General features: G+C 37.2%; 3 protein-coding genes and 1 long non-coding RNA gene across 4 annotated transcripts; 2 read left to right on the top strand and 2 right to left on the bottom strand.

The window, feature by feature from the left end:
* Window positions 1–10,032: 10,032 nt before the first annotated feature.
* On the top strand, window positions 10,033–36,764 carry LOC120495308 (uncharacterized). The gene is made up of 3 exons (XR_016168514.1): window positions 10,033–10,206; window positions 22,753–22,938; window positions 36,445–36,764. It is a non-coding gene; the product is annotated as an uncharacterized LOC120495308 (long non-coding RNA).
* On the bottom strand, window positions 24,547–26,680 carry LOC148981415 (uncharacterized). Its single transcript, XM_089131076.1, has one exon. The coding sequence runs from the start codon at window positions 26,678–26,680 to the stop codon at window positions 24,566–24,568; it is 2,115 nt and encodes a 704-aa protein (XP_088987202.1). The 3' UTR covers window positions 24,547–24,565.
* Window positions 36,765–47,120: 10,356 nt separating the features above from the next.
* Window positions 47,121–48,256, bottom strand: ccl20a.3 (C-C motif chemokine ligand 20a, duplicate 3). Its single transcript, XM_039694797.2, has 4 exons — window positions 47,984–48,256; window positions 47,642–47,741; window positions 47,470–47,547; window positions 47,121–47,357 (listed from the first exon to the last, which is right to left on the bottom strand). Exons 1-4 carry the CDS (start codon window positions 48,060–48,062, stop codon window positions 47,324–47,326), a joined length of 291 nt encoding a protein of 96 aa, XP_039550731.1. The 5' UTR covers window positions 48,063–48,256; the 3' UTR covers window positions 47,121–47,323.
* Window positions 48,257–54,769: 6,513 nt separating this feature from the next.
* Window positions 54,770–57,065, top strand: ccl20a.4 (C-C motif chemokine ligand 20a, duplicate 4). Its single transcript, XM_039694801.2, has 4 exons — window positions 54,770–54,966; window positions 55,310–55,418; window positions 55,529–55,606; window positions 56,888–57,065. Exons 1-4 carry the CDS (start codon window positions 54,894–54,896, stop codon window positions 56,910–56,912), a joined length of 285 nt encoding a protein of 94 aa, XP_039550735.1. The 5' UTR covers window positions 54,770–54,893; the 3' UTR covers window positions 56,913–57,065.
* The last annotated feature ends 298 nt before the right edge of the window (window positions 57,066–57,363 follow it).

Raw genomic sequence — 57,363 nt, forward strand, 5'->3', positions numbered from 1 at the left:
TATCAAAACATTAAAAGACAGTGTTGCTTGCATAAGCAGAGTTGGAGACTCTTGTGTGTTCACGTTAAAGGAAGTGGACATTGATGTACATGCATGTGCACATATTCACTGATAAAGTCACATATGTTGCTTCAGGACGGTCTTCAGGCCTGCTGACTGTTTTGAGCCACTTATATAAGAGAAAACTGTCCGTTATGATTAGGGTCAGTTCACACAGGCACAGCACACGCACTCAATCGTGTCACTTCCTGTTTGCCCACCTCTCAGCCTCCCCCATGGGCTTCACAGTTCCTGAAGTAAACAACACACACACACACACACACACACACACACACACACACACACACACACACACACACACACACACACACACACACACACACACACACACACACACACACACACACACACACACACACACACACACACACAATGCAGCATTACTGCAGATGTCATCTCAATACTAAAGAAATCATATTGATTTCCCAGCATCTGAGCATTTAATAAATGTGATAATGTGTTCAACAATCAGATGAATTTATGTTATGGCAGACTTTAATGTTAGTTTGAATTCAAATGAGCATTCAGATTCAAGTTTTGAAATGAATAACAATAATAATAATAATATATTTTCCAATATGGCATCCATAGCATCTTCTATAAAAACAAATCTTGCACACAGATATTAAATAGTGAAATCAACGAAATTATGTAAATCAACTATTCCACATCTATTTGTATTTTCAAAATGCATTATAACTTATATAACTTATATAATTTGCTGAGTTACAATAACTTATAATATTAATATTATTCAATACAATATTATTGAATTATGCCTATTATAGTGTTTTTTTTTTTTTTTTTTTTTGCTATTTAATATTTAAAATGTTTTCATAGTTGAAAAGACAGAGGATTTGATACCACATATTTTCCATAGTTTCCATTGTCATTTCTATATTAATACTAAAATTAAAATACTGTTTAAAAGACATGTGGCAAACATTATTTGGTACTGCAATATACTTTTTTTATAAAGTGACCAAAAACACAAATTATATATTGCACAAAGTGCCACAGCTTGTATTCTAACAGAAACCAGAAAGAGAGGATTCTGGGATTGGTGCACAGGCCACCTGGCATTTAGGATTGGATTTAAATTGCATTATGCCTTTTTGTAAAAAATTATTTAAAAAAGTGTCCTGCAATCAAGCATATCTAGCGCCTGATGAAAACTGTTTCAATCTGCATCTTTATAGGTTGTGTAAGTAACATCTGGAAGGCTGTTTCACTGGAAATCTGCCGGGAAAAAAAGGAAAAAAAAACATTTGACTTAAAACAATACTCTAAATCTCATTTAAATCCGATTAAATAATCCTTCTCTTAATCTGTATGAGGTCTTTATTTGTAAACTTAACATTTAAAGCCTGACAGTAAAGTAATATATCCCAAAAATTAATTTTAAAAGAATTGATTTGTATTTAAGCTTATTATAGACAAAACTTCCAAGGCCTTTTAAACTCTGAGACTTTGACTTGATAAGCTGTCCTTTTTTTGTAGCTTTTGATGACAGGGACACTTGCCAGGAAATGTTGTGTTTTTGTGACATTGTGACCTGACGTGCATCATATCCCATAATTCTGTGGAATAAACACAGGGACCAAAAGGCCATGTGATTTAAAGGCCCAAGGGGAACTGTGATTCACATTCCTTGTTATTCATAATGTCCAAACTCTGTTATTATAACTCTGTTTAAATGCTTTTGACTATGAAATATGGTACATAAAGATTTACAAAACTACTTTGTGCACAATAAGAGAATATTTATTTACATTATTTTTGGGGGTAACGCATACAAACGTGAGTTACGCAACCAGATTACGTTTTTCAAGTGATTAGAAAAGTAATATTAAAACTTAAAACAATATATATATATATATATATATATATATATATATATATATATATATATATATATATATATATATATATATAGCCTATATATATATATATATTTCATTGGACATCTGCAAACATATCTCACATTTCCTTCTATCCGTCCACTATTTAAAAAAAACACTGATGAGAATAGGTACATAATTTGAGTGTCAACTTTTGAATAAACTTTCTTTTTTTCTATTTAATAATTATGTCTTGTGAAACAAGATTTATATAACAGATTTGTAAAAGTCGCTATTTGAAAGCAGATAATCAATGCAAATGGATGCAGGAAAAAAAAGTTGAAATCAGCAGCTTATTTCTGACTCTATACAGATTTATAATATCATAGAAGGTCTGAGAACAGCAGAGACTTACCATCTTTCTTGCTGTCAAGACTTATTAGTAACACAACCAATCAATGTCAATGTGCTCTATCCTGATTGGCTAACACCCTGTCAATCAAGCCCAAACCCTGTTGAGAGCTGCTTTAGTGTTGTGTGCTTCTAAATACCTGCTCTATGACCTTTTGAACTTTAAGATTAAATTAATTTCAGCGGCTTGTACCTCTCGGCTCAGTACCGGGAAAACCAATGTTAGAAATGCTTTTAATGCTCATGACAGTTAGACATCCTAAAAAAAAAATGAAAGCTGAAGTTCTAAAACTGACAAATGTTTAAATATTATGCAAAACAGGAAGGTTTCTGAAGTGGACTGAAACACATACACACACAAAAGACTACCCACATTTACCCATGCAACACACACAATTCGTACAGCGTACATAACAATAATGAACAATTCATGAAACCTGCATGTCCATCTGGAGTGGTGAGGAACAGTGACAGACTAGAGTAAAATGCAGCCAAATAAGTGATTGTCATATTTTTGGCCACATTACGTTGCAGACGATGACTGTCCTGATATATATACAATATTAATAAGATGCTAATGTGGTTTAAAAGAAAAAAAACAACTTCTCAGATGGCTAAAGGACCGCATCAGTGCCAATGTTATAAAACCATTTTCTGAACTTAATATGCGTGTTTTAGACCAGGTCAGAGCTATGGACACAATACAGCCATTTATTTTTTAAAATAGGCTTAAATTATGCAGCAACAACATGGCATTAGCCAGAGCGTGATCGTCATTATAATGCCTGTTGGCAGCATCCTTAATCATGAGACGTTGATTCGAACGAGAGTGAAAAGAGACGGAGAAGAAAGATGATGCGCACAGAGATGCATCAGTGATGTTAGATGTGTGTCTGCAGTAAGAGAATATGCTTGGCTGAGCATGTAGGCCAAGCCAACAACAATGCAGAATAACCCCCACAGCAGACCTCCAGCCATCCAACTGCCTGCATGTTGTCCACACGTCATGCCGCGCTTTCACATCAGTGCGACAGGCCTGGCGCCCCAGGGGACATCGTAATGCTCACTGCCTAATTCTGCCATCAGCACCTATCCCAAGCGGCATGGACTTTAAGAAAGGGCCTGCGAGGCTTGAATTGAAATTAATTACAAGGTGTTTATTGAGAATGTGCTGAATTCAATTTGAATTTAAAACAGGTTGTTGGAACAAGTACGAGCTCACTTTTCACAGAGGTGAACGTTAAGAGTTACTATAGCACTTTTACAGCCTTATGTGAGTGGCTTTTGGTGCTTTGTGAGGTTGAGTTAAAGGAATAGTTCACAGTTCCATCATTTATTGTCACCACCAAATGAACGATAACAAAATGCAATGATAAACCATTTGCTTTCAGGTGGCCCGCACATAACATGCAAGAAAAAAAGAAAATATAATTGTGCACGATTTACTAATTCATTCCCTAGTTTTACTAAATCATGCGGACGATTACTAATTTGTTCCCTCGATTTATAAATCGTGTGCACGTTATATAGCAAATCAAGGGAACAAATAGTAAATCATGCGTATGATTAAGCCTTTTTTTTCTGCATGTCATGTGCAGGGCTCCGTACCGTACATATTAAGTGTTGAAGTCACACATGATCCCTCAGAAATCATTCTAAAATGATTAGAAACATTGTAAAAACTGCACTCTGAAAACTGCTGGGTTGTTTCAACCTAACTTTGGGTCAAATATGGACAAACCCAGTTTAATTACATTTTTAACACAAGGTTTGGGTTTGTCCATATTTGACCCAAAATTGGGTTAAAACAACTATGTTGTGTTGTTATTGTAGTGTAGAAATATTGTAGAAACTGTAATTTTATAAAATCTTAAACAGTAATTTCAAAGGAACTGCATTTATTTGGCATATTTCTATAACAAACTCCTTTACTGTCCCTTTTTGATCAATGTAAAGCTTCCTTGCAGAATAAAAATATAGGGGGAAAAAACCCATAATGACCCTAAATTTGGATGGATGGTAAATTGGTTGATTGAATGAACGTTATAAATTGAAGTTGTGTGGCTAAATCTGGTTATATCTGGACACAAGTGTAAAACAAAATCCAGACAGATCTGATTCAGGATAAGATTCAGGATTAGAGGAAGAAGGGTTGTTTTTAAAAGACGGGCCCTTTCTTAGTTTCACAGCCACTTCCTCTTGGTTGATCAGAATGTCCTTCCTCCATTTACGCTCCAAGTGAACAGTCACAGTTGCATAACAGCTTCAAAAGTAACCGTCAGTTACCCCGAAACCCAGACATGCCACTCAGCATCTCCCTCTGTATCAAACACACAACACACCACCGTTCAGCCCAGGTCATGATGACAGCAAATCAGTTGACATTCAGAGACAAGACCACAAAAACCTCACAATTAGGGTTGAATATTAAGGTTTCATATCCAGTGCCAGTTAAAATCGTCATGTTTTCTTTTCCCTTGGATCAAGAAAGAAGCAAGTCGTGGGCATTACAGAGAGACTCACATGCTTTTAATTATCGAAGAAAGCATGCAAAGAATTCAGTACATGTACAGACAAGTGTGTTGTCTGTGTGTACTGATTTGAAATACAAATTCATACTTTAGCAAATGTTTTCTGTTTTATATGAAAATTGAGCACAATCAAAATACCAAAATGATTATTTGATCTCTTTTGTTGATTGTCAGAGGGGTTTTATAGCGCTCGTTCCCAGCAGCTGAGCTGACAGAAGCACCCTGTTATTGGCTAAAACAGTTGGTGCCCAGTTAAGGACCTTTTCCGCCTAATCACTCCAATTAGCAAACATCTGCCCTCACTCAAGGCATGTCAGCAATCAACAAGACATTCTGAGATCCAACATTAGGCTCCTCCAGCCCCCTCATCCACTAAGAACAGTCAGATGCCCAGTACAATTTGTACAACTTTGGACTGTCCCTGACAAAAGATAGCCAATCGTGGTGATTTCTGTGTTCATGGATCCTAAATGTTGGTCATATGGTCAGATCCAAATAATTAGTAATTTCCACAGAAATATGTAGTAACAATTTCATCTGCTCACTATTACTTAATAATTCATAATCAGAGTTTCTTTTTAGTTAATACTAGATTGTTAATACACTTTTTCAGTAGTTCTCTGGGAAAAATAGTAGTTATTGATTAGTTAATAGTAACTACCTCTTTCATGCGCTATTACTTACTAGTTTGTTAATCAGAGTTTCTTTTGTTAGTTAATAATAGTTACTAGATTGTTAATAGTGTGTTAGTAGTGTTACTAGTTATTCCTTAACAAAGGAACCGTATTCTAAAGTGTTACCAAAAAACATTTAACGTATAGCATAAATATAAAACATAGAAGCAAGGATCATCCAAATAATTAATAACAACTACAGCCAGTATGTGCAGCCTATATGTCATTTAAAAGTAATTTACAAGCAACCAGTGAAACTGGTTCCTGAAGATTCAAGACATTTTGCAGTTGATTCCATGCGCTGGGGCCGCATACATAAACAACCCGTTTTCGGTGGACAATGCCGACAAACCAACCCAATCATACAGAGAGCAGTGTTGGGTAAGTGCTCAAAAGTTTGTGATGAACCTAAGGGCTCCGTAGTAAACAGTCTCCAACTATTTCAAGCATTGAATGGATGCATGCATGTATATACAACGCATTCTCACCAGTGGCAGCAACAAGGCTTCTTTTTGACTCAAAGGAGAAACATGACTTGTTTCTAAAATAAAAACCCAGCTCAGCTTCAGTTTTTTCACCAGCTGCTGGATGTGAGGTTTAAAAGAGAGAGAATCATCAATTAGAATACCAAGATATTTGTATTGGGATACAGTCTCAATCTCGAAGCCCTGAGAAGTAGTAATGGATGGAAGGTTTTGTAGCTTTGATTTCGCATTGGAAAACAACATAAGTTTATAGTTTTGTCATCATTCAAAACAAGTTTTAAATCAAACAAGGTACATTGTACAGTATCAAAAGCAAGTTGTAGCTGACAAAGAGCTTGGTTTGGTGTTGCAGCAGAGCAGTATATCAGTGTCATCGGCATAGAAATGAAAATTAGCGTTGGAGACATTTCGATCAAGAATGTTGATGTATAATATAAATAGGAGTGGTCCCAGCACTGACCCCTGGGGCACACCCTTGGATATATTTAGAGTGCTGGAGGTTAGACCATCTACCTGTACTCTTTGCAATCTACCTGATAATTTTCAAACCTGCAAACTGTTTGTTCTGACAACCCGACACTGAGAAGTCTTTGTTTTAGTATACAAAGAGCTGCACAATGTTGTTTTTTATGTCATAATTAACAACGTACAGTCTACATACATGTCACACCCAAGTTTATTAGGCCCACGCTGTACAGTGGGATTTGTAAGAATTGGAAATTGCATACTTCCCTACTAGCCATAGTAGGTGAAAAACAGTGTGAAATGAAGTATGTCTGAATTCACAGTGCTCAGAAAAGAGTAGGGAAAAAGTACACAGACGACCTACAGTACTTCTTCTTGTGAGATTCTGAAGTGTGCATGATGGACAGTTAACTGTCCCATGAGACTTAGGGAGAGGATTTGTGAATAGCAGTGAAGCAATGAAACTGATGCTGATAGGTCCAGCCTGATCTCACGGGAATTCGTACGAATTTTACGAGGTGGCTAAATCGTAACAATTTATACGACCTCACTCGTCGTACTCGTCTAAATCGTAAATATTTTACGAATTGGCCAATTCGTATGAATTCGTACGAATGACCTACCCCTTACCCCGCCTCTAAACCTACCCATCACGTGGGTTTAGACAAATCGTACGAATTCGTACGAATTGGTCGTGAGATAGGGTAGAATAGGTCACATGATAATGACAAAATGGCGAATAGTAAGTCCGGATTACATTCATACTACACTCTTTACACTTTTTAGTGGTTCAAAATAATCTAAATAAGTACCTGCTCAAGAGAGTATAAACGATTTTGGATGCAGCTCTTGTCTTCATTCGTAAACTATAAAGCACGTACTTGATCAATATATTTTTTTTTTTTTACATTTTTGAAAATGTTTACTGATTTTATTTATTATTCACTTCTGGCTAAAGCTGATTGATAGGCTTTTGTGAAAGCTCACGCCTAGTGTTTGGCACCGATACTCCTAAATCCCTGGCTTTGGTAGGTTGCCATGGTAATCAAGTATAGCAGATCAGATTTCCACACGTGATGACAGTGACAAAAGGTGGAACAATCATTCTGATCACACACAAACAGTGATTTGGTATGACCTCGGTCATAAAATTACATGTCATCCAAATTTAAATTGATTTACAAAGCAGCGTCAGGGTTTATTCAACTGTAATTTCCAAAAATCCATTTGTAATGATATAATATAAAATATACTCAATGTGAGTTTTTCCTCATAACACTCTGCCAAACACAATTCATGATGCGGTCTCTACACTGCGGTGTCAGCCAGATAACTGTGAAAATGTCCTGCCTAAATTTAGCAATAAATTCCAGCACTGAATACCATCCCAGTGAAATGTTTTTGCCCACATGTGAACATCTATGTCAAATCACCATGGAGACGACAGAAACTAGCCTCTGCTGCACAAACCTGCAACACTTTCATTATGGATTATCCTTTAGCAGGAGCGAATTTATCAACCCTGCAAATAACTACTGAGCACATGAATGTGTGTGTGTGTGTGTGTGTGCGAAAAGGAAAGAGATTAATTTTCCTTCACACTGTCTACCACATCCTTATAAATTGCGGTTTCAACAGACAACATAATAGACAGAAATGAGTGCAGTATTATGCAAAACTTGAGCATATGAGGACAGAATGTTAGATGAGCTAAAATTTAAGAATGAATATTTTTCATTAAAGTTCGTTTTCCAAAATGATTAACATAAATGTGTTGCTTTCTAATTGTTCAAAGATGAATATATAGCCAAATCAAATACTGTCTTTTAGCCTAGATTTATGGGCCGTTTACACCAAAGTGTTTTCAACTAAAAATGGAAAACTTTTTATGCGTTTAGCCATTAATTCACACAACAATGGCGTTTTGGATACCTGAAAGCGTAAATTTTTTTATAAAGTGCAAGTTTTTGAAAACGACACTGTTATTGTCTCCATGTAAACTACAAAAAAAAAAATGTTTTGGAAAATTACGTGTTCAGTCGGCCATTTATCGCCTGGTGTTTAACACAGCGGTTTTAGTCGTTTTCGTGGATCCATGTGAACAGGGATCGATTTTACAACTTTTCCATTTTTAGTACATTGTTGTCTTGTAAACGTTTACTTTTGAAGAATTAGGGTATGTTTACACGACAATGCAATGATGTCACCATTGGTCACAAATTTTTCACCGTTTTTATAGTTACAGAGACGATAATGGTATCTATTTAAAAAACTCACACCTCCAAAACGCTGTTGTGTAACTGAACGGCCAAAGCACGTAAGTTTTCTGTTTTTAGTTGAAAATGGTGTCATAACGACCCCTTAGTTTCAAACACCCACACAAATTATCATTTACGCATGTCATTCCAGTCCTATGACTTTCTTCTATAAAACACAAAAGGTTACATTCTGACGAATGCTCTATTTTCAGACAATTATCCATAAAAGTGGTTAAAAAAGTGACTCCTGTCTTCTAACTCCCTTTTGTCTTCCATGGAAGGAAGAAAATCATATGGTTGGAAACAACATGATGGTGAGTAAATGATGATGACTGTCATTTTTACAGATCTGTTTTACAATCTATTTGGCCTGATAGCTTTGAGGAGTGATGCTCATTGCTCATATGAGGAAGACTGAATCCTATTTTGAGTTTGTCTTTTGTAAATAATTTACTGAAATGTGTCATAGAGCTCTACGGTTCAGCAAAAACAGCACAGAGGAGAGGAGAAGCTCTGTTAGGCTATAATGTTTCTATTTTTTCCTCATTTCTCTTTGTTGTTTTATAGATCTCGGGGAACCAATTGTCAATTAACATTCAATCCGTTCCAGATAATGGTCAAAAACAGACCTCAATATAACTGTTTAGGGATGCTTTAATGCTTCCTTCTGCTGCCCTGACCAAAAGGAAGACAAATGAGTCTGTTTAAAAGTGTCCCAACTGCAATACTCTTTCTCTTCTCTAAGCCAAGCAAATTAATTCAGATTTGTGGTTTGTGGGGTAAACAGGAAGTAGGAGAAAAGAGCAAATCAAGTAGCCTAACACAGCTGCACACTTTGCAAAAACACAGTGTTCAGAGATCAAATTAAGTGTAAAATGTGATTGCTCTGCAATTCTTCATGTTTATCCGGAAACTATTGTCTAACATTTATAAGATACAATACAAAAAAAATTATATGAATATTCTTTCACAAAAACATATTTGTATTTTATTTCAAATTGTGTACAACAATTTTCTCTCTAACATTTTTATTTGAATATTCCTTTCATGGTCAGTATACGTTTTAAGCATCTAAGCTGGAAATCTCGACACTGACAGACTCCCAGAAAATATGGGCCTTGCTTCTTTCATTTTTTTCTGAAGGACCCCACCCACCCACACTTATTCGCCCCCCCTTCACCAAATTCTTAACACACACCGAACACAACGTCAAATAGCTTCACACTCAACCAATCAGAAGGAACAGCATTGTGTCAACCTACATCACAGTGGCCAATCAAACGTTTTGTAGTCTGTCATGTGACAGAAAGCCCCGCCCCATCTGTGGAATCATTCAGAGTGCGAGTGGAACTACAGCGATTCAGCGGTGACTGACCGGCGCAGATCCAACCAGCTGGAGGATCCGAGGACATTTCCGAAGCGATACAAATGCTCCTTACGTGGAATGTCTTCCTTCACGTCTTCTTAAGATTCTAAAGAAGGTATGTAAGCCTTCACTTTGCTTTCACAATGCAAAAGTTGAAGATATTGGTCATGAATTAAGGGTAAAAGCTGTAGGTAGCAGCTGCGCATGAAATAGGAACTGTGTCACCAATAACTTATTCATAAAAGTGCTATATCTGCAGTTTGATGGATCAATTTCTGCAAGACTTTAAAAATATATATATTGCTATTTATTCAGATGTTTATGTATTTGTATTTAGGCTATTTATCAGAATAAATTACTACATTTTATATATAAATTACAAATAAATCATAAGCTTCTGTTTATATAATTCTGAATCAAGATATAGCTACACAAATGCAAATTTCTTTTTTAAAAACCACTTTTATCCTCAAGGCCATTATATTTAACCAGTCTCATCATATTTTATTGTTTTTTGAATATATATTTGCACCAACACCACTGGAATATTTGCATTTTATTGCAATAATCTCATCTAACCTTACACGATCATTAAAAAAATTGGAAATAAATTATATTGTTGTTGTGTTGAAGTAAAAAGAAAAAAAAGATATATTTTTTTTCTTTTGTGAATAATAATCCATGCAGTTCACTGGGGGGTTTATATATATATATTGCACTATGTATCTCAATTTTTGATATAATATTCTTGAATCTGTCTGTAACAAATTAAAGTAGTTTAAAAATCTACAATACTGTGTAACAATTCATGTCATATACAAAGAGTGCTATTGTTACAGTCTAAACCACTACCAGAGTGGGCTGCAATACCAATTGAATGATGTTTTAAATTATGTGCATTAATTTATTGTGGCAACGAAACTGACTTGTCTGTTGTGACTTGTATAAATAATTGAAAAAGTGCATTTCGACTCAAAACAGCAAATAAAATGGGAAACCAATGCACTGCCACATTTCGTGCAATCTTTGGTACTGGAAAGCGTTACAACCTTCCCCGTCTGCTCGGACATGATATTTCTAGTTCTTTAAACGTCTTGATCCAGATCACCTGGATTTCACCTTTTCACGAGTGTTTGGCTGCTTTTCGTTGTCAGTACACAAACTGGTGTGAGTTATCTCAGCGTCCAAACTCTCAATATCACCACTGCATCATTAGATTCAATTGCTGATGCTTGTACGTGGGCTGAAGATAAACTTGGCTCAGTGACAAGTTAAATGTGCATAATTACCTTTAATCTCGGTTTCAGTTTCATTGTTCTCTGCACTTTTTTCAGTTATACAATACAGTAAATGGTACTTATTAACTACAGCAGTTGATGTGTTTTGTGTAGACAAGTCACTGTTTAAAAGAAAAAAGTAGAAAAGCCCAGTTCAGACAGAAGTACACTGGAAATAGAAGTACACAGCTGATCACTGAAATCTGTCTGGTGTTGCTGACAGGATCCAGATGTGTCTAATTGCAATATATTAAATCTGTTTGTTGCCGTTCTGGTCTGCAGTGAGATAAAGTAAGGTCACGGAAAGCCGCAACAGACTGAGAGAGGCGACTGTTAAATATATAACAGGCTGTGATTATATCTGTACCGGAAAGTAACCCCTCCCCCAACACACACACACACACACACCCTACCTTCTTTGTCTGTCTCCTGGGTTATCTCCACCTACTGCCACCCTCAAAGACACCTGAACACAGACATAATGATCAACAGCAACGGGCGTCTGGAGAGAACAACCCCTCCTCTCTTCCACTGTCTCTCTCTTTCTCTTCCTCTTACTCACAAACAGAGCCCAAACAGACAGAAAGAATTCTAAAAAGGGCACACACACACAAAATAACACTCAAATACAGATATTTTTAAAGCCAGGTATGTCTGCCGGTTAAGATACATGGGCCTAAGAAAATATTTGAACATTTAATGATGTCATTGTGTCTGTATGAATGTCATTGCAATAGACAACAAAATGTCAAGTGCAAATTTACATTACAGCTAAATAACAGCTCAAACACACAGCATTTCACCATTTAAAAAAAAAAAAGCAAACAATATACTATTTAAAATCAAATTGGAATTTCCGAAGCGAAAAGTAGATCGTAAAAAAGGATTTTTCGACAGTATTGAACTCTATTGGAGCTTGTTTTACGAGAAAATAAAATTCAGGTTTTTTTACTGTAAAATTGCCGTTTCTTTGTAATTCTTTGTTATATTTACTCAATTTCTGAGTGAAAATTGTTTCAAAGCTATTTTTCAGTTTAACTGCAAAAATATTTCTGAAGAGTAAAGTTAGTTCTGAGAGAAACCCATTTTGTTGCAAATGTCAATTGGTTTAGTGTTTTATGCCTAATGCATTGAAACGTTTATAAAATATAAGACACCATTTGAATATTTTTAGAGCTAGTTAGATATAATTTGTAAGTTATAGATATGAGTGTGCCACTGTTGCTACGATCTCTTGCTCACTTCATCTCAAGTGAAAATATTGGTGGCATATTTTTTATTTCTGTTAAGTGGCTCCTACATGCTTTTTTGTTGAGCATGTCTCAATGTTTCTTTGAAACTGGCTACATAATTGTGTAATAGGTTTTGAAGTTCAAACAAGACATGATAAAAGTATATCTCGACTCAAACACAACACCTTTCAAAAATTTGGGTGCAGAACATTGTTGTTTTTTCAGAAAGGGTAAAATGGATCAAGTGAAGACACTTATAATGTTACAAAAGATTTTTAAATAAATGCTTTTCTTTTGAAATTTCCATTAATCAAAGAAGCCTGAAAATTTTTTCAATCACAGTTTCCACCAAAAACATATTAAGCTGCTCAGCTGTTTTCAAGATTAAAATAAGAAATGTTTCTTGAGCACCAAATCTGCATTGAATGAATTTTGACATTGAAGACTGGAGGACCGGCTGTTGAAAATTCAGCCTTGCAGCGCTACCATATGAAATCTGAAAGATTACTGTTACTACACTCTAAAAATGCTGGGTTGTTTTAACCCAACTGTGGGTGAAATATGGACAAACCCAAATGTCATTAAAAAAATTAACCCAATGGCTAGGTTTGTCCATATTTGACCCAAAGTTGGGTCAAAACAACCCAGCATTTTTTAGAGTGTTACAATATTATAAAGCAATAGTTTGAGCGCAGCTTTCTTATAAATCTCCCATATATCAAAGAACCCTTGCAGAAGGTAAGCACAGTGACTGCTTTTCAATTGAAAACCGAAAGACGATGTTTTGTTCAAATGTGTTTTTCGGCGGCATAAATGTGGGCATTCATTGCAAACAGTGTCAAGCAGTCACCATTCAACAATCATTTCAGACGTACAGTACAGATGTCAAGGCAGCTCTAAAATCCGGAGAATGGAAAACATTCCAAGTCTCAACAAAACACACACACACACAGACAATGCACCTCCATGTGTGGTTGTGGTGCTTTGAAAGAAATATTCCAGAATGGGCCACACTTCAAAGAGATGTTCATCCATTCTGTCTGAGGAACTAAAATTAACGGAAACACCTCAGGGGGAATGTGACACCAGCTGTTAAGACGCCTTTTTTTTTTTTTGTTCTCTAACACTGTGCGCTTGAGCATGTGCGCTCACATATGTAGACTCCATCTTGAACCATCGCTATATCCAGAGCCAGGGTATGTGGAATCCACACTGTAATCTGTTGTGTGGAGAGGATGTTGAGATGGATTATTGAAGCCCCAGCATGCTGCGTGTGCCATTACTGTTGAGAGATCAGCACAGTGAGGTTAATGAGCCAATCTGCATAAACTTTGTCCCCATCTGGAGCATTTGGGTGGTGTGGGGCAATGTAGAGCGTAAGTGCAACTACATCACCAACAACCCTTAACGTAGCAAATGATTTATGCTAACGATCTTTCAACTCTTCACTCAAAACTTACAACACAAGCTCAGGCTCCCTGGAGCATGAATGCGGTTGGTTGGTAAAAATTGCACTAAAACGGCATGGTTTCAGCTGTAGTGACATTTACATACTGTTAAAATATGAGATGTTATGTACAATTTCCACTAGCCTACTGCTTTTTTTTTTCTTTTTTTATGAGTTTGGTGCTTAAACTGTATTTTTCTTCGTTCAGTGTTAAAATGCCATCTTTTATCCCTGCTTAATATGCAGATATCCAAGTAAGCCGTTTGCAAACATTTCCACGAAAACTCTAAATGGCTCGTGTCTTTGGGAGAGAGCTGGGTGTGTTCAGGACTTTAGCGTTCGTATTAAATATAACAGTAGTTTGAGCATGGAAAAACACTGCATTTTACTGCCCTACAAAAGAAAAACAGTAACATTTTGCCAGTTGAATTATGACTGAAAACAAGTCTCTTAAACTATGATTGACTGTAACAGATGGGCTAGGTTCGACTATGCTTGGAGAAAAATGTTTAAAAATTAATATCAAATCAAAGTCAATCAAAAAAAAAAAAAAAACTGAGCCAATCTGCTCAGTTCCAGTGTTTTGTTGGTGTAGTTACTGCATTTTTTTAATCCTAGGGCAATTTAAAAGTTGTCAGTTTTTTTTAATGTTATTTAGTGTTGAAAATTCAGTGACACTTCTAGTGACAAAATTAAGAGATAGCTAAGTGTGAAAAGTGATATTAAAATTAATTAAAAGACTGAGCCAGTCTGCTCTGATTCAGTGTTGGTGCAGTTACTGTATTACTAGGGCATTTTAAAGGTGGTTAGCTGTTAAAGTCATCATTTTGACTTCCATTCACATTTTTTTTAACCATTTGGTTAAATCAGAGACAATTTATATAGACAAGCCACTTCCTCAAGCCTCAATACAACTTTATAGGTAAAACCTGTAACGCCAAAGATGGTGGTTGTGGACATGCTCCGCCCCTCTCGCTGGAAAAACAATCGTCTGCTTTTAACAGTCAAGCCGAGAAACATGTAAAGCCTTGTTCACGCTACATGATTTTAAAACGTCGGGCTGAACTGTGCAGTTCACACTACATGACTTGCTCTCAGTGAAATCATGAGTGTTCAAGTTGTTTAGCTGTTCACACCACACAACACAACGTGATTGATCCACAACAGGAGGTAACGCACTACACGAGTTGACAACGCACTACATAGAGATACAACCACGATCAGATGATAAATCATTTGTGACTCAATGAGAGCTTTTTCAGTACTATGTTACGGTCTAAATCCTGAAAATAATCAAAAAAATAACGAGTTGACAACAACTCTGTCACCCAACGATTCTATCTTGTCTACAAACCGTGTTTTGTCACGAAAAAACACGCAATAAATAAATAAATATTGTGCCAATACCCAGCGAAGAACAGAACACAACACGTGAATATGGACGTCAGACAGAAACTAGTGCTGCACACTGTTTGCGCGACGATCTGCTTTGAGAAAAAAAAGCAAAGAAAAAAAAGAAAAACCAAGATTTACCGGGTGTCCTCAACCCATGTGTTGCTATGATTGGCTGTACTCACGACATCACTCTGTTTGAGTCGCGCGACGGCTCTGGATATCTAGCAGGCTTGATATTTTTCTGGGCTCGGCGAGGCGTCTGTGAGCGCTTTCGCTGCGTTGTTGGCTCTTTCATACTAACAGATTGGCAAGCGTTCATCGTCCACTAATCCCCCGCGATAACACCCTGATCTGTCGGCGAGCTCAACGATTTGCAAATCGGGCATAAATCGGGCTTAAAGGGTTAGTTCACCCAAAAATGAAAATGAAGTCATTAATTACTCACCCCCATGCTGTTCCAACCCCGTAAGACCTTGGTTCATCTTTGGAACACAAATGAAGATATTTTTGATTAAATTTGAGAGCTTTCTCACTACCACATAGACTTCTGGGACTGGCTCTTGACGGCCCAGAAAGTCAATGAAGAAAATGTTAAAATATTCCATGTGACTACCGTGGCTCAACTATAAGTTTATCAAGTGACGAGAATACTTTCTGTGCGAACAAACAAACAAAAATAACGACTTTATTCGACTATTCCTTTTCTTCCTTGTTGGCATTAAAACGAGACTTCCTTAGATTTCCACGACGCATGCGCGAGAATTGCGATCTCCTTACACTACTTCAGTTCAGTTCTCGCGCATGCGTCGTGGAAATCGTATGGAAGTCTCGTTTCAGGCCAACAAGGAAGAAAAGGACAAGTCGAATAAAGTCGTTATTTTTTATTTTTTTTCTAAGTCTGTGTGGTAGTTATACAGCTCTCAAATTTAATCAAAAATATCTTCATTTGTGTTCCGAAGATGAACGAAGGTCTTACGGGGTTGTTACAGCATGGGGGTGAGTAATTAATGACTTAATTTTCATTTTTGGGTGAACTAACCCTTTAAAATCCTGTAGTGTGAACTTGGCTTAAGCCTATCGTCTTTTTCCACTGACGCATGCGCACAGTTGAGGTTTGCGACAGTGGAGACGAGAACCTTTGCGCATGCGTAGTAAATATATAACCTGTGAGGAAAAGGACCTTTTAAACGTTATTTTGGGGCAAAGTCCGAAATAGCTGCCCGGACGCGTTGCCAAGATGGGGGCCGAGTGGCAGGACTTGCCTAAAAGGACTTCGGTTAAATTCAGTGGCACTTCTATTGACAAATTTGATTTCATTCTGCTTTGTGTGGTAGCTGGATATACTGAGATACTTTATATAATCTATACAGTTTGAAAAATGTAGGCGGTTGTAAGTGTGCATTCACAAATTAGCTGTAAAGAATTGTCTCAAAAACAACCTCAATCAGTCTTATAGACATTCATTTGACTGGTGAAAACAGCTCGTTTGATAGTTACATCATAATTGTGATGAAATAATGTGAAATTTAGCAGGGGGTTTTTTTAAGGCTTGGTTATTCTTAGTTTATCTTTGATCCCAAACTCAAAGGAAAACAATATTTATTTAATCAAAGACCATTTTTGATATGGACTTTGCATTTATACACTACATTTTCCTTACAATCTGAATTGAAGAAACGGTAGTGAAGTGGATTCTAACTTCCTATTTTCATTGGAAACTAAAAGCTGACTTGAGAACATTCTCAAGGTGCTGACTGTTTGTGCCACGTGTTTATGACTGAGGATTTAACCACAAACATCTTAAGCAGCAGTTTGCTAAGGGAACACCTCTGATTAAGAAATTAAGAAAAAAACATAAATGCCACCAAAGAAATGCAAGAAAAAAAAACAAAACATCCAAGTGGTTAAAAATGAAACCACATTTTTTGCTTTTTATATCTGTTTGCATGAATCCTCTGTATTGTTGGCTGTAATCTGTGATCTGCAGACTCAATAAGTTGGAAACTTTTGAAGAGCGACCACACACACACACACACACACACACACACACACACACACACACACACACACACACACACACACACACACACACACACACACACACACACACACACACACACAGTACTGTTAAAGAACACTATGTTCCACTGAGTGTCTATGGCATAAACAGAAAGTGACTATTCCTCTTTTATTCTCACTTCCAAAAGACAACCACCCAGCTAGTCTAAACCATTAGATCATTTAGTTTTTTTCCCCCTTTCATTACCCATAATGCTGTAAACCCCACTGGGCGCAGTGTGGGACCCCACTGCTGTAGGATGCACAAGCAATGAGCCGTTCATTTCTCTTATTTCATTTTCCTCTTCTTTCTCTCCTTTTCTTTTTTTTTTTTACTTGTTACCCCTCTCTGTGTGAAAAATGAGCGAGGACTGTTTGAGAGTTTAATTCATTTTGATTAAGTCAAGGAGAAAGAAAAAGAGGCTGTTTTGTTCATTTAATCTGCCTAGAGATGAAATGATGGAATTTAATATTTAGTTGCGTTGGTTTTTTAATGTTAATGATCGTGGTGGGGTGGTGGTTTGCCAAAACTTGTTTTTCTTCTTGTTTTGTTTTTTTTACGTTTCACCCCCAAATTTAGTGAAGAGAAAACATATTTTACAATCTTTCCACATAAACAGAACCAGTCTGTTCCAGTGCAAAACTCTGATGGGAATGTCATTTCACTTGTATTGTATCATATAGAGTTAGTGTTAGTCTTGGTTTCACATGACCACATAAAACCTGATATACGGTTCTGAATTGGTCTCAGTTCAATCAGAAGTTTTGGCATACAGAGGATTTTCTTTTTATCATTTATTTTTTCCTCATTAAAGCATGCTCTTTTTATACTTCTCAATTTTTCTTCAGTGGAAGCCACCAATTTGTCTTGTTTCAGCAGATGCCAAAGCAGATGCTGCATTCATTATGAAAAACAACATAATAACTCAAATTTGGGGGCTCTTACACTATAGAGTGAGTGTGCCCATACTCAGCTTTTTCTGTAGTTTTGTGAGGATGCAAAAATGGTTTGATTCTCTTAACATGATTTAAATCATTTTAATATCTCTAGTCTCTGTCTAAAGTGCCTTTCACACCAAAGAGGACGATAACTATAATGATTACAATAACTTTAAATAATCTGTATCATGAGAATAGGGAAGTCCACACCACAGCTTTAACAATGATGACCGAGAAATTATGTTGTTTCTCCTATCATTGCCTAATATCTCTTTCAAAATAAATAAATAAAAAAATTCCAGCTGATGAATGATAAAAGCATTGACAACCAATCAGAATCCTCCTCACTTTAAAGAGCTCGAGCATTTAAAGCGGCAGATGACAAAACTGCAGTGTGTGCTTAGAATACACTTTTTTTTTGTCTCTTGGTGTGGATGAAAATATAGTTATTGTTATAGTTATCATTTTTGGTCTGAACAGTCCTTTAAATGGTCCAATCCGGTGTTTACAGTTAGGCCAGAATACTGAGGTTTTTATAAAACCCAAATTTCACTCTTGATGTGTACATGCAGTCTATTTGTGTTCTGTAGCATGTCCTTCAATATATTATATATAAAAATAGGTTTAATTCTATATTTTATTGTATAGCCTAGGGATCTTAACTCAATTTTAAAGAACTCTTTATGCCGAAAAGTTCTGTATAGAGGTAAATGTCTTAAATGATTTCAGAATACTATCATGTTTAATGAGTTATTTAAATTTGTTCTAGTGATAAAGTATGTTTACAAGCTGCTTAATTCATATTTAATCAGGATTAAAAAAGAATTAAAACTGATTAAAATTATTTCCATCAAATTTTCCTAAGTTGAACCCTTGAAGGTTATAGAAGTTTTCTTGCAGGTGGCATTTGGGACTGGGCGAGCTTAAGGTGTCACAGAACCATTTTGGGACTGTTCAGAACCATTGCCAGTAGTCAAAGAATACAGAAAAAATTACTTTTTAAGTAATTTCTACTAGGATGACAAATGATTTGCTTCTGTTTTTGTGTGTTTTGCTGAAAGAAGACAATTCATTTGTGTGCCATGGTTCATTAATACCATCATAGTCTACATTTTTCCATATCTGAAAAGGCCATGATGTCTGAATCTCAGTTTTTGCCATAGTGGAAAAGAAGCCCTTATTGTCTTATGTTTGGAGTCTGATGAGCTAATATTGGAGCTTATAATAGCAGGCTGACTCTTGAATCGTGGAAAACCCTTCTATTAGAGCTGTGCATTTCTTCATATGTCCATATGGAGACGGCATGAACAGGAAATGGCTTGCATTCCTTTTGTCCAATTCAAAAATAAACTTGAGTGTGCACTTCCTGCAGAGGCGTTGAGAAGAGAGAAAAGAGGTGAAGAGGGAAAAGAACAGAAGCAGAGGAAATAAAGAGTGTAGTGTTGTTAAACTTACACTCAAGGATTACAAACTGTTACACTCAAGGATCTCTGCTGTGATTCGTTGAATCCTCTTGTGATAGAGTTGGCTTGTAAATCACACACCATGCTTCCTTCTTTTGTAAGATTAAAGCTCTTTGTGTTGCCACACATACATCCCTTTAGTTCTTCACTTCCTGTCAGCAAGAGATATGATTGTTTGACCAGTGTGTGAGGTTGCCATTTGTCATAGGGTGCGTCTTAATCAGCTCCCTAGGTTGTGAATCAGTACGTGTACTCAACTTCCCCTGTACGGTCCCTGACTCACAACACATTGGGACCCTGATGGTGAGACATGGTGGCTGTGATACATATGTAACCAACCTACATCTCGTCGCTGTCCGATGAAAACCGCGTATTTCCATTTTGCCGATTTAGAGATTTTTTGACGGATAGAATGTCCAGGTTCATTTCCGTATACAGCATGCTTCACATTATCTAAAAGATGAGCAGCTGAGCGTCTATTCATCAAGCCAACGTGCAAACATCGCAAATAAAAGTGAAAGTAAGTCACAGACGCTTAATCATCTTCTCAATCACACAATCTTCAAGTAAAGAAACGAAATGATCTTACCAGGGCTGTTGCCACTCTCTCTTATTGATGTCTATTGATGAAATTAGCTGATGATCAATAAAATGCAGCTCATATCCGGCAAAATTACGGTAGGATTATGTAAATAAAGTGTATTGATTCATTGTCTCTTAGTTTGCAAGAGACATTTAATAAACTGAGCATATTTGATAAACTGAGCGTTTCCTATTCATCTGTCAATATGAAACGCGATTTGGTCATTCTAATAAATGATCGGAAGAACGCGTATCGACCACCGTTACTGTACAATATGCACGTATGTCCATTTAAACTCGATTTTGGGTCAAATGTGGATTATATCATGACACTGGCAAGAATATGGTTACATTTAAAGATGTTGTACCAAGCATGACAACGCTACGTTCAGCTGCTTTTGAACTTACGTGTTTTTTTCACTTCCTGAAAAGTAACCGTTTTGGACATATGTGAGTTTCATCGGACAGCGACGTTGCCGTGATTTTTGGAATGGCTATCACGAGTCGCATAACATCGGTTAATGGAAACGGCATCATTTCACATTATTTTTTTATCGACATTAAGAAAATATTACAAAAGTTTTTTTTTAATTGAATACTACTATTTATGAACAACAGCAGATCATTTTCTGACATTAATTTTACATGATTGAGACAGCCCTTAAAATGGCTGACTCCCTGATCAGTGCCCTGACTACTGAACAAGGGAGCTGATTGAGACGCACCCTTCGTGATGTTTTTGAAACATCCCTGCTTCCTTTTTACCTTATGAATAGATCACTTGTGTCCTGGCATGAGATTTGTATATTGAATATCAATGTTAATGTTGAAGCAAGACTTATGGTGAATGTATACCATTGATGACAGTCATTATAGTTGCTATATAAGTGATGCTTATAAATCAGTTGATTTGCTGGATAAGCCTACTAACCATATGTGCTTTTTGTTCAATTGCAGTGCCCTCTCTGTGTGTAGTACTAGAATGCATGTTTTGTGAATAGCCCCTTTGTTTCTTCTCAAGCTTTAAAGGAGTAGTTCACTTTTAAAAAAAACTTTTGCTGATAATTTACTCACCCCCATGTCATCCAAAATGTCCATGTCTTTCTTTCTTCAGTCGAAAAGAAATTAAGGTTTTTGATGAAAACATTCAAGGATTTTTCTCCATATAATGGACTTCACTGGGAACCAAACGGTCCAAGTGTCCAAAAGACAGTTTCAGTGCAAACTGCAAACTGTTCAAATGGCTTTAAACGACACCGGACGATGAATAAGGGTCTTATTAAGCGAAATGATCGCTCAGTTAAGGAAAACAAACAAAGTTTAAGTTTTATAAGCTCAAATGCTCGCCTTGCTCTGTTCTGTTATATGCATTCGTGACTCTCCTATTCGAACTCGTTCATGAAAATTAATAAATCTTTTTTTGAGTGAATTCGTTCATTTTGCTTGTTGAATGAACCAAATGACTTGAAAAAAGGTTCGTTCATTTTGATAAACGAGTTTGAACAGGAGAGTCACGAACGCATATCACAGAACAGAGCATTTGAGCTTATAAAACTTAAACTTTTGTTATTATTTTTTTTTTTAAGTGAGCGATCGTTTCGCTTGATAAGACCCTTATTCATCGTCTGGTGTCGTTTAAAGCCCTTTGAACAGTTTGTAGTTTGCACTGAAACTGTCTTTTGGACCTTGAACCATTTGGTTACCAGTAAAGTCCATTATATGGAGAAAAATCCTGGAATGTTTTCATCAAAACCCAAATATAATCATCAAAACAAAAATAATAAGAACAATAATAAAATATAAAACGGATTTAAATAAAAACAACGTATATTGCTTCTAATTAGTTAACAGCTGTGTGAAAAAACATTTTTTTATTATTATTTTTTTAGTTCTTTAGTTTATATAAATGTGATGATATTTATATATATATATAGATTTGAAAACATCAAGATGCATTTTGCACAGCCTTAATTATGAGTGTATGTTTTACGAGGTTGCTGAATAAGTCCAGGCTGTTTTGTGTCAGTCATATGGTTTTCTGCAGTACTCTGTAATCCAGGGTTTTCTTCTTTTGTGGATGTGGCTCTGGTGCCCGACGGTCTGTCCCCGTCCTTTTGTTTCAGCCAACCATAGCTGTGCACTTTTTCTTTTATGACCGTATTGTGTGGCGGGGAAGCCATGTGATATTCTTTTTACTGTTTCAGCTGCTCGGGGGCCAAGAAGTTCGAGCATGATCGTGTAAGTGTGTGACTTATTTGTGTTTTTCAGGCGCTGTGCTGGACAGTAGGAGCTGTTGAAGTTTTGACTGTGGGTTTGCGCTCCCTCAGTCTCACCCACGCTCTGTCTCCAAGAAGCTGCAGGGTTTTCGCTGAGTTGGCAAAAGTGCGTCGCAGAAATAAACTGGCGGCCTTCAAGAGCTACAACACGCACATCTTGTCCTCATCGGACCTCCAAGTAAGCCGTGAGGATAAAATACTACAGTGTTGAATAAGAAAAACAGCAAAATGATGGACTTTCCAAAACCTGACATGCTGTAGATATATTTTATGTAAATTATTGTTTGGGTTTTGGCTCCCAGCCCTTCATATAAGGGATTTATTGCAGTTTGTGTGTTCCAAGAAAAATTAGGCTATATGTCGCATATAAGGGCTCCATACATCTGTAAATTTATTTCAAAATGACTGTACAATGGCTTTCCATGTGTAAGTGATGTCTGTGGAACAGCCTCCTAATAAACCGTGAATCAAAAATGAGAGAAGAGGGAACGATGAAAACCGTTCTCGACCAAAAAAGCAAGGTAGAGGTTGTTCTTTCAACACACACGGAGACATCATCACATCTGCAGGGCTTTGGTTTCTCTGAGTGACATCAGGTTTATTTTCTTTAATACGCTCATACACATTCTTGCATGTCCACTCCCACAGATTTATGTCCTTTTAATGCAGTTGCCGCTATGTGAGGGAGGCAGGGTGAAAGCTTTATGTCTGTCTGCTGTGATCCGTGGTGTAAACAGTCTCACTGTACTCTGGAATCTCGCCACTCCTACAGGCTTTAGAAAAAGGGGCATTCAGGGTGAAAGGAAGGGGCAACATTTCGATGTGTGTTAAGGAGAACAGTTCGAGCTGTTTGATTTGTAGATTTAAAATCTTCGTTTCCCCTTGTTATTTAATTTAATGAAAAGACACCAGTCATTCTGCCAATATATGTTATTTATTTTACCAATTTATATAAGACATAAGGGAGAGAGAGTGGACCAGCAAAGATCGTACTTGTTGCCTCTCTGTATTTTCCTCTCTCTGCTTAAAACAAAGAGCTACACAGTACATATAGCTGTTAGAAACATCTGCTCTCCATCAATCACCGAAATGTATATTCTGCTCCACGGAAAGAAACATAATACACTCAACTTCCCCCCAAGTCCCCCAAACTCTAAAAGTCTTCCACATACAGAATTCAGAAAAGTTTGATTCATAAAAATGTAGATTATAAATGATTATGAATATATATGAAAAGTATAAAAAATGTATATGAAAAGTGTAAATCACATGCATAATACTAATGATTATGATTATTAATAAAAACAATAAAAAAACTAAAAACAACATTAAATGATGAGATTGTGAATCTTCAGTCCCTCCTCTGGAACTACGGCCGTCAGTTCCACACCATCATCTCCAGGTGGCCAACCTATTGAAGTGATAGTGGTGAGGAGAAATAGTAGACCAAGACATAGACATAGAAGACAAAAGAATTGAAACAGAAAAGAAAACAAATAACAAACACAAACCCAACCCATGGTATGTCCCCGCATACTATGTGTCATTTAACATCTATGTGTAAGCATTTAAAATGAACCCCAATCATCTAAGAAAAGAAAAACTAAAAAAGTCTTCTGCCCGTGCCTGGACTCATTAATTAATTAACTCGTTAATTAATTAAATCCCCCAGTTCCGCGCTTAAAACAACAAACAAAATAAACGTTGATGTTAAAGGGTCCTATCCCTTGGGGTTGTAAATCAGTAAGCAGGTGTTCATTGTTTGTGAGGTTGTGTTTTGTATGTAGTGTAGTGTATAAAATCTCCTATCTCACTCCGAATTTTCCATTCTCGGTTCTATCCATTTTGTTAGTAATAACCAATCTAAAAGGTTTGGTACTTCTCTTTCTTATCACATATATGATAAGTTTTATTACTAACAGAAACACAAAAACTCCTACCATAGTCAAAACTATCCATTCCAACCATGTTAAATTCCCTGGAATTCGAGCTAATTTCCTCTCAGACATCAATTTAGCTACTCCATTCGCTACGATAACATGACCCATTGCTTGAATTCCCTCCTCTTGAGCTGCCTTAACGCTTGCTTTAACTCTCTTAACCATTTCAAAGAGTTCATAATTCCTCTCTTCCACCAAATCATTATTCCACCACTGTGGATCTAACTGCAACAATTGCACATGTGGGACATGAATTCCACCCAATTGAAGAGGATAGAGAATCTCAACGCAAAATGGATCAGAAGGAATTGGACATAGCTTTCCTCCGTATATCATATTTTCATTTATTCCGTCATGTAATATACACCACTGTGCTTCTGACACCTGCCATGCACCTGTGGCTCGATCTAAAGGAACTACTTCCCAAACTGCAGATCCATTAAGAGACAGACTAAACATTGTAGAACATGAGCAAATTACCCACTCATGTTCCTCAATACAACAGTCTGTAGTAGAAATCATTGGTGTTTCACCTTCAGCCCAATATCCATTCCTTCCCAATCTAATTACTGAATTTCCTTGTCTAACCCCCATTGATTGGAATCGTCTAACTGTCATAATATTGCGTTTCCCATATTGAGGCCAGACCATAATCAAAGGTAATATTCCAGAACCTGACAACGAATCTTCATTGATTGCGATTTTAACTAATGGAGCATGTTTAGCAGAAGTCAAATTAAGTTGTTTTCCAAAAACCCATAACAAAGATTCCGCTATTCGCTCAGGAACTTGCCCCATTCGAATAACCTGAATATCCTCTACCATTTGATCCTTCAAATTCTGAGCCAAAAATAAACACGCTGCACGATGTGTCTCAAAATTAGACGATTTCACTAATGCATCTGCCAATTCCCTCGCTGCGTCATTAAGATGCTGACCCGCTGCTATAATATGTAGAGAACCTTGAAGAGTCTCAGTAAGTCCTTTGCCGGTCATTGTTCCCACCCACTGAGAGTACTCACTTAATTGGTTCAGCTGAGCAGTATTACTAATTGAATTGACAGAGCCAAATACCCCCGCTATGTCTCCCCATATACTTCGAGATTTACGATTTCGACTTCCAAGAGGATCCTTAGAGGTATAATATTTAATTTCTTTTTCCAACCAGCTCCTAATTTTTGTGAAATTTCCACAATAGGACTGATCATACACAGTAAGAAGAGACATCAAGTTATAATTAATGCGTTGTCGCACCATATGAGCTTCGTTTATCAAGGTTTTGGTTTCCTTTGCTAACAATATACCATGAGCTGGTGCAATAGTTGTACTTGGGCATGTTTTAGCTTTGTTTGTCTTTCCCGCAGAAAGATAAAAACACCGTCCAATTTCCCCAGTTTCTAATTCAGTCTCACAATATTCATTCGCATCTTCCGAATGCCAAACTCGTATGTAATTTCCCTTGAATCTAGTTGTCCTGGAGGTAGCATCCCATAGAAACCCCTCGCATGGTAACACTATGGGATAGATACAGCCTAGGGCTAATGAATCCCATATTGTAAGCATGTGGGTACGATTCAAAATGAAATTAATTTCCACATCAGTAGATGTTATGAGGTTTAACCCCACAATTTCACATTGTTCTTTTGAACAAATTTCTCGTCTTTGAGCACTACCGGTATACCCCCCATCTTTCACCGGCCAAATTACTCTGCTTTTGTAACATTGGTGGTGAAAGTTACATCCACCGTAGATGCCCACTCGATATTTAGCAAGGTCTTTATCATTACGTGGCACCCAATCCCATAATCCCCATCTGGAAATAAAGGGTAGAGTAAAACGTTGGCCAGATTTCAGAGTTGCATTCCGAGTAATTTCTTGAACTCGAGGAGTCCATAAAGCTTGGCTTCCTTGGTAAATGCCAAGTAAAATTAAAAACAAGCATACCATTGTCGTTGTGTATCGAGAATAACTTGCGACCATCTCTAATCAATGTCAATGGAATTGATTCCTGAAATGGAAGCAGAAAAATAATTAATCATCACTCCTTTTTCCCAAAGTTAATGAGTGAACAGTGCTCAATCTCAGGTCCTAAGCCTTCATCATTTTGTTCATTCACTAAGCAAGGTTTAACTTGTGACCAATGATACCATCTATCTGTTCCTACACCCTTCCCTTTTAGGCAGACACTTGTATCTGTTGTTAAGAGTACCTCATATGGCCCCTCCCACCTAGGTTCTAAACCTTTCCTGGGAATACGTTTGACCATAACAAAACTGCCTAACTCAGGAATGTGTGGAATGTCAGTAGTGGTATGTTTTTCATCCCATTGCTGTTGAGCTTCTCGCACTTTCTTATTATTGTCTTTGATTGCTTTGTCCAGCATTGCAAGATAGCGTCGTAGCTTCTCTTGGAACAAAGTAGAGTCTCCTCCTGTTCCCGCAGGCGGCGGAGCATCAGGAGGCAGAACCATTGCTCTTCCAGTCATCAGTTCAAAAGGAGTCAGTCCCGTCACTCTGTTCGGGGTTGCTCTCAGATTCCACAAAATTGCGGGTAACAACTTATGCCATCCTTGGCCAGTTTGCAGAATGGCCTTGGTAAGAGCGGTTTTCAACGATCTGTTCATGCGTTCCACTAGGCCTGAACTTTGAGGTCTGTACGGGACGTGAAACTTCTGTTTAATCCCCATCAATATCATTGCTTCCTTCATCAGTTTTCCAGTGAAGTGAGTTCCATTGTCAGAATCAAGTTCATATGGAAGACCCCAGCGAGGAAAGACTTGTTCAACCATCACTCGTGCGGCTGCTTCAGCAGTGCAGGTTTTTGTTGGGAATGCTTCCACCCATCTAGTAAATCTGTCCATGATTACTAGAATGTATTGGTACCCTCCACTGGGTGACAAAGGTCCTGTGAAATCGATTTGGAGATGTGTCCATGGACCTGTTGGTCTGGGTGCATGTGACATCCGCACCTTTACAGATTTTCCAACATTTGCTTTCAGACAGATCAAGCATCTTCTACAGTAATCATCAATGTCTCTCATCATTCGTGGCCACCACCACGTCTCGCTGATTTGAGCTTTCATTGCTTTTGCTCCAGCATGTACTTTTCCATGATACAGCTGCATTAGTTCCCTTCTTGTTCCGATAGGCATCACCACTTGTCCTGTTGGAATTCTCCAGATACCTTGATCGTCCTCTTTCGCTCCCGCTTTTATCCATTGTTCTTTCTCTTCATCTGTCTCAGTTTGATATGACAGAAGGCGGAGCTCAGGATTATCTTCGGTGTTTTCCTTTACCAAGGTAACAGGAGTAAGAGGAAGTAGTGCTGCTTCTCTGGCCGCTGCATCTGCTGCCGTGTTTCCTTGACTTTCTTTGGACTTGTCAGATTGATGTGATTTTACTTTGATCACGGCTGCTTCTCTAGGTAAGTGACATGCTGCAATCAAACGACGAATTATGGAAGCATGTTGTATTTCGCTCCCATTGCTGGTGATAAGTCCACGTTTTTTCCACAGGGCAAGGTAGTCATGGACCACTCCAAAAGCATAACGACTATCTGTGTAGATGTTGACTCGTTGTCCTTCCGATAATTCGAAAGCTTCTGCAAGTGCTATGAGCTCAGCTACTTGTGCTGAAAAATGCCCAGAAAGAGCTCCTTTCTTCACGACATTTCCATCAGCTTCCACTACAGCCCATCCAGTATGCCGTTTTCCATCAACATAGTAACTGGATCCATCGACCCATAACTCCTTGTCTGGATTTTCAAGAGGTGTTGGATTAACAGGACCAAGACTTTCTTCTTCTACTTGTTTTTCACACTCATGTGGTGTTCCCTCATGTGGTTCGATCATCATTGTTGCAGGGTTAAGGGATGTGTCTCTGATGATTTCCACTCTCAAATCCTTGTTCAACAAAGTTGCTTCCCATTTTGCTCTCCTTGCATCAGTAATGGTCTTGATGTTTGTGTTGTTCAGCAACGTCACTATACTGTGTGGAGTATGCAATATGATTGTTTGTGCTCCTATCAAATTTTCCACAGCATCCACTGCCCATGTGGCACCATCGAGAGCTTGTATACATCGTGGTTGACCAATCATTGTAACAGGAATCTTTGTGGAAAAGTATCCAACAGGTCTGTATCGATCACCTGGTTTTTGACACAGTACTGCTGAGTACGTCTCATCTCCCACCCTGGTCCACAAATGAAACGGCAATCGTCCATCAGGAAGTCCCAAGGCTGGGGCTGAAGTCAGTTTTTCTTTCATTGAAGTAAATGCTTCCTCAGCTTCCGGTGTCCAGTTTATCTGTTCCATTCCAGGCTTTCCTCCCTTGTACAAGTCAATGAGGGGGCTGGTGATGCTGGCAAAATCAGGAATATACTGACGACAATAGTTGAAAAGTCCCATCACTTTCCTCATTCCTGTAACTGTTAGAGGTTTTGGAAGTTGCCGTAATGCCTCCACACGCTCTGTTGTCAGTCTCCTTCCCTCGACAGATATTTCTTGGCCCAAGTAGATAACCTTGGTTTTGGCCAGCTGTGCTTTGTCGGGGTTGACTTTGAATCCTCCTTTCTTAAGGGCTTGTAGGACAATATTCAGAGCAAATATGTGGCTGTTTTCATCTGGGCTTGCAATTAACAAGTCATCCACGTATTGGAGGCAAACACTTCCTGAACTCTCGATTTCAGCTTTTTGCTCAGTTAAGAACTGATCCAAAGTTCTGTGAAATACCACAGGAGAAATATTAAGTCCTTGTGGGAGTCTGTTCCAGACATACTGTTTTGCACCCACTGTGAAGGCAAGTTTCTCTTGAGATTTTTCGTCAATAGGTATAGACCAGAAAGCAGACAGTACATCTAGCACTGTGAAAATTCTTGCATTTCCTGGAATATCATTCAGAATGGTGGCAGGATTGGCCACAATAGGATGCGGTTTTGGTGTTACACTGTTGAGTCTTGTGTAATCAATGGTTAATCTCCAGGAGTTATCCGATTTCTTGACAGGCCAGACAGGACTATTAGTGGTTGATGAAGTTTGTCTGATAATCCCTTCAGCTTCCAAGTCTGCCACTATCTCTTCCACGGCTCGTCTTGCTTCAGGTCGGATAGGGTATTGTTTATGAGGGGCATGTGTCGGCCCTTCAATAACAACAGGGTCAATGTTGGCTTTGCCACAATCAAATTTGTGTTTAGCCGTGGCAGGATTGGCCACAATAGGATGCGGTTTTGGTGTTACACTGTTGAGTCTTGTGTAATCAATGGTTAATCTCCAGGAGTTATCCGATTTCTTGACAGGCCAGACAGGACTATTAGTGGTTGATGAAGTTTGTCTGATAATCCCTTCAGCTTCCAAGTCTGCCACTATCTCTTCCACGGCTCGTCTTGCTTCAGGTCGGATAGGGTATTGTTTATGAGGGGCATGTGTCGGCCCTTCAATAACAACAGGGTCAATGTTGGCTTTGCCACAATCAAATTTGTGTTTAGCCCAAACTTCTGGATGTAAACTGCACAGAAGACCCCACACACCGTCTTTGGTCCAGTCTCTGATGATTGGTTTTGCTGCACCAACTGAACTCAAATTACATGTGCGATCTTCGTGTGGTATTATCCCAGCTGTTGTAGCGATTTGACGACTGTCAGTGAAGATGATCATGTTCAACAATGGAAGTATGTCCATGCCAATGAGGCTTCCTTGTGAATTCGGTCCCACCCAGAAAGATGTCCATACGACTTCATCTTCGTGTATTTGTAGTGGAACTTGGATACTTTTATGAAATGTTGTGATACCTCCTCCAACTCCTTCAACTTCCATAGTTTCATCTGTTGTAGGTAGGTTCAGATCTGTTATTGAAATTGAGGCTCCTGTGTCAACCAGGATATCACATGGGTGGCCCCCTATTAATGCATTGATGAAAAGGCGATTGTCTCTTTTCTTACTAATACAGGGGGCCGCTGATTCCTATTGCGGACGCATAATCCCCTCTATGAGTTGACGGACTTGTGCGTCCGTCCATGTCTTCCCTTGAGAGGTTTCATCATGATTTTTCGCAGTGACTTGTTTAAATGATGGACCTTGACCTTCTGCTCCACCACCTTTAGCCCAGCAGTCTTTTCTTGAGTGGCCACGCTTTCCACAATTGCCGCAAACAACAATCTTATTCTTTGTGTCCATGTTGTATTGAGCTGTCGCCACTCCTTTTCGATTTGTCTTGTTTCCTTCTTCCTTGTTTGATCTCATCGCCATCTCTAGACGGCCAGCCCATTGCATAATTTGGTCATATGTTTCGCCTGGATTGACTCCAAGTGATAACGCTTGTTGGTATTTAGAGCTAAACCCATCCACAAGTGTGTCAGTGAATTGTTCATCATCTCTGTCAGGTTGTTTCTTAGCGCAGAGAGCCCATCTCTCATAAGTGTTCCACTTACGCAGAGCATATTCGTCTGGAGATTCATCATCCTTTTGCTTAATCAATGTCACTGATGTGAATGGAATTTTACCGCTTCCCAAGATTTCTTGGATTTCTTTTCGGAATACATCTAATGTTTGCCAAAGGCCCAGGGGTCGTCCTTGGCCATCAACCCACAAGTCTACCCATTGGGCTGTTGTTATCGACGCTGGCAGGCGTTCCCATCTGTCTCTTGGGATTTTAGCTTTCACAATGGTGTGAATGTCTTTTAGTGTCATTTGATGTGCTTCAACCAGAGAGTCTAATTCTCGCCAAAACTCTGTGTTTGGATCTTGTCTCTTCAGAGGAGGCAAGGCTGAGAGAATGGCTTGTCGTTCTCCCGGAGTAAATGGTCTTTCTTCGGTCATCATCTCAGGTTGCGACTCTTCCCTTTTAATCACAGGTGAAGAAAATTCAGGACCGATTTTGTCAATTGTGATCATGTCATCATCTCTTGTCTCATCACCCCAGTCAGATCCATAATTATGAGCTGGTGTACATCTCATCATGTCTCTGCTTGGCTGGGCTGATTTAGATCTTGTTATTATTGGAGCTGCTTGTGCAGATGCAATATACATTTTGTCAACTGGACCTCTGTTTGATCTTGAAGCTTGAGGCTGCGTCAGAGGTTTAGATGAACTTGTATATTGTTCAGGCAAAGGTGGATAAATTGGTTTGTAAGGTGGAGGCGTTACTGTTGTCGCGGATTTCACTGGTGCTTGTGAATATTTCCTTTCAGCTTCAGTTATTATATTTGTCCAATCTGGATCAAATAAATCATCACTGGTTGTGTTTTCCTTCTCTGGACATGTGATGGACATGATTTTGTTTAATTTGTGGTATGCTTCAAGCTGAGGCTTCATAACTTCAACAAGCGGTACCGGACCTCCATGTAAGTCACAACAAATTCCACCTTGTTTCACAATCCAATTAGCTGCTAAAATTGGAAATGCTTTTGATTTTATCTTGTCTTTTTGGGACTCGAACCAGCTTAACTGCTCATTCATAGATGCATTAATGTCCAGTCCTTTTTTCAAAAGTTTAGTTAGTTTCTTGTTCTTCTTCTTTTCAAGATACCATTCAGCTATTGTGCTGCTGGTACAGACACTTGCTGCCATCTTCAAGTGTTAAAAGTCTGTGCACTCAGAACAGTCTGTTAACTCAGAACAGCAGGGATGTATGTGTGCCTATATGTGTGTGTGTGTGTGTGTGTTATACGGGGGGGGGGGGGGGCTATGTATGTGCGCCTATGTTCAGAAACTGCAGCCTATGTGATGCGTATGTGTGTGTGCTCAGAGCTGCAGGCTGTCTGTGTGTGTGTAAGTATGTGTGTGTGCTCAGAGCTGCAGGCTGTCTGTATATGTATGTGTGTGTGCTCAAAGCTGCAGCCTGTGTGTGTGTATAGGTATGTGTGTGTGGGGCTCCCTGCCTCTCTCCCTCACCAACTGGATGTGTGTGTGTGTGTGAAGGTACAGGGCAATTCTGAAGGGAGGGGCTGCTTCGCTCTCTTTCTCCCTCACTCACAGAACAAAAGAAAAATTTAAAGAAAAGTTAACTCTAATGCTTTTCAGTATTTTAGTTTTCTTTTTAAAACTCAAAACGGTTTCTTTTTTTTTTTTTCCTCTTTCCAAATATTTTGGATTTTATCTCAGATTAATTTCTTTGGTATTTTTTTTTTTCCCTTAAAGTTAACTCGGATCAGTCTCCTCAAATATTTGAACAGCTTTACGGTCAGGTTCAGAATGCCCACGATCCTAGCTAGTTACAAGGGCGCCTTTTATACTTGTATAACTCTAGCGTGTTACAATGTTTTAGGGATTACTCTGCCATCATTTTTAAAACAGTCCCGCCACATTTAACCGCTTTGGTCAATCAAGTATCGCTCGTGTTAAACTTCCCTCGTCTCCTACTGAGAACGAATCTTCGGTGTGCTGGATGTTTTAGGGATTACTCTGCCTTCTTTAAACAGTCCCGCCACTATCCAACCACGTCGCAGTTATAACCAAGCAAATTTTACCAGCTTAACCGTTTTACAGCTAATTCCAAATTTCTGACTAGATGGTCTTTTTTCTAAAAAAGATCCATCTCTATCCCAGCATTTCAAATATTGTTTGAGGTTTACTTTTCAGAGAACCTTAAATAAACCTAATTCAATTTGATTATTTAATCTGATTAATTTTTATATAATTTTTCCTTATGTCCCATATACATTGGCAAAACAACTGGTACTTAAACTAACACAGTTCTTTTCAGCATTTCAGTCACTGTCTCTAATCATCAGGCAGACTTAAAACTTTTTAGAAAGGAAAAAAAGTCTTACCTGAAATGATTGAGACGAATGCCTGGGTATGCGATCCTTTTCGTGTGACGCCAAAAATGTAGATTTAAAATCTTCGTTTCCCCTTGTTATTTAATTTAATGAAAAGACACCAGTCATTCTGCCAATATATGTTATTTATTTTACCAATTTATATAAGACATAAGGGAGAGAGAGTGGACCAGCAAAGATCGTACTTGTTGCCTCTCTGTATTTTCCTCTCTCTGCTTAAAACAAAGAGCTACACAGTACATATAGCTGTTAGAAACATCTGCTCTCCATCAATCACCGAAATGTATATTCTGCTCCACGGAAAGAAACATAATACACTCAACTTCCCCCCAAGTCCCCCAAACTCTAAAAGTCTTCCACATACAGAATTCAGAAAAGTTTGATTCATAAAAATGTAGATTATAAATGATTATGAATATATATGAAAAGTATAAAAAATGTATATGAAAAGTGTAAATCACATGCATAATACTAATGATTATGATTATTAATAAAAACAATAAAAAACCTAAAAACAACATTAAATGATGAGATTGTGAATCTTCAGATTGATTTATGTTTTAAGGTGGGGCTGTTTAATTGGTGCTTCCAGATTGGTAGCTGGTTTTATTGTGGAATTGTTTAACTGGTTTGAGGTTTTGAGTGGTTGTAGGGCTGTTTGATTTATTTTTTTTATTCAAGAAGAGCTGCTGTATGATACTTGAATTCATCCTAATGGGAGTTTCTCATCTGGTGCAGAACCTCTACAGGCGTACACTACTGCTCAAAAGATTGGGGTATTTATACAATATATAAATACTGTATATGAAAAAAAATACTGTTCGTTTGACCTTTCAAGTTCTTTAAAGAATCTTGAGCAAATGCATCACAGTTTCCACAAACATATTAAGCAGCACAACTGTTTTCAGCACCAAATCAGTATGATTTCTGATGGATTATGCAACACTGAAGACTAATAATGCTGAAAATTCAACTTTTCATCACAGGAATCATATACATTTTTTATTTTGCACCATTAAATGCATTAAATGCAGCATTGGTGAGCAGAAGACACTTCAAAAACATCAACCTCAGACTTTTGAACTGTAGTGCGTGTGATTCGAATTCTGGTGACCATTTCATATTACACTATTTAAACCTTTACAATTACTTAACAATACTGAAATATTTATTTAAATATTACTAGAAGATTACAGTGCTTCTTTTGAAAGCCTGTTCATTGAATAAAAAGCTTTTTGGCAATAGAATGGTGTAGTTTTGGCATCTTACCAGCAGAGGCAAACATGTTAACCAGCCAAACCTTGACCCATTGGTTTTAGTAATTTATATTGGTTTTAGTTGTTTGATTGGTAGCTGGCTTTAGGATGGGGAAGTTTGACTTAATTGTTAGGATTTAAGCCCAAAGTATACTTCAGTTTAGTTTAGTTATGTCCCCAAACTATGGGGGGCGATGACAATACCCCTGAGCAGGTTTGGCGATGGCCAATATAAAGCCGATAGATATGATATCAGACAAGATAACCCTGGTTTTTCATATACCGTTTACTTTTTTGTTTAACAGCTCTGTCTAATAATTTATTAGACAGAACAGGCAGTAAATTTATGAAGACAGAAAATGGGAGCTCGGACATTCAGGCTCTGGAATTCTCAGTGCTTTCAAAATAAAAGTCCTACAAACTATTAAAAAAAAATAGGAGTCCTGCCTCCCGACATGATAACAAAAAATGTAAAATATCAACCGATATATATCAACTTTGGCTATATACTGTACGTATCGTTAGATGGCAAGTTTAGAACATTTAGAAATGTACTAGTCGTGATGTCTTCCTCTTGCTGTCTTTCTTTCATCTCTCTGTGTTGCTGTAAGGGTTTTGAATAAACTCTGTGGTGATTAACAGGAAAGTGAATATCTGCGTGTTAATTTGCCAGAGATTGAATGGGTTGTCCAGTCATTGTTTTTTACAATAGGAAACATTGTGCATAGGCATGTCTGACAAACATCCTTTTGTCTGCAGTGTAGAAAACATCTGTGTTCAGTGCGAAATCAGTGTTTGGGTGTGTGTGTGTGGGTGGGGGGGGGGGGGGGGTAGGGGGGGGTCACAGTCCCAGACGGTCTCTGAGTTCAGGTCTGTGGCAGGTGACCCGTATAGAAAGCCTTCAGGCTGATATTAGAGACAAACTCTCACTCAAAGCCTGACAGCACTCTAAATGCCTCTTGTAGACATGCACACGAATGCATTCATACACACTCTTTCCTTTGGGGGGTTATTGGAACAATGCAACCTGCGACTCGGTGCTGCATTCCTAAAGGTTTAGGGTCAAAGGTTTAAACTGGTGTTTACCTTTTTGTGCCTCAAATTAAAACAAGCTTCAGAGACGGTGAAATAGCCCTGAGCACTTGAACTGTTTTCCTCAAGGTTAAATGCCTATGTGACACATTTACTGTCTACCTGACACACTTGTGGTCAAACGCTCCGGGAACCGCCTTAAACCGTCAGGAACAATACCATTCTGAAGATTGGGGTCAGTACGATATTATTATTATTATTATTTTGAAAGATAGTAATACATATTGATCAAAAGTGACAGCAAAGACATTTATCATGCTACAAAAGATCTTTATTTTGAATAAATTAAGTTTCACTTTCTATTCATCAAAATACATACATGTTTCCTCAAAAACATTAAGCAGCACATTATTATCAACAATAATAATAAGAAGAAATGTTTCTTGAGCACCAAAATCAGCATATTAGAATGATTTCTGAAGGATCGTGTGACACTGAAGACTGCAAAATTGAAATATATAGAGTAGTGGTCATTATAAAAACACAATTTGACTGCTCAATGCATTAAGTGACTCATTAGTAATATTACTTTTTGGATATATTTTGTTTCCAAAAAGCTGTTCATTCAGCTAATTTGAACTCTTTCTTTTATCTCTCTCCCTATTTACATTGTTTCCTATCAAGGGCTGATTAGGTTAACTGTTTTCCCGGCCCCCCTACCTCAGTTTCATGGCACCTGCAGCACTTTGAGATTGTATCGCTGTGGTAACTGAGGGAAGCTTCTCTTTTATCTCATCAGACTGTCTGGCATTCCTTCGCTGTCCAGCGGCATCTCAACGAAACAGTCATGCAGCTTCAAAAGAGAGCCTTGTTCTTCAGTGGTCCTTTACACACGGGCTGAGGCTCAGATGAAAGATAGACACACCAAAGGCGAGAGAGACGCCATCAAAATAGAAACTTGATTCGGATTGGTCCGTCGCGACATTCTGTTGTCAAATATTTTGTATAATATCTGATAAAGTGTATAAATTATCCTTTTGCGAGAATCATTAGAAGTTGAAGATTTAGTAAAGTCTTATGAGAATCAAAATCACTTCAGAGCAGTCGCAGTTCCTGTTTATTTTGCATCAAAGGTAAAGTGAAAGCATTACATTGAAAAGGTACATTTACACTGGCTGTATACAACAAGAAAAACTAATATAATCAGTGAATCATTTTTTTTTTAAAACTGAACCAACTCATTGATGAATCAGAATGAGTCAGACTTCCCCAGCCCTATCTCAATCAGTGAGTCATTTTATAAAATACAAACAGATTGATTCCCTTAAATGACTTGATCTGCACAGCACAACATATATCTGTGAATCATTTGTTTGAACTGAACGACCACATTGAGTAACTAAAATGAATCAGAATACCCCAGCACTTCATATCAATCGGTGAATCATTTGTTTGAAGTCAACAAACAAATAAATTTGTTAAAAACAATCCGGCATCCCCAGCATTACATATCACTGAATCATTTGTTTGATCTAAACAAACAAATCGATTCACTAAAATGAATCAGACTTCCTCAGCACTACATATTAATCAGTGAATCATTTAACCAAACTGATTCATACAAAGTCCATATGAAATTATACAGTTACTTGTTTGAAAGAGCTTTTTACTGTTGGGCTTAAAGGAATAGTTCACTTCAAAATGAAAATTCTGTCATCATTTACTCACCCTCAAGTTGTTTCAAACCTGTATGAATTTCTCTCTTCTGCTGAACACAAAAGAAGATATTTTGAAAAATGTCAGTAACCAAACAGTTGATGTGTACCCCACTGACTTCCATAGTATTTTTGGAAGTCAACGGGGTACATCAACCGTCTTGTAACCGACATTATTCAAAATATCTTCTTTTGTGTTCAGCAGAAGAAAGACATTCATACAGGTTTGAAACAACTTGAAATGAACTATTCCTTTAAGTGTTTTGAAAACGGTTCAACTAATGTCCTGCTACTAAAAATTGAGAACCTAATGCTGTTAGTCTTCAGCTTGGGCATGAAGTCATATTTTGTAGCAAAAAGGAAATCCCATGGAAAGGACATCATCTACCTTTCCTCTCTCACGGTAAAGACACGTCCACATCGGTGGAAACCACAGGTGGCTGTAGAGAACGGAAGCGTTTTGCAGACACATCAGGGGTGAAGGTGTTCCTGATTGCCTCCTGTCCGCAGCACCAGCGACGTGTAATCAGCGCTGATAGACGAGCTGCTCGACCACGGCCTGATCCAGGGTATTTTAAGAGCTAAAACGGGGCCCCCTCCCAACCCCCCACTTCCCCCCCAAATTCTGTGGAAGACCACAAGGAGACGCGCTGAAAAAGGCCACATCCACAGTCCACGTTAAGATCAGACCACCATGTCTGAAAGCCATTAAGGGGTGTATATGAGAGACATGCGTGTGTATATATAGGAAGGCACGCTCTTTCTCTCTCTTAGTTTGTGAAGTTAGACCGCTTCGGACCACCCTAAGTACTGTTAGGACAAATAAGGAATGAAAGCTACACTACAGGCTCTGGTGTTCTTGATTTACACTATAGGAGAGACTGCTGTGGGACTAAGGGTGAGTTTGGAGTGAGTGTGTATATTAAAGGACAGTACACTACTGGTCAAAAGAATGGAATAATTAAGATTGTAATGTTTTTGAAATAAAAGGGCTCTCTTATATTCACCAAGGCTGCATTTATTTGAACAAAAATACAGACAAAAATAGTTAAATATGTCTAAACAACTAAAATAACTGCTTTCTATGGTAACATTTTAAAATGTAATGTAGTCCTGTTCTTCATCATTTATGATGATCCTTCAGAAATCATTCTAATATGCTGTTTTAGTGCTCCGTTATTATTATCAGTTGCTCTTATTGGTGCTCAATTATTAAAATGGGTTCTTTCTTATTATTATTCTTAGGCACCGGTGGAGGTGCGACAGGCAGAAATGCCCTGCAGGTTTCACCATCTACCTGTATGTTAAACTATCAGTGTTAAATTCGAAATACATTTGAATTATATTGTACCGCCTATGTGAACATCAAATGTAAGCTAATCCTTTACACTGACCATGTTATTTCCAGCATTGAAGACTAAGACTGGGAAATTAACAGTGCGAGCGATACATGTATAGACTAGTTTAATTGTAGGTGTTGTATATGTTTTACTTAACTGATTATACAGTGATCACATATATTTGATTCATACAAATTTCGTGATATATATCTGATAATATCCAAAGATTGCAGAGGTGTGACAGAATCCTCCAAGACTGATATGAGAACACGGTTTTGGTGATACAGGATAAACCGGACTCCCTAATAGTATTTCACTTTGGGCACTGTGTGTGAAGTCTGTGTTCTGTCTCGTGAAAATGTAATACTGAGTGTCTGGATTCACAGGAGACCCCCGTACACTCACATCCACTCTACCCACAATCCCCCTGGATTATCACATCCCTCCCTCATACTGCTGTTGCCATAGGAAACCCTTTCACCCCCCGTGGTCATCTGAAGAGGTGCTGCGGTGTGTGAATTCATCATGCATTGTGTTTGAAATGGTAGAGCGATTTGGGTGAAAAGTTTGGTTTTGCAAAGTTTAGCACTTTGAGATTTGGTGTCAAATGTAAAGTGCCTTACAAATAAAATGTATTATTATTATTATTATTTTGGTACAAATCAGATCTTGATCTTTTGTCTGAGAAGAAAGAATGTGTGTGAGACTTTTTTTTCAATTACAAAATTACTTAAATTATATGAAATACTATCTCCAGCGACATCACTTTTTATTCTTTTATGATGAGATTTTATTTGACTTGCTGAGCATTTTCCCAGTAGATTTTGGTTGGTCCTCTTCAACAGTAGCTCATCCAGAGTTTCATTAGGATTTTAGTGCTATGCAAATATGATGGAGTTTTGTTCTCTTTAGTATTCTATTCTTTTTTTTTAGTCCTTTTTCTTCTTTTGAGCTTTTTTAGACACAGCTTTTATTAGGGCTGTTCACACAGGCTGTGAAAATAAATAAAAAATCTGTAATAACTGTAATAGTGTAACATATTATTACCATTTAAAATAACTTTTTCTGTGATGCAAAGCTGTTTTTTCATCATCATTACTCCACTCGTCAGTCACATGATCTTGAAAGAACAGAACACCATTCTTTTGAAATAACAGAAGTTGTAATTAGAAAAATTTTACTGACCCTAAGCATTTAACTTTTTTTTTATTTAATTTTATTTAAAGCAGCATTATGCGTTTTTTTTTTTTTTTTTGTTTTGTTACCTTAACTGAATAGCTCCAGAGTTATTGCGATGGTTATATGACTATTTTCGGGTTGAATGTTGGGTGTCTCGTTCGCCTGTGAGCGGAAAAAACACACTTGCAACTTTGAGCCAGCAGCCTGCCGGAGGTGTCACGTGATATCAGGTCTCGCTATGTAACGAATTGCTTTACGGCAAGAAAAATCTGATAAAATGGGCATCAAACAGAAATAACACGGCGCCGTTTACATGCGGTGTTCGAGGCGCATACAATACAGACTGCCGACAGTTCAACAGGGCGCTTCTCTTAAAGGGGCCACGCCTTATTTCCGCTCGTTACAGCTTACATAGTATGCCTTTAATTAATTAATTATCCTTGGGCCCTATCTTGCACCCGGCGCAAATGACTTTATACACAAACGCATGTCTCATTCCTATTTTCCACACGCGCAAAGCGGGATTTTCCCCTCCACAGACGCACGTTGGTAAACTAGGGAATGAACTTGCGCTCCCTGGGCGGATCGGCGCAAAAAAGAGGCGTGTTTCGGTGCAAACATTCCCTGGTGCTATTTTACACTTCCAGATAACAATTGCGCCACTGACCAGAAAAAACCTGGTCTAAAGTCAGTAGCGCGTCGCGCGTTGTTCATAATGCTATTTTAAGCGCGCATGCTTGCCCAATGTAGCGGGTACACAACGCGCATACACTGATTCTCGTATCAACACAGATGCAGTTTTTTTTTATTTTTGCAAATCATACATTATAACAAGGAAAAATATTAACACATGAGGGAAATCATTGTGCTTTACATGAAGATGAAAAAACCGAATTACCCATTTTTTAAGGCTAATTGTAGTACTGAAGGATCAGACCTATTTGCCCAATAGTTGCAAGAAACAAACGTATATAATGTTTAACCGACGCTGATGTGCGAGAGTTTCTCCCATCCCCATACAACGTCACCTCTCTGTATTTCACTGTCCTGACAAGAACTCTCATCGGCTGTGAACGTGCCTGGTAAACCCGCCATTATAATAACAATCTGTCATGCAACATGCGCTCCTGTTCTTAAAGGGTATGTTGGATGGTGCTCGGATTGGTTTATTTCACGTTACGCCCAAACCACACCTATGAATAATGAAGCTACTTCAGACCAACCCCTTTTAGATTTGCGCCAGGCGCAAGAGGCATTTATCCCGCCGGGAAAATAGCAACAGCGCCGGGACCCGCCCACAAAGTTACTTGCGCTTTGACACTTGCATTTCAGATCGTTAAAATAGGGCCCTTAATGTCTCGGTCTTCCTAATCAAATTGTGTTAATAGTTTTTCTTATTTTTGAATTCTTCACTTATATTCTCATTTTGTCTTCCAGCAGGTGCTTGATGGTTCTGGAGGACACGGAAGTTCACGTGACAAGGTTTGAGTAAAATATTTTGGTCTTTCTCACACTCTTGCTGGTCTTGTTGAACATTCAACGCTGTCGGTGAGTTTTTGACACTGAAAAACCATCGACCGTTGACTGTGCCCTGAGGCCACGCCCTGTTCAGCCCAACTGACTTCACTCGGACACGCCCACCTCTGTAGACGCATAACCTTCAAAGGTCATAATCAACATTCATTGCTGTCGGTGGGTTTAGTTTTGTAACAGCTCTCTGAACAATGAATGTAACTATGGCCCAGATTCCTGCCTGTCATGCCAGCGTACATCACACTCTGTGCCAGTACACCGGAGATCAGCTTTTCTGTTCCTTTCTTCTCCCGCTCTCTCATCCTCACGGATCTGGAGTTCTTCAAGGAAGACGCAAATAGATGCAGCCGCGCTGACTGCTTCCTCCTGCATCTAATTGGTGGTTGTGTGTGTGTGTGTGTGTGTGTGTGTGTGTGTGTGTGTGTGTAGCGGATAGAAGGAAATGGAGGATGAATGTGTAATCATTCAGATGTTCTTCTCATTTGGCTGTTTTGTCTCTCAAATTATATACTGTGTTCACTGCAGCCTGAAAATGAGCCTAAAATGGCACCTGCTGCTGAATACTGTGTCCTCTCTGTCAGATGTGTGTCTGTTTGGTGTGTTGGGTGCACTTGCAAGCGAATGATGTGTGAGTTTGTGCAACTTTTTTGTTTATGTACATATGTGAGACTGTGCGACTCTATCACAGACATCAAAGGAAAAAATCTCCAGATACTGTAACACAACAACACACTCATTGTTTAATCATTTCTGTTGCTTATAGCTTTCATTCCTCCATGTTCTCAGCAGAACGTTATCTGAATAAAACGTCTGGATAATAAAATCTCAGTGGTGCATTGTGTCTCTGTCCTGATTTTGAGTGTATGTCGCTCTTTTTAAAACCGGTGCTTTGACAGCAGGGAGCGACAAAATCCATTCATTTTCTCCATAGGGGGAATGATTTTGAGTAATAGCTTATAAACCTTTAAAGACAGACCTACTATGAGCTATACGAGGTTGTTAATAAATGGTATATGCTTTTGTTGAAGCCATCAGCCTGCCCTGCATTATTTGAACTACTATTAAAACAATCCTGTTTAACAGGAATTCCTGGAAAAGTACATTAACCATGATTCTTTAAAGAAATCTCCACCAATTAGAGAATTGAAACAAGCTAATTTTTGCCAAAAGAACTGCTCACTCCCATGAAGCACTGCAATAAGCTTAAAATATATTGTGCATTGCCATTTACCACAGGGCCGTTGGTGTTGAATGCAATTATTTTCCAGGAAATGCACAGCTAGAGTAGTTCCTTGACCACATTAAAGTTATTTCAAAGGTCCTTTCTCTGTTTGACTCCTGGCCGTTGAATTATTAAAAAAATAATGCACACCCGAGGTGTAACGCCCACTCCGCTTATAATAATTTAATGGCCTTTCATATTTTTTTTCCTTACAGGCCTATATACTATAAAATCAATGGCTAAACAAAGAGTTATATGCATGTGAATATGGTAATATTCAATACCTTGAGTACTATGGTAGTGTATGGTAGGCTACCGGTTGAAAAAAATGTTGTGAAATGTTGTGCAATCTGAGCTCTACCCCTATAAATTGAAGGCAGTGATTGCTTTACCTTTCAGGATCAGCGTAGGATGTTGAATACCTTCTTGAGTAATGAGTGAACCTAGGGATTCCCAGAGAATTGACACTCAGAATTGGTTGTTATTGATCTTCAATGCTATAAAGTTAAAGATATAAACAACTGTTGTCATGGGTTGGTTCAATAAACCGAGCAATTGCAGTTTTATGGTTCTTTCCGAGTCCTGAAGGAGTCCGTTTCTGTTTGAACACAGATCCGCAGCGCTGTATTCTCACCTCCTTGCCTGGAGCTGTAAATGTAATAATCAAAAGTAATGCAGAATGACATTGTCTGTCTGAGTTATTCTCAGTGCTATAGTGTATTTTTAAGGGCACAATGAGTGCAGTTTTCTTTATTTCTTATTTAGGATGTTGGGGTGGGACATATCAATGGACTTTTCCCATTTTTGTATGACTAATAGGCTTTATTCAACCAAGATGTGAACTCTGAAATGCCAATCATATGGGATATGAATGCTTAGCTCTTTAGTCTTTATCTAAAAGAGTTTTGGCTAATATGGACAGCAATTACATACGTGTATGTGTTCATGTGCCGGGGGAAGTTTGCTGCTCGCTGTTGCATAAAAGGAAAGATTAGAGCTGGGCAGTGGAGCTGTTTTGTTGCCGTGTTCCTGTTTGTGTGTGTGGGTGTTTTGGAATGTGTGTGTTTCTCCATTATTCAGCAGGAAGTCCTCTGTGTGTGCAGCCGTGCAGAGAGGACCGAGGCAATGATGTCATCATGAGAGCGTCGCTGGTAATTAAACAACTCAGCTGCAGGAAGTGTGTGTGTGTGTGTGTGTGTGTGTGTGTGTGTGTGTGTGTGTGTGTGTGTGTGTGTGTGTGTGTGTGTGTGTGTGTGTGTGTGTGTGCGTGTGCGTGTGCGTGTGCGTGTGCGTGTGCGTGTGCGTGTGTGTGTGTGTGTGTGTGTGTGTGTGTGTGTGTGTGTGTGTGTGTGTGTGTTCTGTGCTTTTGGGGGCAAAATTCTCTAGAAGCAGCCAATTATGAATAGATATTTTTAGGGGTGCTCTGGAACAGAAAAATGGTCCATGAAAAGAGTAAATAATGCGCTATTCAATTTTACTAATAGCAGAAGTTGAATTTTAGTGTTTTGTATGTAGCCTAATATTAAAATTAGTTTTATTTGAGAACTATAAAGTTAGTGGGAGGTTTTAATTTAAAAAGATGTCACAGTTCGTTTTACTGTAAGACCAAAGATATACTGTCTGAGGTTTCCATATTCACTTCAACGTCAAAGTGTTAATCTAGTAAAGTAGGAAATATCCTTTCATACAATATGCATCTTAAAGGGATAGTTCACTTTGAAATTAATTGTTGGTATGTTTTAGCTTACCTCAAGGGCATCCAAGATGTAGGTGTCTTTGTTTCTACAGTATTTTCAATTTTGATATTTTTAGGTCAAACCGTCAAAATTAAACATGATTTGATGACTCGTAAATGTAAGTACACATTGATGGCCTAGACAAGAAACGAGCGGTTTGTGTGAGAAAACGAACAGTATTTATATCGTTTTTACCTCTTGTAATCACAGCCACGTCCAAGTACTCTGAGGGCGAGGGCGCTTCTGTCTGCGCAAGCGGACAGAAGGAAGTGATCGCGCGTCTACGTCAGACATTGTTTACACAGAGATTTCAGAAGTGTTACCCTTCACTGTGAAGATCTAAACATATTTAGATATAGAGGAAATTGCAATGGAAGACGATTTCGATATATCAACAGACAACGCAATTTTTTTTTTTTTTTACGCAACCGCGCAAGAGATCACTTCCGGCGCTTGTGCGGACCGAAGTGCCCGTGCCATTAGATCACTTGGATGTGTCTGTGGTTACAAAAGGTAAAAACGATATAAATACTGTTCGTTTTTTCAAACAAACCAGTTTCATGACTTAGGCCATCAATGTGTTCTTTCATTTACGAGTCATTAAATCATGTTTAATTTGGACTTCTCTGTGCATGCTCTTTGAGGTGGACCCCATATACCTCCATTATATGACTGACAGACAACAACGGTTTGACTTAAAAATATCAAAATTGAAAATACTGTGGAAATAAAGACACCTATATCTTGGATGCCCTTGAGGTAAGCTAAAACATATCAAAAATTAATTTCAAAGTGAACTATCCCTTTAAATTAGGCTATATTTTGGATGGGTTTATGACGGGCGTACGGATGTCTTTTTATGTTGGCGTAGGCCTACCCTTAATCGTAATCTTCAAATACTTCATCTGCTTTTAAATCATACGAGTTTAGATCATCGTGAATGTGACAATTTACATTTTTTAGTCTGTCTCTTAGATCCTGTATTTCTGGCCTATATTCACAGGCCTGCTATCTTCTTATCCGTAGCCTATGAGATAAACTGTAGCCTGATTTACCCTGGTTATAATCTTTTTTTTCTTTTTTTTTTTAAGATCGATTCGCTCATTCACTGTAATTTATTCTGAGCACCACATTTATCTGTTAGTTTCTCTCCTATTGTCACATGAGAAACACATGAAGAAAGACCTCATGCTGATAGATAGATGATTGAATTAACAACCGAATTTATTTATAGATCTGTTGATTATCCGACGATGAGGCTACAATCGCTGGTTTAGTACAATTTTAAATCAAAATGTTTTATTTTATAGAGTAGGGCGACACCATGTGGATCTTTTGATTATTATTTCTTTTTAGCCCGGTATGTGTAAATTTCATCACTCAAGAACAGGACAATTTGCGTGTAAGCATTCTAAGCATTCGCTCGACACATTATCTTTCTAATTATGTTACCCAGAGAGAAGTTGTTCTGCATTCCAGTGCTTCATCTTAGATGATCAATGCCAAGGTTATTTCCCAGAGCTGAAGCATGCAGTATGGGGAATATTTCACCTAAGCCTTTAACCTTTCTGTCATCTCGACGTTATCTTTCTCTATCCAGTCAGAGGCTACATTATTCAAATAAATTTGCCTCCTTTATTCAATCACAGCATTCCTTTTAACTCACTTTCAATATGCCCTGGTGAAAGAAATTAAGCTAAGTGTACTACTGCAAGTGTTAATGATTAGTTAACTTGATGTGTGCTATTTTGAAACAACTCATTTAGAAGTATATTTTAGTTGTAATCAATTTTTAGGAAAGTATAACTTTAAGTGTATTTATTTAGTATTAAATGCTTGATTAGTGATATTAAAGTGTACTTACAAGTACATTACAAATTCATTACGAGTGTCTTCTAAACAAGCAATATAACGTAAATGTATAAAAAAGTATTTGCTCAGTAATACCTTTGGCTTATTCCCAATACTACAAATTGCACACTTTGTCTTCAATAACAAATGCACCTGAATAAACCAAATATTACATAGCTATACTTTGTGCAATAAACTAGTGTAGGCCTATACAATAATTTTAAAAGTACTTTCAATGCAGTGTTACAATAATCATTTTCAACACACTGTAAAAAAAAATATCCCTAAAATATATTTAAGGTAAGTGCAAATAAATACTTTTAAAAAACAGACTTTTCACTTCAAGTATATTTTTATAAAATAATTTTTTAGAAAATATACTAAAGTACAATTATTTTAATGTGTGTTAAAAGTTGGATTGTTAAAATGGGTAAAAGCATGATGCTAATATAATTTTAAAACATTTAAAGATAGAAATAACATAAAATTGTTAGTATATTTGCAATGTAGCCTACTATTGAAAAGGGGAATATATTTCAAATACAATAAAGTATACTTTTTTCACTTTATCTGTGTCTTACTATTCAAATTCAAGTTATGGTGTATTACGTCTTCTAATGTGCATTTATTTTACTATTGTCCTGAAACTCATATACAGTATGTAATAGTTAAAATTATTACAATTATTGTTTTTTTTTTTTTTTTTACAATTTCATCAAGTTTGTGCTAAGAGCGATGAGAACGGGCTGTAAGAGCCAATAAAATACAAAACACAAGTTTTCAATTTACTAAAAAAAATAATTTTAATGCATTGTTTAAAACAAGCAAGTAAAAGGTAAAAGTATAAAAAAAAAGTATAAAATAACATGCATATACAAATATGCAGAGTACATATGCAGATTTCATAAAGAAAAATAGATCCTTCTCCATGAAGAGTTATTCCTGTAGTAACATTTTTTAGCTTCAGATGTGGTCAGATTAGGCTTTTCAATGTTTTTTGCTGATTGCTTTCACTTTCTCCCTAAAATTAGAAAAGAAATAACAGAATTATTAGCTTCAATTCAATGTTGTTCAATTAATTTGCTTTAATTTTTGCTTATGTATCCACTGCAATGACATCTCTGCAAGTTTACCTCAGTTTACGGATGTTCTCCATCACCCAGTCTTTGGAGGGGTCAGTGCAAATGTTCCTGCCTTTGTTCGTGTGAAATCTGTGGGGTAAGAAATCTTTTAGTTTTATTTTTTCTTCAGAAATCAGTCATTTAATGAATAATCCACTATAAATAGTTTGCATCTTCTACTTACATTACAGCATTAATGTGGCACTGTCTTGTGATGGTCTGAATGGAATATCCTTTGATAAATGTCATCGGTATCATTCCTTTGGTGTACTTTCTGCAACACGCTGTAAACACACCAATACAAGCATGTTAACACTTACTGAGTTTTTAAATAATAATAGCCTAATAATATTTTTTTTTTTACTTTTTGGATTTTAAACACATGTACCACGTGGTTGTCCCTTAAAACCAAAACACTTGTTACAGCAAAGGAGTAAAAACTAAAAAATATGACCCATGACTGACTGTGCAAATAGCTTGATTATGAATCCACTAATATAAAAAAAGGGAAGAAAGATGTACTTACACAAAGGTGAGGCATCTGTACAGAGTACACTGAGAGCCACAACCATCAGCACGATCACGCTAGCTGAAACCCGAGTCATTGTTTCTGTGTGTGTGTGTGTCTGTGTGTGAGATCCTCAAAGCAAGTGTCAGATGTGAAATGGGGCAAGAGACGCCCTGCCTTTATACAGTAGGTCGGACATGGAAACAACTGACAGGGTTTTCCATGCCTACGTATACAGATGTGTACTAACAAACAAAAAAATAACCACAATGAGAGCTTATCTGGCCTGTCAGTCATACAGGTGCAACAAGGAAGAACAGAGGAAAAAAAAGGCCTGTTGGAAAGAACACAGGTTTTTTTTTTTTTTGTGTACTTCCTGAAAGAGAGAGTGAGCCACCAACATATTTGAATGGTTTCCTCCTGGTAAATGAATGATGTTGGAAACTCCGAGATGCCTTTAGTTAAAAAATGAAGGTCACTGGAACAAAGACAAAAATTCAGGAACAGAAATCTGCCAAAGATTATCCTGACTGTCTACTTTTGCAAAGAGAGTAAATTAATGAAAGCACTGTATTATTAGACCTAAAGGGTGTGTGGCATTCATCACTATGACGGGTTACATTGTTATATTAACAATGACTTTTTTTTTGTAATATGGTATTAATTGTACACTAAAAATGTAACATCAAGACTAAAATGAAATGGTTTAATTCAAGTCAAACCATATAATATTGCCGAATCAAGCAAAAAAATTTGTTTTTAAATGTACATCACAGGAATTCGCACGTCACAGCTGAAACACATACTGTAAATTATCATGGAAGACAGCTTCCCAAATATCCCTATCTTGCCCAGTTTCATCTAAAGAAGGCAGAGGGCACCACAGTATGCTGAACTAGCCCCCTAATCAGTTTCTAATCAGTTAGGAATCCCACCACCCCAACATACCATAGTCTCATGAAAAATCCTTAAAGGAGAACTCCGGTGCAAAATGAACCTTTAGTCTAATAAAACATTGGTACCTAGTCAATCCTTCTCTGAGATTTGTTTTCATGATAATCGAATGTAAAGAGTTTTATCTCTAAAAACTGTTTAGCGTATAACGCTAGTCAATGTGGGCATTGACTAAGTAAAAAGAAATCGCTAGTTTATACCAGTAACAAGGCTCAAATAGCCCCACACTAACACAGTAACATACTGAGGGTCCATACATGCAAAACGAAGCATTGAGAACTTTGTAAGTGTACAGACCGTTTAATAAGAAGATATTTTATAAAGACAGTTCACTTCGTGTATACAGACAGGAGCCATCTTTGGAAAACAGTCACGACAAGTCAAACCACGAACAATGTGCTGAGTGATCTGAACTGTATGAATGGCGTTCGGGGATCGACTTATCGAGACTATTTTCTAAGATGGCTCCTGTCTGTATACGCGAAGTGAACTGTCTTTATAAAGTATCTTCTTGTTAAACAGTCTGTACACTTACAAAGTTTTCCCTGCTTCATTTTGCATGTATGGACCCTCATTATGTTACTGTGTAAGTGTTGGGCTATTTTGAGTCTTGTTAGTGGCGATTTCTTTTTACTTATTATATGCCCCATATACTAAACAGTTTTTAGAGATAAAACTCTTTACATTCGATTATCATGAAAACGAATCTCAGAGAACGGTTGACTAGGTACCAATGTTTTATTAGACCAAAGGTTCATTTTGCGCCGGAGTTCTCCTTTAAGGATTTTGGCACTAACAGAAGTCTGGCACACACCAAACGATCTCAGTTAACTCAGCAAATGCATATGGTTCCGACCCTTATAGAAGTAAATCATGTGACCACAACAGTCCAGCTTTTTTGTATAAGTAGATTAGGATATTTATTTGATTTCACTGTTTCAATTTCCACCCCTTGAATCTCTTCTGGGACAATTTGATGTGTTTTCTTTTGGAATCTATCATGATTTCTTCAGTTTTGCTATATTAAAGGGATAGTTCAACCAAAAATGAAAATTCTGTCATCATTTACATCCTCATTCTTTCTTCTGCTGAACACAGAATAAGACATTTTGAAGAATGTCTAACCAAACAGTTGACGGAGCGCCAATGAATTCCATAGTATCAAGTTATTTGTGGTAACTTGGTATAAAACACACACACACACACACACACACACACACACACACACACACACACACAAACGAGAGAGGAATGCAGGAGGGTCGGTTAACTAATAACTGCGTTTACAGCAGCATGACCACCTGACTATCCAACAGAAGAACATACCGTATCCGGAAATTCCCACACAACACAAGAGTACACACCCGCTAGCGGTAACAACTGGAACGCATATGATTCAGTCTACTACAGTATTAAACCCCAAATACATTCATTACCTACAAAATTTGTTGTTATGGGTTAAACCAAGTAAAATAGCAGGTTACCATTTTTTACAGTGTATGGCACTTTAAATTTGTTATACATTTGGCACTTTAAACAGTTATAACCTTAAGTGGTGGGGGAAATTATCAGATTTGTCCTACAGACATATTTGTTAATCATATTTTTAGAAAGGCTTTATTTTTAAAGGAATATTCTTTGTACTGTTAACCACCCATTACGATCTGATTTCCAGTTAGGTTATGCATTATGATTATATATATTTTTTTGCCCTGATGAGAGTTACTGTAGTAAAATTCATTATAATAAGAAGAAATTAAGCTGGTATTAAAACTCTTAAAATACATTTTTGTATATAGGTACAGAAGGTTATGTCGGGTGCTTCTTAAATAATTAATTTAGTTTTAATTCATTTTTTATTTTGATTTAGTTTTATGAATTAACAGCTTGTAAACTTACTTTGTCTCTAGATTTAAAAAAAAAAAAAAAAATAAGTTATTCAACATTAAAGTACACCCATTAAGACATTTTATAGAACCTTTTTTTTTTTTTTGGCATAAAAGGTTCTTTAAAATTGTGTCAAGAACCAAACTGCGTCATATTACCAAGAAATCCACTCCCCAATTTTTAAAGTTATCAAGAGTTTCATTAAGTTAGGTCTAGTACACATTTTTTGTAAATAAATTAATGCATGAATTTAGGCTTAAATTACTCACAATATTAAGTTAATGTAATCATCAACATCATTAAGTCAACATCACTCAGCAAAATAATATTTGCCATTTTAAAGTTTTCATTAAGTAAAAAAAAAAAGATTTTTTAAAACTTGGCTACCATGCAATTATTTAACTTGTGGTAAAAGGTCCTCTGAATTAATTATATATATATATATATATATATATATATATATATATATATATATATATATATATATTTAAAGTGTTATTGACCAACATTTGTATTTATTCTCAAAGACATATGCAGCACATGGAATATTTTACATACTGTCCAACCGCTTGGAAACACCAGTTCAGATGGAGCGATAATGATTGGCTAGAGAGTGTCACGGTCCCTTTGACTCGGGACTTTTGAAACAAAGAACCTTTTAGCAACTGGAATATCCACCAGGACTGGACCTTTTGGTTATAGAGCGAATGCATTATGGAATTATGATTGTATTGTGTTTATATAACAGTAGGCTATAGATAAAACCACACATACTGTATGGATCTTTCTGAGCACGTACATTCAGCGGTGTCCTCATTTCCAAATGTTAACGTGTGGTTTCTAATGCGGGTGTAGCTGACTTTGATATTTTTTCTAGGTCATAATGTTTTATGTAACTCATGTCCTAAAATCAGAAAGTGAAATAGGTCATAAGAGTGAGAACAAAGTCTTACAGTGCTCCCATAGCAATGAATCACTTCCCTTCAAACCCACAGCCGTCTCGTTGCACGACTTTAAACAAAAATTATAATGTCACTTAAAAGCATTGCTCTCCATCGTGGTTTTACTAAAACATTCTTAGTTTCTTTTATTTACACCTCCAGGTTTAGAGAAGTTTCATTCTGTGTGACATTTCAACTTGAGTTTCTATAAAAGACACCTATGATGTTATAAAACGGGGGCGTATCTGAAGAATTAGTTAGATCATAATATTTGTATCCTAGTGTTTCTTCTCATCAAACGCTGTGATCTGATCTAAAGCTGTGAAGAGTATGTAATGTTAGAGTTCTTGGAAAGGCGGACACCTTTGACCACTCAATGTTAGTCTAATTGTTAGACTTGATGTTTAAATTATCTGTGTTATTTATATTATTTTGGCCCACACATCATGTCTTAAATGCTATGTAAGATTTAAGTTAATCAATTGATCCAATGCACTTATTGTGTATACGGGTAATTCATCAACTATGCTACTCTTTGAGCTAGACAATTTCAGAAAATAAAAACATTTCTAAAGTTTTTTAGTATCAGTTGGTTTCTCAATCAAGACCCCTTCTCTTTTGGCTGTTGGCTGTGCTGATTTGTATTGAATAATATATATATTTTGGCATTTTATATGACAGCCCAAGAAAACGGTCATTTCCATCACATAGCAAAAACATGTTTTGAAGAGAAAATAATTAAATATCTTTTGTAATAAATATATTTGATAAAATTGCACACACATCTCTAATCAAATGTGCAATTTATTTATTTTTCAGAAATGTAACTCTAAAGATTTTACAATGTTTACACTAAAAAACAACTATAACTAGATCACTGGAACATTTAATTTACTTATCATAGCTCAAAATCATGTATTTTTTAAAGTGTATACACATAATCTTATACCATAACTGCTCAATTATCAACACCATTGAATATAGTTGGTTTGATTGTATGTTTTTTATATGTGTTTTACTTTAATATATCTGTTGTGGTGGTGGAAATGACATGTCATGGCAGAAGAGACAGTGTGTGGCGGAAATGACATATAGGCAACTTCCAATTAAAAATTTTTTTTCTACTGCTATATGTGGTGCTTCTCTTACTTTTTACTTGTTGCTTTTATTTTTGCTGCTAGTTTTGTGTTGACTTCTAGCAGTGTGTTTTGTGATGTTCAGATTTCATGTTATCTTTTTTTGTTGATTGTCACAATTGTTGAGATTCATTGGCTGATTCTTGATGTCTGTGTATGTCGAACTGAAGCCATAGTTTCTTTTTAAGTGAGTGAATGATGAGTTTAGATAATTCTTCATAACTGATTGTGCAGGCTGCTTGATCTTTTGCTGTAATTTCATGTGTAGAAATATGAAATTTATTTTTATTTTTCTAATTTTTTGTTGTTTTTTGTTTTTTAAATATTGCTATTTAGGTTTCAGTTGTTTTTTTTTCAGCTAATAATTTTTGTGCTTTAACTTAAACTTATTTCGGTTTATTGCTATGGCAACATTTCTAATTTTTGTTTAGTTTTCAACTAATATTTATATTTTTTATTTATTTATGGTTTAATCAGATGGGTTTAGTTTTGGTTAACGATAATAACCCAGCAATACACCGACCCCTTAACCCACGCTGAAACCTAACCACACCATGAAACCTGGCCCAAACCTTACCCTTATCTCACCTCAATAACAGCAAACAATTTCTTGCATGCAAGTACATATTTTAGTAGTTAAAGACAGCTAATATAAAGCATGACCTCATTTGGTCTTGGAAGTAGATTTTTAACTCATGTAACTCAGCTGCCATCAAATAACTACCATTTTCTTCCTCAAAGTTTCAATTGAAATAGAGAATAATTCATGAAAAACTGAGCTCTGATTCTTTGGTGTGTTTAATGTTTAATGAACATTTGCATGACTTTGTTTAGAATATATTAGGAAGGAATTCACACACACAATACAAGTCTTTATTGTGTCCCAGTTACAGTGTAATTATACATTTAAGCACTGAGTAAAGTTAGGAATAAGGGTTGGTTTAGGCTGGGTTAGTTGCATGTAATTATGTATTTATAGTTATTACTATAGACAGTAAATACATGTAACGCGTAACAAGGACTATTTATACAGTATCATCATCAAGTGCTATGTTTCTACAGGCCAAATATAAATTATTTATAATAATATTTAATATCAAAATTCTATTTAAAAATGACCTTTTCCCACATTGCTCTACCTAATTTCCCCTGAACTTATCTATTTAGTTTATGGCACAATTTTAGTTTTGTTACTTTTTTTGTGCTAAATAAACATTTATTTACATTATGAGCTCAACATTTGTTAAATTATTGTACTGTATAATTACGTTTTATCATTGTTTTGGGATCTTTTTAATGTTTAAAAATGTTAGTTTTTTTCAGTCACAGCACCTAAAATACACAGCTCATCTTGTGCAGTGTATTCATACTGTACATTTGATTTTTACCTAAAATCTACACGTCGAGGGAAAAAGTCCATCTATGTTTAACCGGTACAGGATTTTAAACTAATCTAACTTTTTAAATGTTCAGTTATTTAAAGAATTATAATAAAGAAAGTCTATTCTTAAAATTCTATTTCAATTGTTCAATATTTAAATGAGGCAACTGCCTTTTTTAATATTTGTAGCAGTCAGAGTGTTTATGATGATTATACTTTTTGCATTCTATTAATAAATACCAGCTCTAATCAATGTTTAGTAGCTGACTGGTAATTTTGTTGATGACACAATGAAATTAAAAAAAATTTAATTACGTAAAGAAATTCAAAAAAGACAGTCATTGCCACAAAATGGGAAATTTAGAGAGATGGAACATCTTACTTTATAGCATATAAATTTAGTCGACCTACTAATATTTAACTCCGTGATTTTCCCCCGTCTTCCACCCCCAATGATGTGGTCTTCAAATTCCCCTCATGAACAGGTATATAATGTAGAATTTGAAGATGCTCTCCATCAACACATTCTCAACATTGCTGCTACTGTCCACACAACTAACTTATCAGATCCTTGGATCACTTTTTATTTAATTTTTCACCGATAATAAGCGCCTTGATTACCTGCCGATATGAGCAGATTCGTCCTGATGTCATCGACGCTGCTGCTGCTGCTGTGTTACTGGGTCACTTTGAGTCAGAGCAGTAAGTAAAACTGATTTCTATCACACATTCTCTTTGATTTCAGGTGTTTTTTCAGTGCATTGAATTCTCAAGTCTGTTCCTGAAATGTACAGCCACATGCATTTTTATGTATTTTACACATTTAGGACGAACACGTTTATTATAACTGAGACACTGCCATGCTTGATAATCAGGACTTTTGAATTGATTTATGATTAATTCATTTACATCTTAACTCAATGGTGATTTGACTAGGCCTTTTAAACTACCAGGAATGTGGATTAATGGATCTTTGAATAAACCTGTGGGAGAGGTTAGTTGGTTACGTGTTACAACATGAACTTAGAGTGTGTCATGTGTTAAGGTCCGGTAAGGTGCTGTACCAAGTATTCATCGCAGCCTTTACCTGTTCACCGGCTGAAAGACTTCACTCGACAGGACAGCACCATGACCTGCAACATAGAGGCTGTCATGTGAGTAACAACGCTGGTTCTGTCTTCAAATAACATTTCTCTGATATTAATGTTCTTACATGTGAAAGAACAATCTGTGGTATTAATCTAGAACATTCTCTTTCCTGCAGATTTACTACGGTAAAGGACAGACTGATCTGTGCTAACCCTGATGATCTATGGGTTCAGAAAGCCATGTCACATATCCAGTGAGTTCAGCATTACACTTAAAGGAGCTGTATGCAAGAAATTTCACTAGACATTAAGAAATGATTTCCATTTCAAATACTTATATCACTGACAACAGTAGTCCGGCCAGGATATTGTCATTTAAAAATTGAAGTCCCCCTTGACTGATGTTGATGTTGTCAAGTTGTGTTTTGTTCTGATGCTCCACCCTCCACCGATCTACCAATCACGGACTCAGTAGTGTTGCGACATTCGGGTTGCCAGCTCTTCTCTAGTTACCACAGCTGCAGATACACACGTGTCGGAATAGCTTGTCTTCACGTGATGTCACGCCACTGTGTTGCCATGGTGCGAAATGCAGATGGAGGGCAGGAAGTGAATTTCTATATTTAGGAAGCACTATAACACACTCAAAATGCCTATGTTTTGCGTCGTTTATGGTTGCTCAAATCGATCAAACCATGAGGAGTTTTTATCGTGTGCCAAAAGTTGTTGTTCATAAGGGGGGAAAATACAAGAAATTGACAGAAAAACACTGGGAAAAAATGCCTTGCAAACCTACGTCTGCGGTCGGGGGGAGCCGAATGGGAAAATGCCTGTGTGTGTGTGTGTGCAGTGATCACTTCGTCAAATGTGAGTTAATACATTATTTACAGTATGTGGCTTATAATTACATTATTCAGATGTTTAAATACACTTATGTGGCTGTTTGTGTAACGTACCAGTTTACAAACTTTGTAAAGTCAAAGTATGTAAGACGAGTTAGTTTCTGATATCTACAGCCTTGATGGCAGGCAAATCTCTCAATTCAGTTGAAAATCGGTCCTCATCATAACGCAAGGGTCGCGTCCAACATATGTTTCGATTTTCTGTTTATATATTTCTCTTGTAATAGCGTCTAAAGTAGTACATTATGGATTTTCCTCCATCTCGTCATTGCGCTCTTCACTCCTTGCCCTCCATCTGCATTCCATTCCGTGGAACCTGCAGCATATCTGGCAACCTCGAGTCATGGGGAAGGCAGGGATACACAATAATTTGAAAGTGATTGCTTGCAGTACCAGTTTTGGCCACAATCTTGCATACAGCTCCTTTAAATTTATGTTTCTTAAAAACAGCAATATATTAAATGGTAGTGAACACAAAATGTACAACCTTAGCTGTGAATATGACTAAATTGGCAAGTTCAAGGTTTTGTAATGTGCAAATGTAATTATTTTTTGATGTGTTTGTCTCCTAATTCTGAGCTGAAGTTAAATCTTGAGAAGCCTCTCTTAACGGTTTTATTTTGTTTCTCGCAGGGAGAAAAAAAGGAAGTCAGCATAATGTGGACACCATCAAATCGGTCTAAAGTTGCCTTAAATTGAACAAACCAACAGTAACATTAAACAAATTGATTACAATTCATTTTTTTGTAATTAATTAATAAGTAAGTTGAAGTTTTAATTAATAAATAAGAATAAGTTTTGACAGCAACAATTTGTCGTTTTGTTTTGTCTGCTAATGTTTCAACTGCAACATTTCTAATAAGGTTGACTTAGTTTAGTATTTTCACAAGGTTTCTCTGGGATTTCAACACTCAAAATATCTTTATGGCAGTACACCTGGCCAAGATATAAATGTGTTTAACCTTTTTGGCAAAAGTGGAAAAAAACAAACACAAACAAAAGGTTTAAGTGGAGTTACAGTGAATGTTTGGGAGGACACAAAGTAGACAGTAGGTGGCAGCATGTGTCCACTTGCCAGCACCCCAAAATTAATCATTGAAAATTAGTTT

The sequence above is a fragment of the Pimephales promelas genome, chromosome 5 (genome assembly GCF_988280905.1).
Source record: "Pimephales promelas chromosome 5, fPimPro1.hap1.1, whole genome shotgun sequence".
Lineage (NCBI taxonomy): Eukaryota > Metazoa > Chordata > Actinopteri > Cypriniformes > Leuciscidae > Pimephales > Pimephales promelas.

Excerpts from the sequence above, each read along its gene's own strand:
- LOC148981415 (XM_089131076.1), bottom strand. The coding sequence starts at position 26,680 with ATGGTCGCAAGTTATTCTCGATACACAACGACAATGGTATGCTTGTTT.
- ccl20a.3 (XM_039694797.2), bottom strand. The coding sequence starts at position 48,062 with ATGACTCGGGTTTCAGCTAGCGTGATCGTGCTGATGGTTGTGGCTCTC. Across the intron at positions 47,548-47,641 it reads TGCCACATTAATGCTGTAAT|ATTTCACACGAACAAAGGCA; the intron begins GTAAGTAGAAGA and ends CTTACCCCACAG. Across the intron at positions 47,358-47,469 it reads GAGAACATCCGTAAACTGAG|GGAGAAAGTGAAAGCAATCA; the intron begins GTAAACTTGCAG and ends TTCTAATTTTAG.
- ccl20a.4 (XM_039694801.2), top strand. The coding sequence starts at position 54,894 with ATGAGCAGATTCGTCCTGATGTCATCGACGCTGCTGCTGCTGCTGTGT. Across the intron at positions 55,419-55,528 it reads TGCAACATAGAGGCTGTCAT|ATTTACTACGGTAAAGGACA; the intron begins GTGAGTAACAAC and ends TCTTTCCTGCAG. Across the intron at positions 55,607-56,887 it reads AAAGCCATGTCACATATCCA|GGAGAAAAAAAGGAAGTCAG; the intron begins GTGAGTTCAGCA and ends TGTTTCTCGCAG.